General features: G+C 37.7%; 1 long non-coding RNA gene across 2 annotated transcripts; it reads right to left on the bottom strand.

Annotated features, from left to right (window-relative positions):
* Positions 1-12,857: 12,857 nt before the first annotated feature.
* LOC138109911 (uncharacterized) lies at positions 12,858-52,384 on the bottom strand. 2 transcript variants are annotated; one of them, XR_011150738.1, is made up of 7 exons: positions 52,285-52,384; positions 19,383-19,465; positions 18,604-18,676; positions 17,246-17,344; positions 16,760-16,919; positions 15,789-15,880; positions 12,858-13,771 (listed from the first exon to the last, which is right to left on the bottom strand). It is a non-coding gene; the product is annotated as an uncharacterized lncRNA (long non-coding RNA). The 2 variants fall into 2 exon arrangements; XR_011150739.1 differs by lacking the exon at positions 52,285-52,384 and adding an exon at positions 36,022-36,052.
* Positions 52,385-72,089: the final 19,705 nt, after the last annotated feature.

Here is a 72,089-nt window from a genome sequence, read left to right as displayed (position 1 = left end):
AGTGAAACAACCTGTATTCACTATAAAGAAAAGAAAGAAGACATCCTTGCCAGTTACAGTAAAAGTCATCTAGAGCCATGTATCATTCCTCTTAGTTCTGTAAATTAAACACAGCAGAGGAAGTATTATTGGGATACATAAAACACAGCATCTCCTTCTAACCATCTTCCCATCCATCCAATACTACAGTACCCCAAAGGTCAAAGCTCCCATTAGCACTTGTGCAGTTCAAGCAAATATGGGTGGTCAGAGGCTGGGATTACACTGATTCCAGGACCATGTTAAATTTCTAATAATTTGACTGTGTGGAAAACTTTACAGCAGACCGAGGTGACATCTGCTGCTAATATACACTAGCACAAAGAACAAGCACCATGAGTTTATTTCCATACTTATTTTCTGTTAGAAAACTCTCCAAAATCCTTCATTTTCTAAAAAAGTTTATTTGTGGACATGTCTCAGCTTTCCACACTGAAATCCCATGACAAGCATAATATATCTCTGTTTATATTCCATGTTTTTTATTTAGACCGAGCCCTGATATGCACTTACATGGTGCACTGAGCTATGAAAACTCAAATTCAACAAAGCCCAACAGAGTTACTTATAAAGAGTTACTTATAATATTGTTAGCTATTGTTTTGTTGATAGTGTCTTAAATGACTGTATTTAAAAGGAAAATTTCACTTTCTTCTATCAAAAATAATTATTTTCATGAACTTTCTGCCAAGGCCCAAGAAACTCCTTTGTCTATTTCATAAATTTTATGTGTACTAGCCAAACTAGATCAGGATACTCCTTTTAGCAACTCCAGATTTGGTTTCCTCATTATAACATTGTTTGGTTGATCAGTAAATGAATGTTCTAGCACATCTCTTCTCTTAGTAAAAAAACAAGCTCAGGTTCAAACCATATCAAAGTTTAAAAATATAAAATTACCATATTAAAGTAGATGGGAGTTCTGTTAAAATCAAGAACATGTTACAAATTATTCCGGAACATTCCATTTTAGAATCTCACTTCTCAATGAGAAAAGGCTGACATGCCATAACCAGAGAGAGCATGAAGTACCAAATACAGCAGAGTGAAAACTGTGAAACAGCAAAGAGTGATCCTTCAGATAGCTTGGGGCAAATGTGTATAGAAGTGTCAAATGACACTCAGGGATTAATACTCCCTACAAGTAAACATTAAAAAAAAACCATGGAAAAGGTAGACAAGCTAAAAATTAGACACTAGAAATATTTGACTACTCTTTTCATCTTTTGGATAATAATCTTATCTGACAGGCTTGTCCTTTTTTTTTCTCATTGTTTATGCATTTGCACATAAAATCCGGCACAGTATTCATCTTCAGTGAAGACTCAGAATCATTGTACTTTTGGATGGTGTCATTAGTGCTGGCTTCATTTGTGTCTAAAAATGTTTTGGTTGCTATGGAATACAACACATTAATTAGAAATTCCTCTCCCAATTACAGTGCAAAAGATTTGGTCTGTACTACAATAATTCACAAAGAAACTTGGGGGGAAAAAAAAAACAAAAAAAACCAACATTTTTAATTTTCTTAAAAATTAAGAAAAATCCAGCATTTCTGAAATTGCAGTTCATTAACACATGCTTTAATAAACAGCTTTATTTTAAAAGCCCTTTCTAGAAGGGCTTGATGCCCCCTACAGCAAGGCAGGTGGTGCCAGTTCAGTCAGCTTGCCATTGATGGCTTCTTCCTTGCCAGAATCTGCTATGGGCAGTGCAAAAAATACACAGAAGCTGACCTTTTCCTCAGGGGTACTGGAATGTCACCCATCACATCTAGGTATCTAAAAAGAAATGTAGCTGCTTGAAGCATAGTTTTGACAGAATACTCTCGAACTGAAGCTGTGGTCTGAAAGCCTCTGATTAACATTCAGTTATAGCAGGGATCAGACACTCTTGGTTTTCCTCATGTAAGTTGGAGAAAGGATCAGAATCCAGGTCTATCTGTCTCTAGAATCTGGGATGATCACTAGGCTTCAGCATCATGTTCCCTATCTCTGAAATATCAAATTCTTTGCTGCAAAAGGCTCAGTCCAGACAGGAGAGTTCAACTTTTCCAGGTCAGGTTACTCTCCTGACAGAGAAAATGTGAGGTTTCCCACAGTCAGAGAAGGCACTGAATATTCATCTCCCACATCTTGTGGCAATTGTGGGGCTAAAAGTAAAAAGTGAGTTTTGGTCAGTTTTTTGAAAGATCAGTAGAGGTCTCAATTTTCAACCCTGACTAGTGTGTCTGAGAACAAAAGCAAGATCCTGGACCCATCAGGATAGCCAGCTTGTCTCACTGGCTACTCATGATTGCTACCCATACTGGTTCTAACTCGCCCAGGTGCTTCTGAGGAGCCCATAATCTGCCTACATGGGTGGATGGAAGTGAGCTTTGCCTGCACCCTGAGCTCCTCAGACGTCGCTCAGTTCAGTAAAGGTGCTTTATTTCAGTGCTGTGGTGTGGTCACATTACTAAGACTGAACCAGGACCCAGGTCAATCACTAAAAGGTTTCAACAGAGCCAAAATCAAAGGTTGTGTGTCCTTTCTTCATCTCTTACTGTTGTGTGCAAGCTCAAGGCACAACCAGACCATCTAGTGGTAGGCAGCACTACGCCATAATCCATTAGAGGATGTTACCTTCCATTTGATTAAAGTAATGGAAAGATATATTGCAGTCAGGCTTACTAATCAGTCACTGTAAAAATATCTTGGCCAAAGTCCTGTTGCTTAACAACGGTAATAGCCTTGCTTTCTACATAGCTTCTAGGATAATTGACAAAACAAATCTCATAATTTTAACCAAGGAAAAAGCAATACTTCACTGAAAGTAGTAACTAAATAGTTACCATGTCTCACATTTCACAAATGAAATATTTTCTTTTTTTTTTCCAGCGTCTTTCTAAGGAAGCAAGGTTTCCATTACATCCCTATGAATATGCACAAACAAGTGGGAATATTCACCTTTTGTCTGTTTGTCTGTTGATACCCTCCTAAACTCCTTCAAACCTGTTGGAAATCTTAACAACACAGGGCAAATAGTAATAGACTTAACAGTTATTGCAATTTTATAAGCAGCAACACAGTGGAACAGAATGAGGCTTGGGTGGAACAACAGAGCAGGAAACTACTTTCTCTTAGGTCACATAACATCTGTACAGGAGGAAACATTTCGAGTGTCCCAAATACAAGGACAGCTTTGATCAACTGCAACAGACTGACTGCAAGACACACATCAGTCTATCTACACCCCGTTTGTTCCACTGCTGATGAAGGCACAAGCAGACTTGAAGACATAATGGATATGACTGGATGACTGGTTTTTCTCTCTTCCTACCCCCAGTAGGAATGCTATGTCACCAGCACAACACCTGTGATTCCTGAGCTGAAGAGCACTAATGGGAGATTCTGTTATCTGGTTTCTGAGTGGATTTGCTCAGCCTGAACATAGCATTAAGCTGATGTTAGTGAAAGTGGGGTCTTAAAGTTCTCAGAGCTGCTTTCTCATAGGTGGGCAGAAAGAGCAGGAGATATGGCAGATAGTCTTTTGATGTCCATCTCTTGAAGCAAGCCCACAGAAAAGCAGGTTTCTAATATACTACGTACTTCAACAGTTAAGAAAATGCAGAATTCTGAAAGTATAACTGGATATAGCACTCCTATACCATATACCAGAATAAATACTCATCTTTTAAAGCAAAAGATCCAACTGTAAACTATTCTTAAAATATGCATATTCTTTCTAGAAACCATATTTTAAGGGCCATAAGGAATATGTGGCGGTCCTTTCACCACTTAATACAAATTTAAAAGATGCTAAAGGGTGAAGCCTATATGTCATAATTGCACAGACTGCCATTTGTATGATTTTACACTTCTCAGTCACAAACCATTTTCAAGGAGAAATGTTGCTGTTAACTGTAAAGAACTTCAGGAACATAATTACTGTTAGCATAAAAAACATTTTTTAAGATGGAAACTTACATTTAAAAAAATAAAATTAAAATTAAAACTTGTTTAATTACAGTACAAAACATAAGAACAGGAAACAAAAAAGTGATTAAAAGAACAAAACATTACTATTTTTTTCCTCACGGAGCTGATCATTTCAAGCACTGCCTCTGTGGTTGGAAATAGGTGATTATAGTAGTAATAGGGAACATTACCATTGTTACTGCCTTCTCACAGAATATTCACAACTGCTTAAAATGGAATATGAAACATGCACAGTAATAAATGAGAAATAATTGCTGTTTCAATGTTAACCACCAATGTTGCAAACAGTGACTTATAGAACATGAATGAAAAAGATTCATTTGAAAGTTCAGTTATGGTCAAATATAAGATTATCCCTATTTAAGAAAAATCCTAAAATATCAAAGTGACTTCACACTTGCATCTGCATTCTGCACCTTGACAATATCTGATTGGTTCTTCCAGCAGGGCAATTATTTCTGTCACCTCATCCATTAGATTGTTATGTCCACCATGTTCTTAAGGGAATTCTTTGCCTTCAGTTGGTAGATATGTGATATCATCCCACTTGCATAAATCTTTCTCTGAAATTTGTGGGGATTTGGCTACAGTTTCAACAAAAAAAAACAAACAAGGCAAGACAGAGCTTGACCATTACCTTATTCCTTTTCTCCCGGTCTAACCCATTTCTCTGCACATTCTGCATCACTGCTTCCTGTGCAATTTTTTTTAATAAAACTTATTCAGGGTCACATCCAACTCTATCTGCATCTTAATAATATTCTGGACATTGTCCTCTTTGGCTGCTGTTCAAAGATAAATGTCATCAATGGGTTTAGCTCTATTAGGTAAAGACCTGAGCTGCATAGTCTCCAGCAGGAAGTTCTGCACAATTTGGTCCAGGAAGACAGTGGCTCTATGAATTTGAGGAGTAGTTAATTTTTCTTATCTTACATTCCAGGAAGAATCTCTAAATAACTCCTTCTCAGAAGATATTTAATACTCCTCCAAGGCATCTAAACATGTTTCTTTCACTTCCTATGTGCTAAGAGGTAGCTGGGCTTATTAGAGATGACATCAGACATTTCAGTGTAGCTGAGGTTTGCTGAGTGTGAAAGAGGAGGTTCTGACCCTCTCCTTTCACCCTCCTCATATATTCTAACTTCTACATCACTCTCAGGAAAATGGTAGAACTCTACCATGGTAGTTTAAAAGGGAAATTTAATAACATATCTGATTTACCATGCAACCAGCACAAGAGAAATAGGGAAATCTGGTCCTGGAAGCAGGAGGGGAAGAGAAGATAGCAAGGGAAAGAAGACTGAAAATTCTCTTGACCTGTTAACTCAGCCTATGCCATTAAGTTATGTTGTGCAGCTTCATCCTAATCTATCAAGATTTACTTCACTTGGACCATATTGAATGAAGCCCAGTGGGCAACTGCTGCTCTTTTTCCAGAAATTCTGAATTAATCTGTCTTGGCTTTCATACTATTCCATTTAGATAGGCAGTAGAAAAGACTGTAAAATGGCATGAACTCACAATCTGATTAACTTACAGGTCCCTTATATCAGAAAAAAACAAAACACTAGCAAAAGCTGCAAAAGCTTCATAAACATGTAACTTTTTCCTTCCACTAACTTCAAATTTTAAAAAAATTATGCTTGCAGTGATCAAGGCAATGTGTATTTCAATATATGGCTGGATTTTCATATTTTAAATCAAATGAAATAAATTTTGAAATAGCAGAATTTTTTATGATCTCTCAAACAATAAGAAAATACCTCAAAATCCAATAAATTCCCCAGTGACACTATTGCTGTTCTGTATCTCCTGAGACTGATTTTCAGAACAATAAATGTTTAAAAGGAATTTATTTCTGCTTGTAAACAATACTCTGACAGAAAGATTGCACAGTAAAATGCACAAGCAGCAAAGAATCATGAATTAAACAATACATTTTATCTCTGTAGTCTGAGGTGAGTATGTATAATGGTACACTTTTTCAGTTTGAAAATTCTATGCCATTTTCCTGTAACCTGGGCATTACATATACCAGCATTGCATATACATGAGACAAAAGAATGGATTGATGCTACCACAGCTAAAAAGCAGAATAATGAATGATAGAGAAAAGACTTGGAGACTCTTATGCACTGAAACACATGAACTGAATGCCATAAAATATGAATATCAAGGAATAACTAGTGTCCGTTAATTAAACCTGCTGCTACTACAAGCAATGTACAGCTTACTACTTTCCATGGGCTGCTTACATACAAGAACAGAACATACTTGTTTGTAAGACAAAATTTGACTTAAAAGGGTGGTAAATTGGGTTAAAATTTCAGCAATTTATTGCATCAGTCCAAGTCCATGTTAAACTTTGGTTGAATTTCAGCGAAGATGCTACTTGTTGCCATGACAACAGCTGAAGCAAGAGATATTGACAAAAGAGAATTCTGCATTCCACACAAAGGATGAGTTATGTGCTAGCACAGACAAAAGAGTAGTAAATGGCCTCTGTCTTCTGAGCTTCATGAATACAAACACCTCGGAACCAGACTAGAAAGGACAGTTTTTCTGCTCAGTATAGAGAACAATATATATGACAAATCTTTGACATTGCAGATCTCCTGTTCTCGAATAGCTCACCCCTCACATTGGCTCTATAAACACCATCTGTGTACACTGAAGAAACATTTCCAGAAATAGATGAGTCATATACCATTATCTCTTGTCAGAACACAGCAGATAGATTTGTAGCAAATGATAAACAAAACAACAAGCTAATGTCCTAGAATCTATCCCAAGACTTATAAAGTAATTGCTTACATAGAATGGATAAAACACATTGCCAGTTTATTTTCATGCTGATGACCAACTAATCTAGGTTTTCAGTACTCCCTGCTTGTTTATTATTCTACCACTGAGCATGGCTGAATTGACAACTGTCAGCATACACCCTTCTGGGATTTTACTCAAAGTCTCATAGTCTAAAAACATACTAGAAGACTTGAAAGATACTACTGATATTGTCTACCATGTCTTTCAAACTGAACAAAGGAAGAAGAAAAGGGACAAGGAATGCCCACTAAAGCATACCAAATCAGAGATTTTTTCACTAGCATAGGTGGAGAGGTTTCAGGATCCAGTGAACATGAGTGACTTGCACCAGTGCATATGGTTCTTGCATTTCACAGAGCCTTCTATGATAAAATCACAGCTTAGATAGAAACAGCATTGGCAAAGCCATGCACCTGAGCATACTACAAGGCAATGAGTGTTCAAAAGACCTTACAAAAGCACAAACGAGAGATAAAAGGTGGCAAGACAAGGAGACACAGAGAAATAATTTGCCTGGCTGGACTCATCATTCCTTAAACAGGTCAATCACTTCCTAGCCTCTAAGGGAATGATCAAAGGACCTTTCTGCAAGGAAGCAGTCATGAGCCTTGTGTCTGAGCTAACACACAGATGACTCCTTCTTTCACACTCTGAATTTGCTGAGCTGAGGTAATTTGAAATCTGAGCTTAATGTATTTATATTGTTTTACTTCCCTTTATTCGTTTAGTTTGCATGAGATTATTTTTTTTCTAATTAATATTTCTATGAATAACTTTCAGTCAAGGAATTATATATCTTGAATAAAATGCTGCTTTCCATGAGGCAAAATGCAATGGGTATATAAGGCTATGTTACCCATATTTAAAGTGTTCTTTCCAAAGGGCCACTTCTGTCTCAAAACAGCTTGTATCCTGAATAAGAGAGCTGGAGAAAAGAGTGAGAGTTGATCAAAGAGTACAAGAGTTGATCTTTATTTCTGAGAGTCATAAATGCGTTGCAAAAATTCCTGTATAGGGAGTGGCCTTATGAACCAACCCAGAAAAGGTTTTGCAACATAGAGACAGAAGGCATGGACATGACTGTATCAGCAACAAAGAATGAATTGTTGAGAAAGACAAGACATCTTTAGCAAATGACATACAGTAGCAATATGAAAAGAAAAATTAGAACCTTGAAGGTTCAGAGTTATGCAAGATGCTGGGAAGAAAGATGTATAAAGTATAATATCTTCTGCACTATGAGAAATGGGAAGGGAAGGTGCGGGGGAAAAATTAAATATAGTCAATCAGGTGGCATGGGGAGATGATCCCTGAGTCTTTGTGCGAATAAATGCCTGTCAGTGTGAGTACAACCTGCAAAAGCAACAGTCCTTCATAGGAAAGATTCAACTCAACTTTCACCTCCAAGGACAAGATCCTACTTTTCAGTATAGAGGTTCTTCTAGGAGGAATAAAAGTAGGGAGAGAACTGTGATTGCATTTGCAATGTTAGCAGAATTGACTTAGAACTAGAAAGGTTTGATTTTGGGATCTGAAGGGAAGTCAGAGACAGACAACTGAACTTGGCAAAAAAGAACCATTGGCAATAATTGTGATGGCAACAACTAAGTGATCATCAGAAGTAAGTAAAACAAATTTAGAGATGGTTTGAACAGCACAAAAGTGGAGAAGATTGTCATCTGGAATACAAGTCACAGACTTGAGTGAAGGAGAAAACCTTTTTATGTTGCCTGTTCTGGAACAAGGCATGACAGCAGGGTCAAAAGGAAAATAGGGAATTTCATTTTATAAAGGTAAGGTTTTATAAATAATTTTATAGAAGTTTATAAGGTGTGAGGAAAGAGTATTACCTGATAAACTATGAGCAGAACTAAATATATGACTTAAGAGTGAAAATATGTTCCTCCACTGATACCAAAAAAGACTAGGCAATCACAGCTACTTTTAAAGAACAGAATTCATTATTCAAGTCAAAGACTGCCCTCAAGAAATAGAAAAGTTTATCAAACAGAAAATATTCTATTCAGAAAGTACAATGTCAGAGTGAGAAACAGTGTTCTGACACCGTAACTTTACAATACAAGGTTTCATTAATGCACTCTCTCACTCTGTGCATAATTACATCTTTCATTGGCTTGTATGATGTTGAGCTTTTAGACCTTGCTTTTACTTTTTTTAGCTTTGATCTCGAAACATTATTTTCTGTGCTTCAATTTGATTTTTGTCGTTTTTATTACCACTCTATCCAAACAGAGCAGTCACATTGTTCTGACCAACCACTTAAAAGGAAACCCATTAGTGAGAAGTTGAATTCATATTTTTTCTTCTTGTGGAAAGCGGAGATCTAAAATATCACCCTTATATTTTGGTTTTATACTTTAGCAACAACAACACTTCTACATTTGAAAGTTCAACAAGCAAAAATGGGGGGAAAAAAAGACAAAATATAAGACATTATTTTCTTGACACAGAATACTGAAAGAATCTTGGTTTTTTCTGTCAAATAATCACTTAACACTTTAAAGTCTTACTCTGTCCTCCCCAGCTATTCTTCATCTCCCTAATTTTGTATCACTTGAAAGTTTAATTTAAGACTCCTGAAGGACTGTGAAATATGGAACACCATTAGAAGCTACTATACAGTACCACATACCCCTGTTGTTTTGTGGCACCTCTAACATTTGTGTAAGTATCATGAATCTCTTCCTACCCTCTAGACTCAAACATGTCATCTTGATAGAGACTGCTCTAATCACCTAGGCTGTCTAAGGCAGCATGTCAAACAGTTTTATTAAATTTTTTTTTTTAAAAATTGAAGATTAATGAGTTGTGATTGTCAGTCCATCTTCAAACTTTCTTCTGTATTTTAATTAATGGTTGGGTAGTATATTGATGCAAACCCCACACACATAAATTACGGAAATATCTCGCAAGGCCTGAAGCCTAAGCTTTTTTTCATCAGGTGTTCATTTTCGGCATTTTGCCTTACTCTTTCTCTCGGCATGATGAATGTTTCAGTATTTGATAGTAAACGTCATCATGTAGGTGAAAGAGTTGGGTCTGAGTCCCCATCAGAAAAAGAAACTTAGTCTTCTCTACCTCTCTCTGACTTGCTTGATAAGAAATAAGATAACCATCTTCCTGTAGCTATGCTTTGTGAGACCACCACCTGCTGGGCCCTTTGCAGAAGAAGTTTTGGGTTTTAGTTCAGGTCATGTTAAGTGTGAAACAGATGTTTAACCCTAACAAAATGGAGTTGTTTCTTGACGTGTCCAGAAAAAAAATCACCTCAGTTCTAATGAGCTCTGCACTGAAACGGTTACCTGCACACTACCTAGCAACTAACTGGAAAGAGAAGCCCTCAGAGCCACAGTTTTGGGTACAGACACTAAAATAACCATTGATGGAGAAGCCACTTGAAACCACTTAGCCACTACAGAAACAGGTTTTTAAAACCAGTTCTAAAGTATGTATGTCTTGCAATATAAAGTATATCCTATGGCTCTGAAAACTATGACTTTCCAGTCTGCATTTTCTCATTTTTTTCTTAATTCAGCATATGTGGAATAGCCAAAAACAACCCTGAGTCACTGTATGGCATTGATACTCTTTAGCCAAAGGAAACTGTGTTGGCTCAGCTCGTAAAATGTTGCCTAGGAGTCACAGGCATCTTTGTTCAATTCATGATTAATAAAGACCGCCTTGTGCACACACCAGAGTTAAATCTCCAGATGGGAAGGATGAAGGCTCTACTAATTAGTTAAGTCTACTCTCATATCAGTCCATTGCTTGGCAGATGTACAATGATCAACTCTAAGCTGTTCTGTGGTTTCTCAGCTCCTGCAGAATTTGTTTCTGCAGTTGGTTATTTCCCGGACACTCCACATTATCTTTACCTGGTGGATCCAGGAACATTTTCAGGCTCTATTCTCTGAGACAATCACCACACAGATTAATTGCATTGATCTGTCACCTCAGACCTGGACAACTTAAGCTGATGATTCTGTCTTTAGTCCCAAATCAAAAAAGTATCTTGCAATTTATGTAACAAATATCAATTACATAAACCTCATTATTGCATACATCAGAGTAATTTAATCCTGCACTAATGTAACCAATCAGTTCACCTTCAGATCATGAAACTTATTATCACTATTATTTGCCTTCAGCTAGATAAAAAAAATCCATCCTTATTTTGTTAAAAATGAAACTTCTCTCTTTAGTTCAACAGAAGTATTTTGTGTTGACAGCAGTCCTTTTAAGCAAAGCCTGCATTTAGTTCTCATATATCTGTAATTCTTAATATCTGTAATAAATATTTATTGAATCAGCAAGTGAGATTTTCATGACAGTACTTTAGTCTTTGGATTATCAAAAGAGGAAGAAATGGCCAGTATTTATACCAGTCTGTCTTTATACTTTTTTAAAAGCTTAAAATACATATCTTAAAAAGAAATAAAACTATACAATTGCTACTTTTCCTTTTCCTCTTTGGGTTTCTCCACTGAAAAAATAAAAAATACTTTAGAACCTCTAGCATCTCATAAACAGTTACACTAACCTCACCAGATACTATTCCATGGAGTATGTATTGCTATATTGCATCATTCTCTTGTTCGCAAATTAGATTTTTAACTTAGAAAACAGTAATTCCTGGAAGCACTAAGACTGTGCTGCAGTTAGGACATGACCGGATGCAGCAATAGACCTTATAGCTATACCAGCACTTGCCAGAAATTGTAGAATACAATAGTACATTACATACTAGAGCTTCCCCTGTAAAAACTAAAACAGTGTGAGATGTTGAGTGCCACTTTTAGCAGGCCTTGGAAAATATTTGCTTTCATTGCTCTAAGTGCACTCATAAATACACTTTGGCTCTGAATCTTCTGCTAAAATATCCTCAAAAACTGGATTCTAAAGGATATCCTCTTGGTTACACAAATCCCCATCCACTTAAAATAGATTTGTTTACAAACATTATGTCTTCCTCTATGTTTTATAAAAGCAGAAATGAATGTTGACTATGAAGAATTTCAGCACCTAAGTTCAATCCTCAACAAGCAACTGATTTCTACAAAATAAACCTATTTGGGTATCCTACAGAGTTGTATGTATTTTTCACTGTTCTTTCATAACTTTTTATTTCAGATGGGGCTTTTTTGTCTTGTCTCCTCTTCAGTTACAATAAGGTTCATAGATAAAACATGGGGTAAAGCACCTCTGGTGACAGATGGTTGATTAAAATCATGGACAGAGATTAAGTAAGAAAAAAGTTGGAGGGCTGAAAGAAGCAATTAAAATGGCAGCTTGCTCAAGAAAGCAGAAGAGAGGTCATTTTTGCCCTTAAGAAATGCATTAAACCATGCTACAGTGATCAAGATTACCAACTGCTCAATGGTTAGTGACAGAAAATCCTCTTTATGTCAGTATTTTTCAACAAAATCAGTTCTCAAATTTGGTTCCACTTATGCACTGTTCTTTTTTCCAAACTTAGAGGAGTAGCTCAGCCAGCTCTTTCAGAAAGACTACACAAGTCGTAGAGTGCTTGTTGCAGCTGTGGTGATTCATTTTAAGTTCAGGAAGCATCATTATTTCCACTTTTAGGGTAAGGTGTCTTTCATTTCATGGATCTTTTAAACTTAAATATTTCACCCTTTTATCTATGTTTGTTGCACTGTTTCTGGGCTCAGATGCAGCAAATTGACATAACTCAGTTCAAACATGTTTCTAGTTAGAGTAAAAAAATGAAACTGCTCTCCAGCATGCATTTTCATCAATCTTTATCCAAAATATTGATTGGATAAAAGATTGCCAAAAGATGTGTGTGAAGACACAGAGTAATTCAAATATGCTAGATTAAAACTTCTTCTTTACCATAAAAAATAAGGAATAGGGAGGGAAGGAAGGCTGTGAAAAAGATATCAAATTCAGCTCCTAAGCAGAAAGGTGAATTTATTTTTCAAAATATCAAACATTTAAACAAGCATGACACCTCCCCTACAGCTCATCAATTTAAAGTATCATTCCCTAACAATACTCAGTGCTGCACTACAGTAGCACAGCAATACACACTTAAGTGCAAAATGCTTTCACTCACCCTTTTACCACCAGAAAAAGATAAGACAGAGTACAAACAAGACAGACCTACTTATACTCTTACCATTTGTTGCTGTGGGTTTATGTAAAGCTCTCTTGTGTGAGGAATTAAAAGATAAAAATTAGGGCACTCCTCAAAACAGATTAAGGGCAATAGAAGCTGATTATCTCAAAATGCGAACATGTAAAGCTAGATGAATTCTCACAGCTAATACAGGTATGGATCAAACTAACAGATTTTTGGGACAGAAATGGCACCAGCTCAAGTTACATCATTTATTTATAAATTTGTTTGACATTCTTGCAACACCTCGTTATTAATATGCTATCATTTGAAATTCAGTATGGGAAAAAAGCAGCCCTGTACTTCAAAAGTGAAAGCATACAGTCTGTGTTGAACACCAGCTAACTGTTATAATTAACACAGCAATCTGTGCACGATGTAGGCTAGCTGTCAAGATACACACAGCACCAGGGTTTGAACTGATCCCTTGTATCAACAGAAAGGCTGGATCACCAGAATTATGAAAATTTTAAGTCAGATTTTTTTGTATCCTGAAACAGAGTCATTATAGAGTGCCCACAAAAAGATCAGGTTCAACATCACTTGCCTGATATCCCCCTACCCAGAACTGGTGCTGATAAAACACATCAGCCCAAAGCAGCACATGTGGGGAGGCAAATGAAAAGGAGCAGACACACCTCTGTTTTTGGACATGAAGAAGAGTGCTGGGGGTGTGCCCACTGGATCTTTGATACAGCAAGGAAAACACCACAGGTTGAAACACTTCCTCATTGTTCAACCTGCCTCTGTTGCCTCTTGCTCCCTGCAACAAACCAGACAAAAAGTAAGCAGGTGCCCATGCATCATGTCTGTATCTTTCAAGTCTACATTTTTACTGTGTTTTACAGCACTTCAAATAAAATGCAGTGAATTTTAGAAAACTTTAAGTATTATTGTCTTTGAAGCAATAAGCAATATTCAATCACCATGGCAACACAGCTGCTGGGAGTTCATCTAAAATGTCCATAAAAGTAACTGCAAGAAAGGAACACACTGTCTAATGCAGGTCCATTTAAATAGGTAAATTCATGTTTAAAAAAAATCCATTAAAACTTTCAGTTTTATTTGCACAGCTAGCCTGCCTCAAGTTGTTACAGAACGACCAAATTATCCAGTGAGTTCACTTCATGTAAACAGCCAGATGTTTGCTTGATGACCAAAAAGTAGTCTGGTCACAAAAGTAACAGACATTCTGGAGCATGATTCACAGTTCTGCATATCCTTGCACACATATTTGTACTAAAACCACTATTTTAAGTAGAACTGCACAGAAATTACTTATCTCTGACCCATTTAAGACTGATGAAGGGAACATATAATAACCAAAAGCAGAGAGAAGTGTTTAATACAAAAATCATAAAAGCTAGGAAAACAAATAGAATGATACAAAGTTACAGAGAATGGCAAATAAAATTAATCAAAAATCTAGTAACCATTAGATGGATTTTGATCTAAGTTCAAAATGCCTTTTTGGAAACTTTCATGTTATCAGAAATAAGTAGCAAAGACATTTTTGAGACACAACTTCAGATTCTATTTTTTGTAAGTCTTGCTCTTCAGAGGCAGGATACAGCACAGACATTATGTTGTAAAGCTTTCCGGCAGAAAAATTGCTGAATTTAAATTATCCAGTGTAATGGCTCCCTTATTTGTTCCAAGTTAAATGTTGGTACATTTCTTAATTTTTCAGCATTTTTGTGGCACATAGATTGTTCTCTGTCAATGACTCACTCATTTGCAACTGCTGTGCTGCATCAAGCACTTATATTTCATGCTCACAGTTTTTTCCTCCACCTTTTTATTTCTGTAGTTAAATTTAATCAATAATTTGTTTAAAATGGCTAAGATTTTTTTCTTCAATATAAGTCCTTCTGAAGAGGACTCAAGTAATTAAGAATTTTCAAGAGTTCTTCTTTAAAATTATTTTTCTCTGTGCCAATTTTTTAAAAGTTATGAATGTACCAATGTGACTTTGAGATCAAATCAACTTTTTAAAACTAACTAAATCAATTTTTTCACTGCTTTTTGTATTTCTGACTACTTAAGTCTATTATTCTTTTTTCACCTTCTAAGCATATGATATTTTTAAATTCTGCAAATTGCTGAGCAATTTCTGGGAGATAAATTATGTTTCATTCCTTTTTTATTTATGGAGCATGCAATATCCATTAAGTCACTCAATGTTTCATTCAAATTAAGTTAGAGTAAATAGACATCAACTTTCTAAAGCAATGTCCAATCTTCTGACCTCCATTACAGTTATTACTTTGGCAAATGCTCTAAAGGCTGCATTCATAAAATGCATTCTCTATCTTGCAATTAATTTTTAGTAGTGCCCCAAATGCATGAATTGGTATGCCATAGAGCTCCAAAGTGTGATTGATTAAGCAGCATGATAGATGGTTTTAATGCATTTTGCTTTAATATTTGGTTTTAAATTATGGCAAAGACATCAAAGTGATTAGTTTAGGTGTGGCAGCTTCTAATAAATGTACTTAGCATAACTGATTGTCTGTGTGACTCAGCTAATTCATGAATGATTATAAAATGCTAAAGCAGCAATACAATGGTTTTAAAAAGAATTACTGTTTCTGTTTTCTTTCAACAGATTTTACTTAATGTACTGTCCCCTTCTTGGCTGGAATCCATAATGCAGATCAGCTTAGAAAATAGAAGGCAGAGTCTGGTTCTGCCACATTGCCCTTTTTGGGATCGTTCCCACCTCCCAGGCAATCTCTACCATTAGCTGTGAGTAGTAGCATCAGACTTAGGTTACTCACCTGACAACAAAAGAATGACATAGTACTTCATTTAGAACACAGCGTGAGAAAAAACTTGCAGAGCCTTTCCTGCACTCCCCTGCAAAAAACAACTATAGAGGAGACTATAAAGTCCCTTAAACACAAGCCCTGATTTACAGACTGTGAAGCAGGTAGCACATTTTTATCAGTATATCTATAATAAATAAGAATTGTGACCTAACTCAGGGTCATAGTTACTGTAACTTGTGCACTGTGCTGGGAATATGTTTGGGAAAATTTGGGAGTGGCTGAGCCTGGAATAAACTGTGTGACCAGATCAGAAGTATGGTACAAGGAACCCATTTTCCATCTGGTGAGAAACACTTCAAACATCTCACTCAGCACTGCCCAGAAAAAAAACCCTGCTTAATTCTGCTTTCTGAGTCTATTTATAATGAATCTAAATTTTTAAAATCTCTGTATCTGCCACACAAGTAGAAGCAGCTCTATGAGAAAGATAGAAAAGGTTCTTAATTGTGTGAGAGCAGGCAGTAGTATTTTCAGACAGTGTAATTATTACACTCTTATGGCAGCAATTTAAGGCTTTTATTGTGATATGAATGTAACTGCCCATATATTCATTACTTAGACTGCCTTGCCCAAAGCAAAAGCATGGGGGAGTGTTCTTATGCTAGGTCAGGATTAACAGCCCTGAAATTATGGGTTATCTTGCCACAACACTGAAACATGAAATTCTAAAAGTGGGGCCAGTTGCAAATGCTTCATATGATCATTAGCATCCACCAGTGCAGAATAATAACAATAATAATAATAATAATAATAATAAATAAACAAGACAACATTTCCACAAGGAGATGCAAAAGAAAATGTTAGATTCTGGAAGTTGATTGTAAAGCTTTTCTTAAAACTTTATTGTGAATGCTCTTTCTTTATAAATCTTTTGCTGTCAAGAGGAAGTATAGAAGAAGAGAATCAAGAAAGATGTATACCTGTATTTGATGTGTGGGGCAGGGTTCTGGTAGCAGGGGGACTACAAGTGTGGTTTCTCTGAGAAGCTTCCCCTACGTCTGACAGAGCCAATGCCAGCTGGATCCAAGACAAACCTACCACTGGCCAAGGCTGATTCCATCAGCACTGTTGGTAACACCTCTGCAATAACATATTCAGGAAAGAAAAAAAAGTTACTGTGCTAAAGTAACTGTGGCCAGAGAAGAGACAGTTGAGAATATGGGGGAGAAAAACCCTACAGACATCAAGGTAAGGAAAAAAGGGGATGGAGGAGGTGGCCCAGGTGCCAGAACTGGGATTCCCCTGAGCCTGTGGTGAAGACCATGGTGAGGTAGACTATACACCTGCAGCCCATGAAAATCCCTGGGGAAGCAGAGATCAACACCAGAGCAGCTGGATGCCTGAAAGAAGGCTGTGACCCCTTAGGAAGTCCATGCTGGATTAGGCTCCTGGCAGGAGCTGTTTACCCGTGGACAGAACAGCTCATGCTGGAGCAGGTTTGCTGGCAGGACATATGTTGCCCTGGGGGACCCACACTGGAGCAGCCTGTTCCTGAAGACTTCACCCTGTGGAAGGAACCCACACTGGAGCAGTTCATGAACAACTGCAGCCCATGGGAAGGACTAACACTGAAGAAGTTTTGGAGGACCCAATGCTGTTGCAAGGGAAGGACTCCTCTCCCTGAGGAGGAAGAAGCAGCAGGAAAAACATGTGATGAACTGACCATAACCCCCATTCATTCCCCACCTCCCCAGGCTGATGGTGGGGAGGAGGTAGGGAACTGGAAATAAAGTTAAGGCCAGGAAAGAGGGAGCTAGAGAGATGGAGGAATGTGTTCTTAGGATTTGTTTCACTTCTCATTATCCTGCTCTGATTTTGATTGGTAATAAATTCAATTGATTTCCCTAAGTCATCTGCTTTGCCCATTGGTGAGTTATACCTCCCTGCCTTTATCTCAACCCATGAACCTTTCATTGTATTTTCTCTCCCCTGCCCAGATGAGGAGTGATAGAGAGGTTTTGGTGCATACCCAACCAAGGTAAAACCACAACAATACCTAAGAATAGCCATGTATGTGAGCTCTGAGATGGATCTAAGGGAAAGAGATTCCCTTGGATGCATGCAAAGAAGGTTTGGGGAGTAAAGAAAATAACAGAGGTGAGAAACAGGTGAGGTGATGTTGTGTGGATTCTTAGAGCAGAGAAAGAAAATTATTTATTTAGCAGTCTGTGAAGACTCAAGGCTTAAGGTGGTGCTTTACACAGCCATTAGCATTTTACCAACAGAATTTGCAAGGCACTAAAGAAAGGAACAGGGAATTGCCATAGCAAAAGTGACAAGTTAAGGTAAAAATCAGCTTTCTATGAGAGAAAGAGGAAAAAAAAGGAACATGAATGTGTTCATTATTCTTTACTGTGATGATGGTGAGGCACTGGAATAGGTTGGATGGGGTTTGAGCAACTTGGTGTAATGAAAGGTATCACTGTCCACGACACGGGGGGTATAACTAGATTATCTTTAAGGTCCCTCCCAACCCAAAATATTTTTGATTCTGTGAATAAATTATCTTTATATTGCATATAAGATATTCTAGAATTATTATTATTATTGTTATTGTAATTATAGGTCATGCTCTATTTAAATATAATAGTCTAATTATAATGTTCTAAAGAAGATTATTACATCTGATTCTAAAAGGATTATAACTCTTTATCATCATTTGTCCCTTTCAATTAATTTTAAAGCATTTTAAAAAAAAATTTGACTTGGATAAACAGTTTTCCTGATGTTTTCTTTGTTCAGACTTAGACTCATTTTCACTTACAATGCTCCTGTTTCTTTTCAGTCCTCAAGGTCTGTATGACATCCTTGGACTTCAGTGAAGACTTTTTCATTTACTTCAGTAAGGAATTAGGGAATAGAAAGATTTATAAAGGAATGAATATGATTTTACTTCTTCCTACCATTGTGTCTCCTGAGAAAGAGCACTGTATCGTAAAAATATAAAAATGCACCTAATATTTCCTAACTATTTTCAGTACTTGACAGTAAAAGATAAAATTTTCTATAGGGAAATATATAAAAATTGTGTGCAACTTCAGACTTGTAAATGTATTTACTTGGTAAGCCTCTGCTTGTTATCTTATTACTTGGAGTAGAAAGTGTTCCTGTTTTATAGCTCTATTGAAGTTTCAGAAATTTAAACAAATTGTATTTTTTCCCTTCTATGACTATATAATTCATCAAGCCAGGGTCTTGCTCAGTTTATTACATTATTTTTCCATGCATGAAAATCCATTTGCTACTCTGGTTCTTACTGAAAATGGTAATTTCCTGGGTGGATGCACATCTGTTATCATTTCAGAGTCCAGTGTGATGAGCCTGAGTTCAAAACCTCTTCTCAATGACACTAGAGCAATGGTAATACTCTGTTGGTTTCTAGTTTATTGAAACAAAACCAAAAAAATAAAAATAAAATATAATAAAACATTTTCAACAGTGAAAGGTATTGAGAATAATTACTGCCGGTTTTGTGCTGTTTCTTTTCTAAGTCATGGAATCATAAGGACTACAAATGAATCAATGAGTCAGTTATATACACACCTCATAGCAGGAGAATACACCAACAGAATAACAGAAGCTCAATCAATCACAATTTTGCTGTTGACATCGTGGGCAGAAGTTCCCTAGAACCAGGGAGAAAACAAAAAAAAAAGAAGATGAAACTTTTGCGTATTAAAAATTTGTGTCTGGGCATGTGTGTTAGGTAAATAAAATAAAAAAAGCTTTTTAAAAAATTATGCATTTTATGAAACAGTTTGTGTAAGCAACTTTCAGAGTAGAAATTGTACAATCATAGAATATCCTGTGTTGGAAGGGACTCAACAAGGGTCATCGAGTCCAACTCCTGGCCCTTCAGGACACCCCCAAGACTCACACCATGTGCCTGAGAGTGTTGCATAACACTTCTTGAACTCTGTCAGGCGTGGTGCCATGGCCACCTCCACGAGGAACCTGATCCAGTGCTCAACCATCCTCTTGGTGGAAAACCTCTTCCTGATACCCAACATAAACCTCCCCTGACACAGCTTCAGGCCATTCCCTCAGGTCCTGTCACTGGTCACCAGAGATCAGTGTCTGCTCCTCATGAGGAGGTTGTAGACCATCACAAAGTGGTCCCCTCAGTGTCCTCTTCTCCAGGCTGAACAGACCAAGTGACCTCAGCTGCTCCTCATATGGCTTCCCTTCCATATCTTTCATCATCCTTATGGCCCTCCTTTGGACACTCTCTAATGGCTTGATATCCTTCTTAAATTGTGGCACTCAAAAATGAACACAGATATCTATTTTTAAAAAGTTTATTATTTCTGAAGTCAAGAAAACTTCCAGATTGAGGAAAAATAATGTATTTTCATTTGTAGCACAAAGTGGTAATCCAAATTATATTTTGCTCACACAGACTTTATTATTTAGTGAGAAGCAATACATTCAAAAGCAGAGTGACCTTCAGTAACATATGGGGAATTTTTTAAGGAGAACACTGACACCAAAAAAGATTTTCATTCTGTTGTATTTCCTTCCATTCCTTCAGAAAGTCAGAATGACAGGAGAGCCACTTCAAGAGGTTTCTGTACAAAGCCAGATTTTGGACAGAACATGAAGCTTACAAGTAGGTAACAAGTCATGGTGATAAATGAAAATGTCTAGAAAACAGAAAGTTAACTATCCCAGCTCACGATATTGCAGCCCTGCTGTTGTTTTCTGCAACCCAACAGCTAGTCTTAATAAGACAGCAAGCATTCCATGGGGAAATAAAAATATTTGACAGCATGCACCTGCTCCTGTATGAAAGAGGAACTCCTACCTGTATCAAGGAGAAAGAGAGCAAGCTGGACTACTGTGTACCCAGAGTGCAAATGAGCAATTTTCATTTTTTCTTTGATATTGTCCAGTAGTAATTCCCTGTCTGAATATAGAATACATTTTTAATGACTGAAAACATTTTTTACACTAGTCTAAAAACATTAGCTTGCTAACAAGTACAGTTTCATCAATAGTTTTGAAACTAGAATATATTCTAATCCTGATCTTTAAAAAGTCAGGTTTTTTTCAGATGGCAAACTTGTCTTATATGATAATACTGGTTTTCCTCCTGCAGTGAAGTGTAGGTAATCCACAAAGAGCTTGCAAAAGTTTCTTTTATGCTGTATTAGGAAACCAGAAATGACCTTTTCAAAAGCATGTGAATTTGCAAGCCAACTGCACCATAGGAAACTATGAAACATCAAGCAGTTACGGGGAATGTAATGCTAACATGATGCAGAACATGCTCTGTGAAGTATACTGCTTCTGGTTTGACCCCGGTTAGTATCTGAAAAGTTACTTCCAATACATATTCTCTATTCTATTTGTGAGATGGACCTATGTTTTCAGACCAGCTTATTAAAAAAAAATCACCCTACCAAGAGAATCAACCTACCTCTTACATCTTCTTACAATATCAGTTATGCTAGAAAATTAAATTCTTCAAAACAGTGTTTCCAAGATAGAATATTATCTGCTGTTTAACACACAGCTTTGATCTTTATACTCTCTGGTTGAAATTATAACCTTATAAATAATCAGGTCAATGATTTGTCTTTTATTGGTATGTATTTTCTCAATACCCTTGCAATTCATTCTCATTTCACTGCATGTAAATATACTTCTGCAAATCTGTAACACTTTCTACCAAAACAGATGAATTCAGGTCATTTTTATGGTAACATTTTTATTGGTCTTATTGTAGCTAGAAAAGCAGAAAATTTAGCGCAGCTGCTTTTATCCTGAGTTTCAACACATTGTCGCTTCCATCAAGCAAAGTACAGATGACAATAGTATCAGAAGACTTTACTGAAAGATTAATGGGCCCATCTGTCAGTATACTTGTTTCCTAGACACATGCTAGCTTGAGTACTGGTATCTACAAAGCATCTCAATAGACTGAAGTTTAAATCCACTGTACATCAAAGGGAAAGGAAAGAATCCTAAGAAAAATGGTCCTGCCATCAAGCCATGAATACGTTAAAAAAAACAAAAAAAGGTAATTTCCAGTATTACTTACTAAATCCACCAGAAAATAGTAGAAGAATCTAAGGAAGTTAAAACATAGTGTTAAGACCATTTCCTTCTGGGATGTTTGAATTGCAGAAATAGACTTCTAGAAAGAGAGAGCAGAAATTATAAAAGCTGATGCCCTCTTGTACATTGACACAGCTGAGGTCCTGCTTATTCCCTCACATCCCACCCCATGGACAGAGTAGGACAGCTGAGACCTGCTCTGTTCCATTCTTCAGGGACCAGAGGCAGTAGAAAACTGAGAGCATTTTAGAAATCAGCATCTTCAAACAAACCTGAGGCAGCAAACAGTGAAGCATTTTCTCTGGTTCCTTGACTGTTCAGTGATTCCCCTGCAGATCCTATGAAAGTCAGTGAGAACTGGAACCCTAATTCCCTCTTTTATTCACCAAAAGCTCACTGTCTTGGGCCATGCTGTGGCATTATTACACACCAAAAAAAAAAAAAAAAAAAAGTGAGAAAATAATATAGAATGATTATCAACATGCTGTTTCTACAGCATGAAGAGATTTCTGAAATCTGGTTCTGTCCTTCCAAAGTCTGATTCTATTTATTTCTAATGTAAATACTAATAAATTTTCATATTTCAACATAATATTATGATATATTAAATATTGAGTTAAAGCTGAGAGAGCATGAATACTGTAATTGTGTCAAAGCAAGTTTCATAAGTCAAGGAAATACTGTACTCTTTCAATGCACAATCACAATGATAATAATAAACCTGAAGTACAAAGAACTTGAGTGTGTGAACACTCTAATCCTGTATGATACTTGTGTTACAAATAAGTACACTATACAATTTACAAGGCATACATTTTAACATGCAACCTCTGATTAGAGGAAATTATTTTTTAAAATCGTTTCATTAAGGGGGAGGGGAAAATAGTAAATTTTCTCTTATAATACACATGCTACACTTTGAATGTCATATCTTGAATCTCCAGTATCTCCTCAGGCCAAGTCATTTATGATTAAAAAGACCAGGCAGAGTTCTTGATGAATCAGCAGGTATGTTGCCCAACTCCAGACACATGAGGCTCACCAGCTCCTCTCAATCAAGCAATCACATGCAAACTACCTACTGAGAAAGGTCAATGGCTGACTGAATTATCTGCTGTGGCTCAAAAAGCCTCAGGTAAATAGTATACAACAGAGCTGAGACAAGGAGAAAGATATCTATCATCCCAGGGTTCATTTTAGGCTATTAATTTATCAACCCTGTCTCCAAAACCCTTCCTTTACTATCAGTGGAAAGTGACAGGGTTTCCCAGAGACATACTGGACCTGTAAGTCCAGCTGCAGCTCCAACACGCTGCCTCAAGGAGCTTCTCTCTGTTCACTGACAGCAGGGGGGAATGAGACAACCTAACCTCAAAGCTTAGGTGCCTACAACAGAGACTCCTCAAAACCGTAACAATGAAAAATTAAACTACCAAAAAAACCCAAGGCTCAAGAAAGGTTGGGTTTTTCCATCATCATGCTTATCACACAGGTTTAAACATCAAAGCGATATCTTCACGAGCATTTAACTTTGATCAGGTACCCTTGGGTGTGGTTTTCTCTTTCACTACACTGTTTAGCATCAAAAATACCGTGGTTCTGCAAGTTGAGAATCTAATTCCACTGTACTTTAGGTCATGTATACGTACAGAACAGAGTCCTAGCAAACTAACTGCAGTTTAGACAATTAACAGTTTTCAGTGAAGTACTGTGTCTTTAAAGAAATTTAATTGCTTGGAATACACTGACTTTATGCATTATTACCCAGATTCTCATATTCTCCTGGAATGGTTCAGACAGTCAAAAAGTTCATAATTTAAAAGATTTTTCATTGTTAGTTTGTACCATTTAATGTAATTTTGGGACTATGTGCTATCATTTATGCCTGTATGGCATAATGCCTTTGGGTATTTATTAATACTGTCCTTGACAATGTCCGAGAGACTGACATAATTCCCAGGAGCATTATTTTGATACTTCTAGCACTTATCATTTGTCATGGAACTAGTGCAGTAGTTCACCTCCAACAGTAGCTCCCTCCTGTGTTTCACAGACATCAAATATCTTTTCAATATCTCACATTAAAATCTCATCAAGAATACTGTAAAACCAGTTTAGAGTCTTCCAGTCAAAATGTTATGAAACCCCACAACAGAAAGTTTGCTCATTATGTAATATATTAGTATGAAAGAAAAGAGAATTGTTGAGAAGAAATTGGATTACATTTTGTTTCTCTGCTCTGCTGGAATTCTCTCAGTGTTCATTAGTAGATAGTTACAGAAAATAGCAATCCCAGAGATCATACTGGAGAACATAATTTTCCTTAATTATTCCCTAACTAGCCTGCACAGGTTGATCTTGAGGTGAAAGCAGTAGACTCCCACAGCCTGATATCTCAGTAGTTATTTTACTTCCTTTCAATTTTACTTTTGTCCTGCTGGCACTAATAAGTAATTTTATTATTCATAAAATGCATTTACATTTTGTACTAGCATGCAACAAGGTCCTTTCAGACTGTACTGACATGGACTGGAATTCACAAGTATTCCCTTTAAGCTGACATTTCCAGGAAGCAGCAAGTAATAACCTGAAAAAAAAAAAAAATTAAAAACTAAAGGGAGTAGTTCAAACATGTCTATATATTCTTCTGAGAAAAATTTTGCTCCAGCCATGAAAGAGCCTAAGTGTTAACAAATCAACAGCAACACCAACTTTCCTAGTAGGGTGCAAGGAATCCACAATAGCTTTTCAAACTATTAAAATACATAAATATAAGTTTTCAAGCTTACAGTTCAGCAAATGAATCAGCACTTGGAAGAAATTGTAAAAAGCAAACAAGATCGAAGTAATTTTTATTACTGAATTAATTTTTTTATGAGGCAATTTTATCACATAGGAAGTGTTTTGAATATCAAAATCTATTGAGCAAGGACCTTGGCAGACTACAGGTGGTTCCTGGGAAATGGAAAAGTTATTTAAGACTTATAAATTAAATATGGAACTGCTTTTGTTTGCTCTGATGATGTTGTTCTCTTCAGTGATTTTGAATGAGGCTGAAACATAGACCATTCTTTTGCTGCAACAACAACATCTAATTTCAAAAGGTCCATTATGCCAAACCAAGGGCAGAATAATTCATTTGTATGCTAAACATATGTCAAGAAACATGCTATAAACAGCTTTTACACAGGTAACAGATGGAGAACACCTTTATTTCCCTGCAGTCCACCTGCTTACTCTTTTTGCCCATGCACTTAAAAGTTTTGAATCCACCATAAGCTAATGGTATAGCCCTTAGAAATTCATCTTTCTGGCACTTTTGGTAAAAGACTGAGAAAATTTTTATTTGGACGTAGTTCAGTGTCACTGGAAAATAATTTTACTTACCCTGGTATTACCATGAAGGTAATTTTCTCAAGTTTTGATCCTATATGGCAGCATTTTAATCGCGTGACCTACCACAATTTAAGAGCAAGTTCCACTAGAAGATGGAGCCCTGTGAGAGACAGTCTCAATTCAACCGGTACTAAACAAACCCTATCAGCTCTGTGTGCTGTATCCAGGTAGGGATTAACTGTGCCATACTGCGGATTCATGAGTTTTTTCCATGGAAAGTCATCCTGCCTCTCAAAGTATTGTAATGCCTGCCATGTATAACCCAGCACTAATTCAAAGTGGCTAAGGCAAAGTCACTTCCAGAGTCCCTGAGCTCCAGCAAACACAGTGGCCAGCACAGGGCCAATTCAGCCTGGCTGGCACCCAGTTCGGCATATCAAACTCGGCCAAAATGAAGTTCACCTCTAATGAAAAGCATTCAGTGTTCTGAGGAGCAAAAGAACTACTAAAGAAAACTTTTGAGCATCCTGAATTAAATCCTCTCTTTTTCAAAGCTGCTGTGATAGTTTCAACTCCATACAAGTTACTTCTGATTTTAATAAAAACAGTTGCAAAGTACACCTCGTCAAAACCACATGGGAAAGAGAAAGGATCAGTTCAGTGGACAGCTGAAGAGATGACTCATCTGGATGTTTACAAAACGTGGGCACAAGTGTTTAAAGAGCCTGTGAGGCAGGCCAAGGCAGGCTCTTGCTAGAAGAGGGAGGGCTGCTATGTATGGTGTCACACCAAAATGCAATCCAGGCTACACACACCTGGCTTTGGTATGTCCTGCAGCACACCTGGTGCAAGGGTGGGCTATGCTGAGTATCCTGTTGCATCAGAAGAATTAAATGCATTGCAGAAGGATTGCTCAGAGTGCCCTGGCTGTTATACAATTACTGTATGACCAGCATAGGAGCCTGTCCTCATACAGGTCAACAGTGGAAACTCCAATGTTTAACATTTATTCTGGGCACTTCCCAGAAAAAAATGTTGAGCTTACATAACTGTACTGAGCCTGCAAATCTTCACATCATGGTGCAGCAGCTAATCTGCTCCTGCTTAGTGCATTTGAAATGATGACAAGTTTATTCCAAACTACAGGGAAAGTTAGTAGCTCAGAATATTTGAAAAACGTAAGAGAGGCACCAAGTAACTCAGATTCCCTGTCCCTTGTACTTATGAAGGCGGGAAGGGATGCCTGTAGTCTCCTCAGCATTTTCTCCCCGCCCTTACTCATGAGTCTCAAGTCATTTACTCAAAACACACATTTGGTATAACAACACTGATGTTTACACAGATGAAAAAATAAACAAGAACTAAAATAGTTCTATGCTTTGTGTGCAACGATTAAGCAAATTGCTTTTCATAATCTTGTTGAAAAGATCAGAAGAATATGTGACAAACTAAGAGTGCTGGACTCTCAGGTTTAAAGCTCAACATTTTACCTCTCACACGTCTGCAAGTACAGTTGTTGAAGACAGAGATGAAAGACAATTACATTGTCTTACACATACCAAGTTACAATGATGGCAGAGAGAGAAACAGTTTCCTGAACACAGATTTCCAAAGTCTTCTCCTCTCCTAAACCTTCCATTCAGGATCAGTCAGCCAAGCTCCCCACTTCTCTGGGCTTGTGGGGCAGCACTCACTCCTGCCATTAAGTATGACAGACACTAATTGGGACCAGTCCATTTTGGTCCACAGAAATTCCTTTGTTTTCTTTTCTGTCTCTTTAAATGATGACATACCTGGATGGTTACACCAATACTGGAAATAACTGGTTAATCTATTCATCAGGGTTGAAAAGCAGGTGAAGAACACCTGAAACATTAGCTGTAAAATCTTTCATTGTGATCATCTAACCACTCTGAGAACAGTAATTTTGGCATGAAGATCTAATAGACAAATCAAAACTAATAACAAATAATGATTCATTCATCATAATCACTTCCAATGATTTAATCAATTATCTGAATGCCCTCAAAAGAGCTTAAAGAAAACATCTGGAAAAGATAAAATGTTTTTTGTAGCAAGAAAATATACACCCTTAAAAGAAGAAAACCACCAAAATCAACCAACCAAATTAAAAAAAAAAAAAAAAAAAAAAAAGAAATAAATAAAGACATGAACTAGAGGGGCTTTTATTTACTTAGAAAAAAATTACGTCAGCAGAACACAAACCAGAGAGCTCCTGATATTTAGAAAAAGATCAACAGTATTCCTCAGGAACCATGCTGTTCAGATGTTACCACACTTCTTTACTCAGTGTACAAATGTGCACACTCTCTACTCAGTGCTGTGTTCTTCCTAAATACTGCCTTCCCAGATCTCAGACAAGAATGCCATGGACATTGCTCCCCTTGGAGGTACCAGTATTTTTACTGCCTTGCCAGATCCCTGCCCCAGTCAGTCACTCCTGAATCTCTCCCTCAGTAAAGGCTGAGTGGCTTTATTACCAACAAGATACAATAGATCCAGAATTACAGTAACCACACAAAACTAGTCTGAACAATCAAATTCAAAACTGCCACCAAAAAAATGGTCCAGAAAACACCAGCACCCCATTGTTTTTATCCTTTTCTATTGTGTTTTGGTCTACATGTCCTTCTCCATCAACAGACCTTGTCTGGAAGATCAGAATATAAATAAATCAAGACGATGTTCCAAAGCGGAGAGTAATCTCTCTATGTGCATGAAGCCTGTGAGATTTTCTTCGTGTGCCCAATATGAGGTAAAATAAATCACAACTTGCACAGCACTAGTCTCTGATACAAGGAGACCCAAGACATTCAGGGCAGGAGTGTTTTCTTACTTGTTTTGACCTCTACCCTCCCAAATCAGATAGCACTCGGTTTGAGAACCCAACAAGCTGAGCACCTCCCTGTGTCCTCCCCCAGATAGGGGAAATTAGCAAAGAACAACACACACAAAATGTCATGGGTTTCTTTAATCTAGAAGTAACCCCAAAAAAGCACCTGCTCCCTTCACAGAGCGCTTTACCAGTGAGTCTCTCTAAATATTTAGGATAGTCATAAGCTCTGTTTCCATTTTTTTTCCTGTAAAGGTATTAGAATATTATTAATGTGCTTGTTATCAGTTACTACTATTTTAAAATTTACTTAATTTGAGGTAATATTTTATCTTTCATCAGGACTACTTTTCTCACGAAAAGTGTGCTTGAATAGGCTTGTTTGTATTAAAGCTATCACATTCTTCAGCTAGAAACAGTACCCAAAGTCCCAATGTTGGTATTACCAAGCCATGATTTGGAGTAGATAAGGATATAAAAAAATTTGCTCCTTGATTAATTCATAAAAAAAGTTGGATAACCGAAGAGAAGTTGACATTAAACAAAGCCACCCTCAGGGAACATCCTGGGCTCTTGCTGCTCTACGGGGAAATATTCTGCATGACTCAAAAAAACCTTTTTTATCAAGGTAAATATGTCAAGAAGGAGTTATTCAGACATAGCCTGAAAACAATACAGCTTTTAAAAACAATCTGCTTGAAGTATTGTGAGGACTTTTCCCCAGAGAAAACCATTCAAAATGTCATACAAACAACAAATAGAAGTAATCAAGTTGTAAAATGATGGAAGAACAAAGAGCAATAATAAGACAAGGACAAATACACAGCTCTGTTTAGAAACAAAAACACCAGTAAAGACTGAGTCCAGAGGACCTGTGTTGGCACTTTCCTACCTACTTTCCTACATACCCTTCTGTCTTGACAATTTCACCACTACCTCTACCACATTTTCGCAGCTTTAACCTTTTCTTCTCCCCTTCCCCACACACAACAGGTCTTTCTTTTCCTTGCACCTTACACCTACACCACAGCTGCTGTCATCCAAGTGAGGAGGAAGAGGAGGAACAACCTGACAACAGAAACAGCCTAGAATGGCAGGGAGGGGTCTGGAAGGCTTTGGTAAGCAATGCTGGTGGGGGTGGGAGAGCTGAGGCAAAAGCAACCACAGCCCCACTCAGTCCTCCATGGCAGGACCACTAAAATTTGTCTACCCACGTGTCTACTGTCTGATAGGTACCATGGGCTCTCAGATGCTCTCTCAGCCTGAAAAAGAAGAAACAGTCAATTATTTCCAGCAACATCTTTTAGACTCTAAGGAATGACCTACTTCACCTAATAGCTAAAGCTACATGCTTTATCTGGAGGTTGTAAATTCCTGTCTGAAGTTCAACACCAGCAGCCTCTTACTTGTTACCTTACCAGGAAAATACAACATAGAAGATATTAGCTTTTTTTTTTTTTTTTTTTTAATTAGAAGATACCATTCCAAATGTTAGGTCAACAACTGTTTATTGTTGATGACTGTCAAGACTGAATAGCCACAATGCGCAAGCACATGCAAATATTCTTACATCTGATTCTACATGCAGCAAGTCTGGAAAATCATAGCACTAGCATTTGATTCAGTGTGGACAGTAAAAAAGTTGCATTCACTTCAATATTAATTTGCCCAGTTTTTGTACAATGCAACCTGAAACAAACACAGGTCATGCAAGAACCTTAAATTGAAGCTAACAGGCTTTTACTCAAACTTATGTTAATAGTGAAACCAGAAGCTACAGCTTTCCCAAAGCAGATTTTTAGCTAATCAGAGATGAGTGATTTTTAAATACCTGTTTCTTAAGACTTTCATCTTCTTAATTTTGGATCGTCCTATTAGGCCGGCTCTGATGCTTGAGATAAGTAATGGAGGGTAATAAGACACTGTTGAATGCAGGCTTTGGTGAATGCTGCGGTTATTCTTACTGCGTCCCTCATGCACTGCTCAGGCGGCGCTCTGCCAGCGCCTACGCGTGCACACGATCTCACCTTCGCATGTGGTTGTAAACAGCCCCTCACTCACTCAGCCTGTGCATGAACCGCAGACAAAGAGGCAAGAGGGGTTCTCTGCATGCAATTCTGAGGTGTTTAATGGCAACACCCCAAATGGAACAGAGGCAAGAAGAACACAAAACCAAACACCTGTGCTGGTTTTATCCCAAGAACTCCCAAAGGCGGGCAGAGCATCCAAAACCAATAGTCTGAGGGTTAGGGGGCTGTCCTGGGTTGCAGTGTATTCTATTACCATCCTCATGAGCTGTTGAAATCAGGTGGGGCAGTGTTTCATTGCCTCCTCCCCCCAGACTATCTTTCTGTTAATGGCCCATCATTGTCCTGCTGCATGACTCAGAGATAACTCCCTCCGGACTATCTTCTGTTAATGAGCCTAATCAACACTTGGCCTCATGACTCATTACACCATTGTGAGATGCTCCACCCAGAGGAGGAACCAAGCGTTCCATCCTGGATATAATCTGAGATTCTGAACACCAGAGATAACCTTCCCACTGGATTTCCAGAGGACAGGAGCTACATAGCCACCACTGGACATTCTGAGGAAGAGCAGACCCTTTTTCTACAGGATCACCGCTTCAGGAGGACTGCAGCCACCATTCTACCAGACTGCTACCACCACCGTGCCTAACAAGGTGCCAGGTTGTACCCTGACTCTGTCAGTTTAACCCAGTGTTATCCGCCTTTATTTATTTTTTTTTCCCCTCCTTTTATTTCCCTATTAAATTGTTATTCTGACTTGGTGTCTCCCACTAGTTTGTTTTCAAACTAGTACAGGGGCAGAGGCAAGGTTGAGTGACACAAAAGGGGCCAATGGGAAAAGGGATGGGAGGGGGGAGAGGACCAACAGAATCTAGACAAAGGGAGAATTTTCTAGCACAGTGTTGTAGGGAGAGACCTCTTTCAGGGTAACTTGGGGCGTGTAAAGTGGACCTAGCCACCGCAACAAGACACAATGTATATAAAGCAAAGACACTGATGTACTGGTAATTGCTTTCATCAGTCAAATGCTGATAAAATTTTTGAAGCCAATCCCTCAATAATGATAATTTTTAACTCTAACATTTAGAGAGAGTATGCGATGCACATCCCTAGATTTAAAACTATTATAGGATTATTGTCGGGGAAAATCTTCACAAAAAGGTTACTGCATTAGAAAACACTTTATATAGAGCTTGAAGATTAATTTATTGGAACCAAGATAACACAATATGCCCCACTTCATTCTCACAGAATTAACAGGAATCCAGCAACTTGGAGCAAAATCAGAATCAAAAGGGCTGTGAATTTCAAAGCTACCTAAAGATCACAAGTCTGTGCAGCAGTTCATTACACCTTTTTGCAAAGCTAAGACTTTGGATTTGGCTAAAAAGGAATGCGGGAGCCTTTTTAATACAAGGCTCCTCCAACTCATCCTCACAAATAAAAGGATCATTAGGATTACAAAGACAAATCTGACTTTTAAGTTGCAGAACAAATCTTGCTTCTACATGGATTATGGTGTATGTGTGTAGGTATGAGACAGCTTTCTTTCACCATCTCTTCTGTAGCGCAGATTTAGACTTATAAGAATGATTTTCAGGGGTAATTTTTTTCCATTTTTAGTTCTTGCCTTCTGCCTTTCAGACATCGCATTGTAGGAACAGTTTCCTCATCTCAAATTTGATCTGTCCAAACGTGATCTTTTCTACCTTAACAATTCCTCTCTTCTTTATCTTTTCTAAAGCATTTAATAACTCCACTGCACTTTGTGATTCTCAGGATCTCCTGTAAAAACAAACTAATAAAAACTTGCTTGTAAACATGATATAAAACGAATTCTTTTGGGTTTCCACCATTGTCAATATAATGACAGAAAATATGTCAGTTGGTACTGAAGCTCCTTAAGTCCTTATAAGATATATTCTGGAATTTTGAAAGGAACTAGGAAACTAGTTATCATTAATTAAGCAAGCCAAAAAGATCAGGTCATATAGAAATTTTGTCATTCTTACGATGAAAAATAATGCAAAAACTCATGTTCCTAATTAAAAAGTATCTAGGTGTCATTTCTCATTGAGTATAGTTTTAACTGAGAAGAAACTGTTCCTTCTTCATCAGGACTTATGGGAGTATATGGCATCCCACCCACAAATATAGATCAGTAACAGCTATTGAAAACAAAATCCTTGTTATTACAGAGATTTCCAAGAATTTCAGCTAGCAGTAGAAAGAAATGGGTATATATGATTGCTAATATACTTTAGAAAGTAAGAAATGAGCCTTTGCTTCACTAGTCACTAGGGGTTTTTCCCATTTGTTTCTGTTATTTTTTCCCAATTACTACCTTCTAAATAAAATTACCAGTTTATAATACAGGCTCTTAACAAGTTACCCTCTACCTCTTTCTCTTCTCTAGGATTTCTTTTAAAAATAAGGCTTATTTTCTCTATAAGCTAGTTTCTTTTTTAAACAGCATGGTTTTCCCTTCCAATTATTGAATTGGGGCTTTGGGGGCATCTAATTAAATGTTCTTAAACTGCTCCCAGTTAATATCATTCTATTTCAGTTTAAATTGTCTTCCACCTGAATGGGCTTATAATTGCTTTTTAATTGCTAAGTTAGTCTTTTCAAAACACCAAGTAGATATCCATCAGTGATGTGAACTATAGTGTATGTTTAACTCAAGTTAAATCATCACCTTCATAACTTAGGTTTTCCGTTTTTCATAGATTCTATAGAATGAATTAATTTTGTAATTTGCCTCAGTCTTTTGCTGCAGAAATCAGCTTGCACACTGTATTGTACTACAGTTTTTAAAACACTGATCAATGACAATTAATGTAAATAAACACACGGAGTGTTATTTTTCCATTTATTTTAAATACTCATGAAACTGTGGGTTGGATACCCATATAATCTTGTTAAGAAAAAAAGGAGAAATTACAGTTGTTGCCAGTTTGTTTTCCAGCTACTTTAGGAGGAGAAAGGGTATTTAATAACATATTATGACACAGGAAAAACATAATTTTAAAGCCATTCAACCCCTGTTCTAATATTTTCATTTCAGAATAGATGCTGCCTTTTCAGATCCTGACTAATCATTAACACATGTGTAAGTGAATTTGAAATTGAATGACACAAAAAATCACAGCACACATTTTTATGTGCATGCAAATGAAAACTATAACTGGAGTTCTTACTGCCTGGAATGACATTGATTATTTTTTTTTTCTGAAGAAGAGCAGTGTATTTGAAGCTCTCTTTAGAATTAGGAGAAAAAAAATCATCCTGTACTTTTCAGAGTTTTCACTATCTAATTTCTTTACTTCCATGACCAAACTCTAAGTGAGAGGTATGAAAAGTTAATGCAGGAGGTTTCTTCAACCCTCCTCCAGTTACAAAGCCTATCAAATTTATTAGTACACACTTAACAAAAATTCTTCATACTGAAATCATTCATAATTTGGACTAGTATTAGAATCAGACATACTTCAAAGGAATAGAAGATTAGTTCAGATAAGCACACAAAATCTGAAAGCTCAAGTAGACATATTAGTGCTGGAAAATCCTCAAATATGCTGCCTGACCCTAAAAAAACCAAAGTGACAGCAATACTGAAACACCTCAGAAGGATGAGCCAGCATACTCCTAAGAGAGAGCAGACTGTGACAAAACTCTAATAGATAGGAAATCTCAAAAAAAAAAAAGGGGGGGGGGGGAGTTAAAGAAAGAAAATGCAAAGCTGAAATGCAAGTTAACCTAAACTGAGCTCAGTATGGCTATGGTTAACTTCCTTGCAATGCCACAGGTAACTCAGGTATTTAATTCTGCGATGTACTCACTGACTTATTTTGTATCATTATTTTAGCTGTCCATTAGTAATAAACTTAGTCAAAAGCTGAGCTTCTACCTGGTAGCAGTTTTCAAGGAGCATTGGGACCCAATTTGATCATGAAGGAGGGTATCTGTTTATGTATATTGAAAAACAGACAAGTTCAAGATATGGCCCTACTGGAGAAAGTCCAGCATAGGGTCACTAAAATGATGAAGGGACTGTGAGTAAAGGCTCAGAAGCTGTGACTGTTTTAGCATGGAGTAAAGAAGGTTTGGTGGAGTCTTATCAGTGTATATAAATACCTGAAGGGAGAGTATAAAAAGAACAGAGACAGACTTGTTATGATGACCAGTGACAGGACCAGAGGCAATGCACACAAACTTAAACACAGGAGGTTGTCTCTGAACACCAAGAAGCACTTTCTCACTGTGAGGCAACTGAGCACTGGAACAGGTTGCTCACTAGATTTTGGAGTTCTTCATCCTTAAAGATATTCAAAAGCCATCTATAGCAGTGCATCTTGCCCCAGGAAAGCTTATCTGTTCCTTTTTAGCTGGTGAAATAACTCAGGGCATCTTGCCCCTCACAAGAGCTTATCTGTTGCTCACTAACTGATAAAATAACTCAATCGGCATAGCTTGTCTTGTAGAGAGTTAATTTGGTGCCATGGGAGCACCACTCCCAGCTGACAATAAACATCTTGCTGTGGAAGTGAGATCGGGAAAGATAAGCTGGAATTTCTGACTGACAGACACAAACTACACCAAGCTTTCAAAAAGCTGAAATCTTCTGCACATTCCTTGGAAAAGTGTGGGGCTTTCTTCCCAAAGCTGGGACACCTACTTTGTGGTTATTCCTCTAGAGGTTGACTGAAAGGACTTTGTGTTCACTATCGTCATTTTGGTGGTAAATTACATTGACTCCCAATCTGTAATATTTTTTGCTGGCTTTAATATAGATACATTGATATCATGCACTGTTTTATGTAATCTACTAGTAGTTCTTTTTGGTTTATACTGTGTAGTACGTAACTCTGTTTGAGGCCTTTTTTCTATTATCTCCTGTCTATTCAATAAATAACTCATTTTATAACAGACCCCATCTGCCATCCTTAGAACTTGTGGCCCAAAACAAATTTAGGTGCAGGCCACCTAAATTTAAGATGCTGCCAAAAATCTGAGGCTAAGGCAGGGCTTGCCTGAAGCTTCCACTCAATCCTTAACACCATCTGAACTTGGGTCTGGACTACCAGCTGTAGGTGACCCCACCTGAGCAGGGGAGGGTTGGACAAAATGACCTCCAGAGGTCCCTTCCAACCCTCAAGCATTCCATGGTTCTTTAATATTACCTTATTCCAGAACAGGGACAAAGAAAGTCAGATAAGAAGGAAGATTAGGAACCTAAGTGATGGAACACAAGTAAATTTCAAAACCAAAGCATAGCTTCTGCCAGTTCAATATACAGCTGTTTGAAAAACTGAGAATATTTTCATATCTGTGTGATTACTTCAGGTTTTCTAAAATACTTTGTTCACACTCCATTCTTGCGCACTTCATAATTTAAAAACAGGAATCTGTAATTCAAGAGAAAACTGAACTTCTTCATTACATAAGATATTAGCAGTTCCTAGTGTGATATGGTAATGCTCTCAAGTGTAGAACATGTTTGCAAAAAGGGCTAAAAAGATCATTTTCTTTTTTATTTTAAAAAACAACCCAACCAAACAAAGAATCCTCACAAAATTAAGTTTCTTAGTCCAGACTTTTAATCTGAAGAGGTAGTTTTATTTCAGCAATAAGACCTGCTTTTTAACACAGGCATGTGCCCGTGTGCTTTACAAAAATACAGTTTCTGCATTATTAATAACACAAAAGCTTCCATTACCTGTCATACAGAATTTCAGTTTTCAACATTTTTCTGATAGCAGTGCTGATTTCCTGAAGTACCAAGACATTCTTGATGCTCTCAGCATTTGAAAATGCATCTATCAGCACTTCAGTTATCTGTAGAACTGATATTAAAGGCTACCTTATGTACTGTTGAACAAGACTACATAAAACTTACCTGGCATTTCACAATTTCTTTATCCACCTCTCTGACAAGACAAACACAAAAAGAATGACTGTTATAACTAAAAAGGAGAAGGCAGAAATGCACTTCCAAACTTCATAGCAAAGAAAGCTAGGAGGTTACTCATTTCTGAGGAAGGTATTATCCCAAGACTGATCTAACGAAGAACATTTCTTTAGTCGCATTCATTTCACATAATACAGTGGCTGATTTTCTTCCTTACTCAGGAAACTGTTGGTCTGTTAGGCACAAGACCTCTTTAAACCATACTATGTTTTCAGGTTTTAACAGTTTTGTTCATGAGTTACCCTTCACCAAATGTTATTAGTTTGTGAGTTATGACCCTCTAACAATGTTTCAGATAAATTATTTTATGAGAAAACAAGAGTCCTAATAAGCAATGCTTACATATTTCACTTGAAATAGGTGTATATATCTGAATTTATAAATATCAGGATTTTCCAGTAACTAACTGGCACTTCCAGTAACTTTGGCACCTATCAACAAATTCTTCTTACTGTAGAAGTACTTCAGACTAGTTTCTACAGAATGATTTCTCTAACATTTTTGTTTCAGTCTTTATCTTTCCAAAGACTGCACACTGCTGTATGTGTGTGCCTGCTATCCTTAGGAAAGACCTTCAGCCTTCCTATTTCTGCAGAATTCACTAAAATATTATTTAGGATTCTCTAACTTTCATTTAGCTATCTTTTCTATCTGAAAACAGGATTAAGCCATGAACCCATTTGCAGTCAACAGTTAAAAAACCTCATTGATTTAGAAATATTGAAGTATCACGATGAAGTACTACAGACAAATTTTACTTGCAAATTGGTTCATTAATTTTTCCATGTAGGAAGAATTTTAAAGAAATTTTGGAATTAGAAATAACTAATCAAAGTTTTATGATGGTATTCCTCTGAAGACTGCTAATATGACAGAAAGGCATGTGCTTTAAATAATTTTTTTTTAAAAACCCAAACAAACTATATAGTAGAAAAACTCTAAATCTTCTAATTTGAAATTTAAATTTGGATGTGGATTCAAGAAATATAAATTTTCTCTGTGTTGGTTTGAGCAAAGTTTGATAGCAAAACTTTGCAAGTTTTCAGTGTATCTTTATTGGCTTTATTTCTAATCTGTTTAATGACAATACATTTTCTTCATGCTAATTCATTTTTATTTTCCATTATTTTTAGTAATATTTAAATATTTAATATTTAAAATACAAAAATGCCAGGCCAACAGAACTCTCCCCCAAGCCTCACAACATCTCACTCAACAAACAAAATAAACTTATTCCAAGTATTTTTCCTCTTTCCATCTTTGGAATATAATGCTTTAAATGTTGAAATTGTATTAGTTTAACTTAAAACCTGTGCAGAACACACATATGTCATGGTGTATACTATCTAGCTAGCCAGAGTTAGCCGCACCAAGACTTCAGTGAGGAAAAACTTTGTAAAATTTCTGTAAAACAATTTAAAAATATTATTAACAATTCACTGCGTGATTTGGGGCTGAACACTAAAGGACCAGTAAGGACCTTTCCCTTGCAAAAAAGACAAGGTAGTCAGATACTATTTTTCCGTCCTTTGTTAGGAGTTACTTCGCTATTCTTTTGCCTCCCTAAATGGTAGGAGACAGTAGAGACTTCTGTTGGCCACATGCAACAAGTTGCAGGTGGAATGTGGGGAGGAGGGTGCAAGCAAGAATGTCTTGGATTTCCCAACTCCAGCTCCCTGCTAGAGCAAAGGAAGAGACTCCTCTTCAAGAGTAGATGGGAGAGGTAAGTACTTACTCTGCTCCATGGACATTTCTCCCAAAAGAAAAATATGCCAGTCAGGTTAACTGGGCTCATGTACCTTATTTCTGACAAGGAAAGGAAAAAGAGATGAGTGATATACAGCTGACTCAAGATGGCAAGAAGTGGTTCCTTACAGTACAAGATACTCATGCCAAGAATATTGCAATGGTAGACCCAAAATCAACTGTAACTACAGTATTTCCCTGACACATTCCCCTTCTTGTAACTTGCAAAAACCCCACAATGACGTTGTCATCCACTTTGCATTCAATTGCCATGAATATTCAACAAATAGACTTTGAATGTTAAGAAACTTTGGTATAAAGAATTCTCCCGGGAAGAAGAGATAAACCCATTCAATGACTGGTGAATCCATCCCACAGGCTAGGTTTTCAGGTACTGGATAGAAATGACAGGTTTTTACATATCATTCGAATCCTGGAATGATTGGCAGGATGATTCAGGAAACAGTTTGGGATAGCTAATCTATTTAAAAACAAAACAGTTGTTTGCAGAAAAATAAAATGACATTATAAATAAATACAAATTTTATATTCAGACCCTTCAAGGGTATACTTAGACCATTAATTGGTTCAATTTTGATGTTAATAAATCCTATTTTTACATTGAAAGTAAGTATTCATTTTCCCAGACAGAAATTAAGCACATGCTTAAATAGAAATATTACATTGCCATCAACTGAGAAAGGCTTGAATTACCATAGTCTTCATCTGTCAAAATCTATTATTTCAAAATATACTGCTAGAATTCAATGCAAGAATTGGTCGGAAAAATATTTTGAAACCTTGCATAACAGTACAGAATATAGTCTACAGGAACATGTAAACATTAGCCTATACATGGTAAAAGTTTTTAAAAGTTACATTCAAGTCAAATATATTTTTCAATGAAACTTAAAATTTTAAATTTTGAAGGTGCATTGAAAACTTGAACCCACACTTTTCCACTGAAAATCAGAAGTTCACAAATTAAAAATACAAAATTACAAAAAATGCAAAACTGCCTTACTAACTCTAGTTTCAAAAATTGCAATTACTCCATGAACTATACTTTTCTCAATAAAATTTTGCAATCTCCTCTTATGGAAGAAAAAAGTGAAAAGGTTATATGGGAACAAAATTGACATTTCTAGTTAAAACATTTGTGGTTTACAGCCAAACTTTAGAGTCAAAAAACCTGTTGAAACAAATAAATGACAACAAAGTTCTTTCACATATCTATCTTTAAAACACTATCATCTCACTGAAGATGGAAAAAATAGTTTCAATGGAAAAACTGTATCACTTCTGAATGATATACATTGGATGTAATTATTTTACACAACTTGCAATCCTGATTTGAGCATTAAGAAAATTCTAACTTAAAGAGAATTGGTCCTTAATTTATTCCAAATCATACTGTGAGAGCTCATGTTGATAGTTCTTGGTCACAGTCGTTTGTTCACACCATGCACATGAGGTGACACAGCTAACAAGGAACTATAAAGAGAAGTATCTCCACTCATATTTAATGAAATTTATCTTTCATTTTTGCATAATTACATTGTCTTTGAAAAAAACACACAACTGTTATTGTGGGATTCCACAAAATTTCAGCATTTCCTACATAATGCATGCAAAGTTATTGCATAGTTTTCCATCTTATTGCATATTGGCTCATATTTTCCAAGGAAAAACATACATATGCACTTGATATGCAAACATGTAGTATATTAAATACCAGAAAGAATAATTGTTTGTTGAACTTCAGTATGAAGCTCAAGCTCTGAAGTGGATGTGGCCCGGTTTTATTGAGGACCTCCTGTAACTATTTGATGGTATTAACATACATTGCATTTCAATGAAAATCTGTTCTTTGTGATATGTAGAATATTCATCCCCACCATTTTAAAATGCATTGAAGTTATTCAGATTTAATTAGGGGAAAAAAAATGCCTTAGCATGTTTCATGTCCATGTCAGCAGAGGAATTTTTAAACATGTTAAAGGTGTCATATGTATTCATTCAGTTCCATGCAATAAATTCAAAAATATTTCTATCACTTTATTTTCCATGGATGGTGAACAATCAGAGAAACCCTAAAGCCTAACTGCAACACTTTCTGTATATGGAGAATTATCAATTTTATCTACTATAGAGAGTTATGAAGTAGACCAAATTTTTATTAATATCAAGGTTTTAACATATTCTCTGGCATTTGACAAGTGCATGTGGATCATGAATATTTTTTTCAAAGTAGTAGTAATTTTCTTTCGCACAGATTCATTTCAAATAGACACTTCCTCACAAAACAAAAGAACTCCAAGAATCATAAGACAAGTTCTAGTGCATGTCTCCCTTATGGTGCTGAAGGATAAACAGAAAACCTCAGACAAATATTGCCACACACTAGGAGATGAGTAATTGAAATATTTGCAAATGTATACTTTTTGTATACAGCCTAACCAGACAAGTAAATTAATAAGATGTTAAACTAAGATGCTAAATTCTTGCTGATGATTGCCTGAGGTGATACCAAAAATATTTTTAGAAATAAGGTGGACCTCAAAGCCTGCCTTCTTCCTCTTCAGGTAAACACTTTGAATAAAAGTTGGGTCTTGGAATACCCAAAATGATGAGAAATGTCATTGCATGGGTACATTTCAAAATTCCCTAGGCTGTCTATAGCAGATTAAAGTGTATTTTTAACTGATGCATGGAACAAAAAAATACATTAATATAGCACGATTCATTCTGCTAAGATGTACTTTTACTTCTGTCCTAAAAATGTATTTGGTATGAATGCACAGAAGCAATAATCCTTGTCTCCTGTCAAAGGGCATTATGCAAAACCTTGGATTTCCATATTCTCTCTATAACCAGCAGTGCTCAGCTTTCACAAGGAGACATAAGCAAGAGATACGTCTCTACCTCCCTTTGGTCTTTAACAGCATTTACTTATCCATCATTTTCTTGTTTCCTTGAGAAGACAAATAATATATTTTCACATCATCAAAAAGATTGATCTTCAGCTTGATCATCTAAAGGATGAAAGACCTTTTCCTAAATAATACAAACACAAGGTCCAGGCTGAAATCTGGCAGAAGAATGACTGAATTCACAAATGCAGTATATCAGGTAAGACCAACAGGTGGAATGCTTCTCTTGAAATCAGACTGGAGATCTTCCAGACAGAGAGTTTAGAGGTCCAATGGAAACTAAGCAAAACCAAACCCATGTACTGGCTAGAATACACAGGAAAAAAACTGATTTCAGAACTAGCTTTGAGCATGCTTAATCTTTACTGGAGACTTCACTGTTATCAAAAGGCAAAAAAGGTATTATCTAAAAATTTTCATTGAAAGACATTTGGATTTTGACTTTGCCTGTTAGATTCTGGGTTTCAGACTGCAGAACAGACTTCATTCATTTATTTTTCTGGGGAAGTGATTTCTTCTCTTTGGTTATTTGAAGCACTATATAATTTAGACTTTCTTAACCTAATATTCCTTCTGATGGTTCTTAAGATAGGGAAGATAAAAGTGTGTGCTATTTTTTAACTCAAGTGAGATTTTCATATCAATCTGATTTACATCACACACTTAATAATTGTGGGTTTTGACACAACAGATTCCTGAAGTTAAATGTTTCTATTTAACTGAGTGTTCCTCAATGTTATATGAATGTTATTTTTTGTTTGTTTTCCTCTCCCTTGCCACAATCACTTTGTATAATGAGATATGGCACTACTGCATGTTCAAACCCCAGCTTATGGATTGCATTAAAGTAACTGTCACTTGTAATCATTATCAGTAGGGGTTTTTTGGGTTTTTTTTGTCGTCTATGCAGTGATAGCATTTTGTTTGCCTGCTTCTATTATTCGGAGCGGGTAACTTAGGGTTGTGATAGTGCAATTCATGATGATGCCTGGAGACATTTAGAGAATTCCATTCAAGGAAAACTTGATGATTATTTATTTGTCACTAATTCATTCATGTACTGAGGCAAACAGCATGCTCAAGGAGAAAGAGAATGATTTCCCCCTTTTATTTTTAAAGGGTTGTAAAAAGTCTCTTACATTAAACACTATCCTCATAATCATCTCACTTAAACTTCATATTGCTAACTAAATTATAACTTGGGATCATTAGACTATTTAGGGCATAATAAAAAGAGGAAATATGCAGCTTTCAGCTCATTATGAAATTTCTCATTATCCTGGCTTTGTTTAGGACAATTGCTTGAATATGCATTTAGGACAGGCAGAAAGCCAACTATTTGTCCCTTAAACTGAATAGGGACTTTGGCAGACTCCACCCCTCGCAGCAAATGAGTTTTCAGAAATAGCCGTTCTCCTTTGAGCAGACTAACTGGTACAGTGCCAAATTTGATACGTCCTGGAAGAGGGTGAGAGGCAAGGGGGGAGGGCAGGAAGTGCAGAGAGGAGAAAAACAACAAGAAAGATAAATGAAAGCAAGCATTAAAAATCTTCAGAGATATTCAGCAGATAACATGCCAGATAAAGGAAACAGCAAGACAGAATAACAGTGTAGAGTAGCAGAAAAAATACTCAGTTTGTATGTTGTCCATCAGGTAGAGTGCTTGCATCACAGTGCCTGACTGCTTCTACTCTAAGATTGGGTTTGCAGTTTCCTATGCCTCTGGCAACTTTTTCTTTCCAGAGGGAAACATTGCACTTTAAGCTCTTCTTCTTGAGTCTGTATCCATAGCTTCATTAGACCTCTTTCTCCCATCCTGTTGACTATCATAAAAAAGAGTTGAAAAACAACATAATATTACAAACCCTCTTACATTCAGAAACTGTTAAAATTAGGCTCTTATGAAGTAAGCTTCTGTCTTCTTTACTATGAAGATTTCAGACTTCCAAAAGGGAAAAAAGTCAGACATTTTTCAAGTAGAGAATGGAGAAATATTTGTGCTTTTATCCCTCCTTTTAAGACACCAGAAACTTACAGGCAAACTATAAGAAGATTTACACTCATATGTGCACAGAACACATTTTTTAAAATTAAGAGACCTCTAGTTTTATTCCTGCAGTGTATGTTCGAGCTCCTCTGCAGATGCTAGTATGTGACCATTCCATCTTAGGAGTTTTCCAGCCCCGGCTTGTGGGGACCTAAGATGCCCTTGTCAATAGCCTGCCTTGGCTCGGTGGAGGCCCTCGCCAATGGTCTCTCACTACTGATGTCAAGTGCTGAACTCCACCACTGGATATCAGAAAAAGGATAGACCTTCCATAGCTCCTTTCATGATGCACACACAGCCCCCCCCCTTCACGCTGCACACAAGAGGAGTCTGTCTGTAAAGGGTGAGATGGTAGAAGGATGATGAGTTGTAGGCATTAAAGAGCAAGGGTTACAGAGAGAGCACTAGTTAACTCGGAAAGGAAAAAAGAGAAAATTAGGCAAGGACAAAAGAGTGCAAGGAAGATGAGACAAATGAGTGCACAGCAGTAAACCATCTCTAGCTACACACTCATGGAGTTTGCATTCAAAATTCCTAAGAAAGTCTATTCATTAACTGACAGTAAAGAACTGTTCCATTTTGGTTTTCCTTCTCTAAACTGAAGTAACACCTATGTGCCATGGACCTAGCTATCTGAATGTGTTATGTATCATATAATTCTGTAGAAATATTTCTCCTTCTAACTCTCCATACTCTTTTCTATGACCTCTTACATTATTTTTAAAGCAGACTAAAGAGGAAATCCTAAAACTTAGGCCTAGCAGGAAAGTAGTGCATCATTTTACACTGGAACAGGTTGCCCAGAGAAGCTGTTGATACCTGAATCCCGGAACTGTTTCAGTCCAGGTTGGATGGGGCTCTGGGCAACCTGGTCTAGTGGGAGATGTCCCTGCCCATGGCAGCGGGGTTGAAACAAGATGAGCTTTAAGGTCCCTTCCAACCCAAACCATTCCATGATTCTAAGATTTAGTAGCTTTTTCAAAGACATTATAATGAATCTCACTTGACTCATCTTTGTAATTAAACAAAAAAAAAAGTTTGATAAATTTTCTCCTGTTATTTTCAAAAGCTTGTCTGTTTAGTTGCTTGATCTTAACCATTTGCATATGTCTTTTCTTAGACTATGAAGGTGAATCAAATGATTTGGCTACAGAGTCCTGCTCAGCTTTCTGTTTACTGTCCACAGAGCACAATGTCATTGGCTCACAGTCAAACAGGCAGTCTGAAAATTGTATTAAATACACAGCTTTCCAAAATCTGGTTCATCCAAATTCAATTTCTGAAATCTAATATGGTCTTGGTCTCTCTGTTTCTTTAAAAAAACCTAATGAAATGTTACATAGAAGCAGTGGAATACTGCAGAATGGAGTCATTACAATATTCAGGCTAAGATACAAATTTGAAGGATTCATTCACAATGCAGATTAAATCCTCACCTCATTTTTACACTGCACTTAGAGATCATTACAATAAAGACAATATGTTAGCTGCTTTTTAATTTTTTTTTTGTCCGAGGGCATAGAGGGAGTAGAGCTGTACTTGATGCTCAATCTTGTATATTTTTACTGCTAAGTGGATCAATACTCCTGCCCTGTTTCATGGCCCCCCTTTCTTCCTTCACTAGCAAAACAGACCGTAAAAGTTACAAATTATTTGGTGTAGAAGGAAGTATGAAAAAACTACATAATAATGCACATTACTGGAATAGTGAAGCAGGGTTACCAATCTCACGAGGAAAATGATAGCAGAAAGGAAGTAGAGTGATCTTTATCACTGCCAGTGTGTGGCAGGGTGACCGAAAGGCACACTCCAGTGTGCTGCAGCAGGATCACACCCAGCCTTGGGAGATGTGTGTTGCAGAATAGGGAATGCAACTGCACATTTCCCAAGTGAGAGAATGGAGGGTGGAGCCAATGACCATGCCCATTCCCTTCCACAGATCTATACTTAGATCTCAGCATTTTCCCTCTATCATAAAATACATAAAATACACAGAGAAGTGTCCTGGGGATTACACATCATCAGAAGTCATGGATGGCCCTCCGAATTAATGAAAGGTAGGGAAGAATCCCTGTGGATGATTGAAACAGATAATTGCTAAATTATTGCTGAAGCTAATCAGAAAGAAGCCCACAGTGATTGGTCAGTTGAACTTGACAGACCAGTCTGGATTTTACTGGATGACATCTCTCAATCACAATCTTACAGTTTCTAGGCAGAAAAATCTGGTCACATGTAATAGCCATCTCCCTAGCATCTAGTCAGCCAGTAAAGGTAAGTAAGAAGTATAGGAGAGATTTGTCTATGCAAGACAATTTCATATGCCATGCAGAGTGGGTATAGTTCATTGGTTTGATTCTGTACCAGTTTAGGCTGGTGATCTCTGCTGCTTCGTTGTACAGTATCATTTATTTTGTTCCATTACTGCTAAAACATTCTTTCAAAATTATTTAAACAATCATTTTACCAGAACAAGGTACATTTAGTGGCCTACCAGCATGCCTACAGAGCATCTCCCAAAGCTGTTTGTGAATTTCATGTCACCAAATTGCCTGAATGGTAATAACATTCCATTACTAGTAATAACATGCCAATCTACAATTCTTTCTAGCCAGAAAGAAACCACTGAAATTGCATGTCCTATATATATTCTCTAATATAAAAAGTGGAAAGTCAAATAGCTAAAGGCATAAAGAACAGACTAAGATGTACTGACAATACAGTTCAAGTATTAGTGGATAAGCTGCAAAATAAAACAAAATTAAAAGAAAAAATAATGTAATGGCAGAAAATGAAATAATTGTCATACTAAAATTTGCAAGTGTATAAAATTCACATTCAAACTGAACTGAGAATTTTAAATTCCTTATAGGATCTTGCACAGATTTTTTCTTCAGGGTCCTGCACTTTCTGGTACCATGAGGTGAAGATTGCCCCAGTTAGTAGCTGTAATCAGGAGCAAATCAGGATGACAAAGCTGTTTTGCTTTCTGCTAATAACAAGGTTTACTAAATCTGCCTGGATAACTCTTACCTAAAGCATGTAATTCCTCAGAGTTCCAGGAAAAAGTGCAGAACCTGACAATGATGGCTCAGAGGAAGAGAGACAGCAGCAGTGCTGGTTCAGGTATAAGAATTACTGAGAGCCCTGATAGTGCCAGGAGAACTGTTCCATCTTCAGAAAACAACAACAACGTATCAGCACCAACTGAGGCCTTCAGCAAGCAATCAAACCATTTAAGAGACTAACTCCTCTGCAAAGTGTTGTGAATTCAGCAGTCAATGGTATTTTGTACCCTGCAGAAAGTCCAATACGCAAGCAGTGAGAGGGCTTAAACTGCAACTTCATCTTTCATTAGGATCAGCATTTGGTGATTGTTATTTCAGCTGTTTGGTTCTTTCTGTTAGTGTGTTCAGAGTTCTTTCCCCAAGAAAAAGGAAAGAAATTTCATCATCTACTGCAGAGTGCCCTGGCTATTAATACTACTCCAGAGCAGACGGAGAGGCAGCTCAGACCTGATGCTGCTCCATAGCAAAGTAACAGAGCAGCATCCAGTTGATAGCTTTGTCTTCTATATAAAATGAATTTATCTGTGCCCTTTGCATACTCACAGGTCTCCATCATACGTCAAAACAATCAAAATGCTTCTTATTTTCAGCCCATAAATAGAATAGCTAATGCAGATTAAGATTTTTATTCTGTAGTTCCCTAATAAAGGCCAGTGTCTTGTTTATAACAACACAGCATATGAAGCACTGTACCCTAAAAACTAAACCAGGCCAGCATAATATGCTGGGAATAGTCCACAAAACATCACACTACTGAAGAGAATTCACCTCCCAGTGCCCTTCTCAACATACACTGCACACAACTGGAGTCACTACCGGAGTACAGCCAGATCATCCCAAGAAACCAGGTCATCTTCTACTAGCCATCAAAACACACACAGATAAGCAGCATCCACTGTTTAAAAATCCAGTGTAAGAGCTAGTAAGGAATTTTAGGGATAGTAACTATATCTCCAGTGTCCTAACCAACAGAATTTATCTTATAATGGATATAATACATTGAGTATTTGGATTAATTTCTCTTCCGTTCTGGACTTAGAATTGTTGAAATCTGCACCATGAACACCCATGACCAGCTCTGAGTTTGCTCAGTCCATGGACTCAGGGTACTGAGATCTAGTATGGTGCTTTGCTACCTGAGTATTTATATGGTAAATGGAAATTAGATATCAATGTTGATAAAACAGAATTATCATTAAAGTTGTGTATGCATAATGTAGCAATGTGCATAAACAGACTTACAATATGTATTTTAAAAAATAACAAGAACATTTTTCTTTAAATAGAGGAGAATAAAAATCTTAGATTGGATATTTTTGTTGAGGCTTCAAGAAAGAGACACAAAACAAAAAAAATCATTCAGAACTCATCACTCAAAAAGCTATAAACAAAATTGTTGACAGATATAAAAGGTCAAAACATGTTTTCTGGGAGCAGAAAAAAAAGATACAACTGACCAAGATAAAATATTAAATTGCAGAGATACCCTAGTGCAAGCAGAGTTCAATCTACCCTTTCAGAGCATATTACCACATCTCTGCTCTCATATTTGAGAGACAAAAATCCAGTACATTTTAAATCCAGTACATTTAGCTTAAGAAAGAGAGAAAAATAAATGTAATAACAGCTCCAGAGTTTACATATGTGAAAATTTTCATAAGCAAGTAGGCTGAGATAGGCAAGAAGTCGGAAGGGGACACAGCCAGGATAGCTAATCTGATTTGACCAAAGGGATATTCTGTACCATGAAACATCATGCTCAATAATAAAAATTTGGGTAGAGGAAAAAAGAAGGAACAATTCCAAGTTGGTCATTGCCCCGAGGCTGGCTGGGCATTGCTCTATTTACAGGAGGCGGGGAGTGGCTGCCTTTGCATTACTTTAGGTTTGAGGTTTTTCCACCCTTACCTTCACTTGCTTAAACTGTCTTTATCCCAACCCACAGGTTTTCTCTCTTTTGCCATTCCTGTCCTGTCCAATGTCTTCTTGGAAAGGTAGGGTAGGGAGGAGCAAATGGTACTAGGCACCTACTTGCTGGCTGGGGTCAATACACAATATAGGCATAGATACACCTTGTCTCCCTATATGTTTTAGTGAAGCTCATTGAAGTAATTTTTTTACTATGTAGTCATGCAGGAAATACAAACACCCCAAAAACCTTTTGGCATTTATTTATATTTTCTTCTTTTATTTGGGGATGGGGTGGGTGGATGTTGTGTTTCAAGAACTGTTCTACAATTCTCTAAGGTCATTACTAAGTATATACACGTGTTAGATTTAAGTTTTAAAAAAATTAAACAAAAGCTTCATCAGAAAAAATGTTTTCATTGAACTAGATATACTTCTTTTCTGCCATTGTGGGTCAATTTTCTGTTGCATTCTCCAAGGCAAGGTCTCAGAGGTTTCTGATTGTCCTTTCCACTGGGTCCACTGATATTCTGCATCACACACCAGCCACCAGAGTTTCCAAACTAGAGACTCATGGGCAGCTAGTAAGTTCAATTTTTTTTTTATTTTATATGTCAAAATTTAGCTAAGAAGATGTAGGATTGTGAACTGGTTTATTCTTGAAACAGTAATGTTCACATTCACCTGGTCAGACTGTCAGTTTTCAGTTCATGAATGGGCAGGTAGGAATGACCTGTGGACAAGCTCAGATTGAAATCAAGATTTCAATTAAAAAAAAAAAACCAAACCACGAACCAGAAAAACACTTTTATTCACTCATCCTTATTATTAATGTGCCAAAATCTAAAATTCAGAACTCTTTTGTATATAGCACAACCTTTACTCACATATGCTTACAGCGTTCTTAAATAAGAATCAAGCTTAATATCCTTATGAAGAATGAACAGCTTTAGTTTCTATACCTTTTTTATTTTTTGAGATAAAATAAATATATTATATTGGATTTGCGCTTGAAGAGAGCTGAGTGTCATTAAGAAGCAGATGACTACTTACATAGCCTTAAAACTTTTTTTTGTAGTTCAGAGGAGTCTAACTGCTACTCTGCTGACTTCATTAGAAACAGGGAACATTTTGCTGCAATATCAGAGCTTGGGTGGGAAATGGCCAAAAATGCAAGCTCTGGTCATCAGCATTTTCATAGGAAAAGGGGAAAGAGAAAAGGTTCCAGTAGAAAAATAGCATGCTGTTTCAGCTTGAATCACACTACAATAACTAAAACACTCATTAAACTGAAAGCATTAATTCTGCAGAGTTTAGCTCAAAATACCAATCATTTCATTGACAGGTTTTGTCATTCTCACAGAAAGTGAAGAATTCCTCAGATGTTAACTGTACTCATAGGTTAAAAGGCAGTAATTTAAAAGGTAATCTTTTGCACCTTATCAGTACTCCACAATAGACAGTTAATAACGTGACTGATCAGGAATGGATTTTAACCCCAGAATTAATAAGGCTCTGACATTCTTCAGTGAATAATTTAGGATTCTCAACAGCTATTCATTAAATAGTTGCATTTTTCATAGATAGACGTAGTATATAATGGGGTTAGGGACTCAGGGACAGATCTGGAGAAACATTTCAGAGCCAAATTCTCTCTTGAAACCAGAACTCAGTTCTACACTATCTCAGTTACTTTCTAACCCTGAAATATTCTATCCCCGCAGGCATTTTATGTTTCAGTATGAAATTCCTGACAGTTCTTACTGTTTTGCTCGTGGCAAAGTCCAGAATCTCCACTATCTTGCAAGCACCAAGCAGTTTGGTGCTCAACTCTGTCAGGACCGAGGTGACGGTATTGCCTGAAGGGCTTTTATTTCCTCATGTAACTGGTGATAAACTGGTGATGGTCTGCTGGTGGAAGGTGGAGAGGGATCATATCTGCATCAGTTAGTTGTTGTTTCCTTCTTGTATTAAACTGCCTTCATCTTGATTCATGAGTATTTCTTGCTTGTGCCCTTCCACAAGGGAAGGGGGAGGGCGGTGTAGAGAGGCAACAGAAAGCAGGTGACTTGGTGGGAACTTAGGTGCTGGCTGTGTTCAACCCACCAGAGCAGGAAATATTTAACTTTCCAAGGTGTAATATTACAATTCTGAAGTCTAGAAAACAAAGACAGAGGACTTTATTCTGACTTCAGAACTTCTGCTTGGTAGGTAACAGAGTAAACTTCTTCAGTGCTTCCCCCAGTGCAATAACTACAGCAGAGTGGTATTTAAAAAAAAAAATAATTTCACCAACACTGTAGTTTTGAATTGCCTCACATCACAGTTATTCTAACTGTCCTTGACTGCAGTATTGGAAGCACACAAGTAAGATGACACCTACACCAAGGCCTAGAAAAGATTCCTGACCTTAAACCAAAAAGCAAGTCCTCAAACTGCTGCCAAGCTTGTTACCACATGACTTTTGGCGGCTGAATGATACTCCAGAGCAAGAGCACAACTGCTGTCACACAGGAAAGCTGATAATGCAGTTTCCACCTCAGACTGAGGACTAAAAGATACCATTCATAGTCAGCAGCTGCCCAGCCCGCATCTTTTGAGAGGTTCAGCTGGACAAGGAGAGTATTTAGTCATGCTGGGCAGAGTGTGTTCAGCACAAAACACAGCAGTTTACCCTGATTATCACAAAAATTCAAGCTCAGGTTTTAAATATCCAAAGCCTCTCTTCCAGCCCTTCAGACTAGCACCCTAACTACCCTGAGCTTTTTGGTAAAGACAAAATCTTCATCTTCTGCACCAGCCTGGAGCACAGACATCTCCTTGGCCTGGTACATTGGCTGTGCTCTGTTCTGCTATATTTGATGTCGTCACAACAGGGCTTTAATGGCTCAGGAAGTGCATGCAGCAGTTCTTCCTGCTGCAGAAGACTTCACTGACACACAATGGTTGAAAAAAAAAAAATTATTCTGGTGTGTCCCTAAATACTAAATTGTGGTTAATGCACACAGTCTGAGGAATTTTGCATATTGGTGGGGGTTTTTTTCTCTCCCACGTTTTTACTATTTGTAACAAATGTAACTGACTGGATTAGTTCAGTTGGAAGATCTCATTGTTTTAGCTAAGACCCAAAAAAATCCACAATGGTGAGGATTCAAAATCACCATGCATTTACATGACCACTAAAAAATTTAAATACGTGAGACCAACTTTGCATTGGACATAAACTGGTGTCATATTCAATAGATTGTTCCAGCACTTGCAGGGTACGAAAAGGCATACACTTCAATCACTATAATCTCTTGAGTAATCTCTGTTTCAATATCCATGTTCTATAACGACAAACAACAATATTTGACTCTAAATTGCATGTTCTGAATCCTATAGCATTTTTTTTCTAATGACGATGGCAAAGCCCCATCTGCAATTTGGCAATTGTGTCACACTTCAAATAATGCTTTATCTTTAGATTTTGAAAGCCACTTCATGTAATGGTTTGTTTATAGTAGGATCACATTGTCACAAATCACAAAAGACAAATATTTTTATCAGGAATCTTTAAATGCATTCTAGAAAGTCCTACTCACTATGGATTAAAGCTGACCTTTGAAGTTACCATTTGCATTATTTACATTTCTAAAATAAAAATCTTCATGACAGAGAGACATCAAATACAGTGGAAAAAAATGCTAGAAGTGCAGTTATGCTCCTGTAACTTTACCGTTTCTAGACTGATGCTGCCCAAAAAGACCTGAATCTTAGATTCCAAAATAATATTGTGCCTAACTTTGCACAGGTAACTTTCAGTTCCTGAAACAGTTTCCAGCTGAGAACATGATAGCATGGGCTATTTTCCTTTTATTAGGCAATCTCACCATTTTGCTTCATTCTCATAAATAATATTCTGGGATAACAGCAAGACAATTTAAGCTACTAGGAGTTATTCTGCTGTAATGACCTGAATGGATGGACTAAAGATATAGAAGCTATCTCTTTGTACTTTTATATACCGAAAGCTTATTAAAGATATCTAGAACTTTAAGTTATTTTAGACTGTATACAAAAATAACCTCAGCAGCAGAATGACAATTCTGTGTTGTATTACATACTCTAAGGTGTACTTCCTTACATACTTCTGAGGTGTTACTGCATGTCGGCTTACTGTAGCCAATACTGGTAGACTAGCAAAGTCGCCTGGGGATTCCCAGTATCAGCATCCACAGATAAAAGAAGAATCAAAAGAAAAGTTTTCAGAAGTTTGTATAAGAAATCATTACTGTGAATTGTGTGGTCTTCAGCTAAAGAAATTCCTGAACTTGACTAATTCCCAAAGCACTAGGCTGGAGGGGTTTTGCAGCCACTGGGAGCTGGCAGAAGGGGGGTTTTCCCCTCACATGCCAACACAAAGAAGCCCGGAGGTCAACACTGAAACCCCTCTGGAAGGCGGCACTCAGTGCCCAACACACAATGAAAAAGGGGTAGAGCTCCTCACCCAAAAGGGGCTGTATCCTTCTGTCACTGTTAAGCAGGCACACAGGCGAAGGCAAAGAAGAAAAAGCGGGGGCTCTCCGTATGTGTTCCACACAGGTTCATCCCCGTGAAATAGCAGGGACGAAGAGACCAATTGGTGGGAGGGTCCAGGGCTCTTATCCTGGGTATGGAATAGGCGGGAGAGGAATGACAGCCAATGGGATAGGGGCAAGCAGGCGGGGTTGACAGGAAGGGAACCAATGGGAACAACACATAGGAGGGACTTCGGGAAGGATCCAATGGGGCATCGAGGAACAAAGAACTTTCTAGAACTGATACATATTAAAGAAGGGAAATGAATATACATAATGTCATACATGAAACAGGGAGGGGAAAACATTAACCAATGGGGAGAAAACGTGCAAAAGGAAGAACAAGGGAATCATGGGTTCTCACCATGAGTGCAAGTTACGTGCTAAGTGTGGGTTGCTGACCGCCCCAGCTGGTTGTCTGAGTTCTCGTCAGGAGACAGAGTGGCTGGAGCCACTTGCACTGCCACACTGGGCTATTTGCTGTAACTGTGCTGAAGCTTGTAAATACTCTGTGCAAATACAATATTCTGAACACATTTATACAAAATCAGGCTAAATATATGTGATTCATGATGTTTACGCTTTAGTTATTCCCTTGAAGACTGAAATACAGTGGGGAAACTTACAGCATTCCTGAAGCTGATAGGCAACAAGAATCAGGTAAGAATCAACAGAGTCACATGGCAACCAAAGTACCTGATTAAGAATTATTTCTGCCATTCTTAAGAACCAGGTATAAACAGGAGAGGCATTTTCTAAATATTTATATCAAATATTAAAGTAAGCACAGAACACATAGTAAACAAGAATAAATACAGTCATCTTACTTCCAGCTAACTTTTTGGACAGTCTTTTAATTCCAGTTTAGACCTGAGAAAACACATACATAATTATCCATATCCCTTATAACACACACAAAAAAAAAAAAGCCAAAAATCAATTTAGACTTGTTGACTGTAAAGAGATTTATTATAGTCAAAGTAAATGCAGAAAAAATTAGTAATCCATGTGTTTTATCTATGATAGTTCAGTCCCTTTATTTGATAAGGGCATTATTATTATTACTATTATTATTATCATTATTATTATCATGTAACAGAGTTGTGTATATGCTAAGTTATAACTAAAAGAGCAGAGTTTAATCATGTATTTCGTATGTGTAACAACATGTCTAAGGCCTGTAAGGATACATGAGCATATATACAGTGTCAACTGAATTGTCCCATATTAATAGGTATAATAATTAGAGACATAATAGTTGCCAGTCCATCATAAAATGAGACTTTTTTTGAAAGGTGAGTCACATTTAAGATAAGAACAAAAATGATGAGTAATGTATGACATTGTTCATTTCATAGGAGACCTCCAAATCACTTCAAGAATGATAAAAACAAGGACAAAAATTTACAGAATCTGATTATTTTTTTAATTTGCCTTTAAAACTTGTTCATATTTGTATTTCAGTTTATCCAGTACTTTTATGACATAAGATAAGCTGAGCTGGCTAAAACAAAATTTCTCAAATCTGAGGAAGGTGCTCTAGCCTTAGGGCTATTGTATAAAAAGCAAGTACTGTGAGCATTTCCAGACAGCAGGAGCTTCTAATTAACTCCTGAAAGCTGAATTCAATGGGTGCCATACTGCAGTTTTTCCATGGACTTGATTCAGGGCTGCAAGAAGGGACCTAAGGTAAAGTGATGAAATGTCAGTGACATCCTGTTCTTCTGTATTTCCCCTTTATCCAAATCGAGTGGGCCTCTCAGAGTGCTGACTTTTAGGATCACTTTACTGTACAACCTAAGGCATTATCTTAGGAGTCTGAGCACAGCACCTTCACTCCAGGGTCTGGACTTAAGTAGCTAGAGGACTAAAATCTCTAAATTACCTAAACCCAGATCCTCCTGAAACAAAACAAGGTCTACTATTAGCATTTCGTGTAAAATCTATAAAAGTCTGCACTGTAAAAGTTGCCTCTTAAGCGTGCAACCAGGCCTTTAGGTAATATTCATTTTTCATGGCATTCTTTTCTTCTCTTTGGTCATTACTACAGAAAGGAAGGACAATCTCCCTCAACCTGCTGGCAATGCTCTTCCTATTACAATCCAGGAGGCCATTTTACCGCTGGAACAACTCGCTAATTCACGTTGTTTATTGACCAGGATTCCCAGGTCCTTTTCTGCAAAGGTGCTTTCCATCCAATTGGTCCCCAACATTGCTGCCTGGGGTTATTCCTCCCCTGGTGCAGGACTTGGCATCTCCTTTTGTTGATGTTCCGGTTTGGCCAAATTTAGAAATATATCCTCTGAGAGAAGGCAGGTCACCACCCGTCCCCCACCAGGTTCGGGGAAAATAAATTTTCCTCAAAGGAAAGTGAAGAGATAAAAGCTATTTATTTAACAAACACACGGGAAAAGGATAATAATGCTAAATAATAAAATTTCTCACTGTGGAGAAAAAACCTGGGAAAAAGTTCGAGTCCTCCCTTTGGTCTCCTTGGAGCTGGGGCTTGGCCCAGGGCCAGGCCCTCTGTGCCCGGTGGAAAGTCCTCCCGATGTGCTCTGATGTTAGAGCAATCAAGGAGTCCAGTAGAAAAGGGAGAAAATCTGAAATTCCAGGGAAGGAGAAATTCAACTCTTAGTCTCTCTCCGGAGAAAAAGCAGCCAAACCACTGGCCAAAAAAACCTGTCCTGGGAGCAGCAAGCCGGGTGCTTCCTCCCTCCCCTGCCGCAGCTGGGAAACAAATTGCTATCTGTGTGTGACCTTGAACAAGCTGCAAACTGCTTTGAAAAAGTTTTGCTCATTTTTTTCCCTCCCCCTCTCAGGCTCAGTTTAGAGGCATAGAAAGGCACAAAAATTAATTTCTGGGCATAGGCAGCAATATGGGATACACATCATAAAGTCACCCCAAGACAGTTGAAAATCAGGACATTCCTATTGGCCCATTTTTCCAACCTGTTGCAACCTACTGCAATCTATCCGAATGACTGCACATCCATCTGGTCTGTCAACCACCCCTCCCAGTTTTGTATCACTTCCAAACTTGTGGAGGGTACACTCTAACCCATCATCCAAAAAATTAACGAAGATATTAAACAGTATAGGGCCCCATATCATCCTTGGGTACCACAAGTGGCTAGTCTTCAACTTCCTGCCACTGATCACAACTCCTTAAACCCTGAAGTTTAGCCACTTTTCAATCTACCTGAATGTCTGTATATCTAGTTCATAGTTCTTCGGCTTGTCTATGAGGACGTAATATATTGGAAAGCCTTGCTAAGGTCAAAAAGCAATACTACACCCCATCCACCAATCCAGTCATCTCGTCATAGAAGGATGACATCTGCTGTCTTCCCACCCTCAAAAACCTCTCCCAGTTACTGCAACCTCTTACACCTAACCGAGCACAGCCTCTCAGTGATGTTGACCAGCTCCTTCTGCACTAGTGAGTCCCTCAGACTTAAATACGCTCAATGTGTTTAGATATTCTCTAACCTGGTCCCCTTCCACTGAGGAAGTCTGTCTTGCTCCAGACTTCCCCACCAATCTCAGGGATGTGGGACTCCCAAAAGCAAAGATGTTGAGTCCCTCAACCTTGTCCATATCCTTTGTCACCATGCCCTCAGATACATTCAGCAACAGACCCACATTCCCTGATATTTGTTCATCTGCTGATAAACCTGTAGCCATTCTTGCTGTCCTTCCTGTCCCTTGCCAGATTCAACTCCATATGCCTTTGACTTTCCCAACGCTGTCCCCACACATGCTTAGACCAGGTCTGCATGTTCCTCCCAGTCCATATATCTCCTCTTCCACCTCTTGTATGATTCCTTTTTATATTTTAATTTTAAAGGCCTCCTTATAAATATATGTATGTATGATGGATTGAAATAAATTATTTTATTTACAATTACGTGTGTGTATAGCTTCAGTGCCACAAAAAAATTACCAGCATTAATCAACCCAGAAGAGATAACTCATATGTTAAATCCATCTTTTTTATGCCGCTGTAGCAGTATTCAACCACTAACATCAAATTAATCATGTTCTGAGGTGAAGCAATTACGCAGTTCCCCATTTAATCAATAATCAGTGCAATCATTTACAACCTTAACTTCTAAGGTAGCCCTGATTTTCCTGGAAAAAAAATCTGCACTGCTAAAACTAGCATGACTCATATGCCAGGGAAATCACTTGCATCATCAGAATTGCTGGTTGTCTCACTGAGATTATATGACTACATAAATGTTTGAGTAGCTGGCTGCCATCATCATGAGAACTCTGAGATTTTTGAATGGTCTTGGAAATCCAAAGAGGTCCCCGTTAACTGGAAGCTGCCACACATTGTCCCAATTTACAAGAAGGTCAAGAAGAATGTTCCTGGAAACTACAAGCCTGTCAGTCTCACTTCAAGGCCTGGTAAAACTACAGATTACAGGAGCAGATTATTCTAGGAGTTATTGAAAAATACCTGAAGGACAATGCAGTCACTGGTCACAGCCAGCACAACTTCACAACAGCAAAGTCCAGCATAATCAATTTCCTTTCCCAACAAGTTGATCAAAGGAAGCCAGCAACCAGTTTAGATTTCAGTAAAGCTTTTGATACTGTATCTTACATTATTCTTCTGGACAAAATGTCTAGCGCACAGCTGGATAAAGACAGCATGCAGTGGGTGAGCAACCAGCTCACGGGTCAGGCACAAAGGGTTATAGTGAATGGGGGTTAGGTTGCATTAGGCTGGTGACTGATCACTAGTGCGGTTTCACCAGCCTCCAATTTAGGGCCAGTGTTCTTCAGTGTCTTCATAAATTACTTGTATGATTGACCAAAAAGTATACTAAGTAAGTTTACCTATGACAGATATTTGGGAGGAGCTGTTGGCTCCCTCAAAAGCAGAGAGGTCCTTCAGAAAGATCCTGACAAATCAGAGGGTTGGGAAATTACCAACCATATGAAGTTTAATAAGGGCAAATGCTGGATTCTACACCTGGAATAAAGCAGCCATGGTGAACATACAGACTAGGGAGTGGGAAGCTGGAAAACTGCTCTGCAGTAAGAGACCTTGGAGGTTCTGGTCCATGGAAAGTTGAACATGAGTCAGCAGTGCCCTGGGAGCCAGGAAGGCCAAGCATGTCCTGAGGGGCATCAGGCACAGCATCGCCAGCTGGGCAAGGGAGGGGATTGTCCCACTCTGCTCTCCACTGGAGCAGCCTCACATCACTGTGTGCAGTTTTGGGTGTCACAGCATAAGAAGGTTGCTTGATTTGTTCAATATGGAGAAGGACGGGACACCTCATTGCAGTCTACAGCCTCCTCACAAGGGGAAGCAGAGGGGCAGGCATTGATCTCTTCTCCCTGGTGAACAGTGACAGGATCCAAAGGAATATTACTGCAGACCTAGGCCCTAGGGTATATCACCATGTCCCGCAGCCATAGGGAGGAGGAGTAGAGAAGATCCAGCAGGCAGGAATTGTGCAGCAAGATTGATTTATTTAATTATTTTACAAACTCTTTTATAGACTTTTTTCTTCATAGTCTAATTGGACAAGGATCAGCCACCCCTTGGGGGTGATTGGCTAAAATCCTAAAACATCCATTGTCAAAATATTTTCTACTGTACCATAAACAAGACTTTTCAAGGTTGCAGGTGGTTTGGTTGTTTACATAACTCTGCTACCTCTTCTGTGAGAGAGAAAAGTTTCTCACGGACTTAGAAAATAGCAAGAAAATCCTTGCTAGCAGCATTTTTGTATCTACAAAGGAATAGCATGAATCTGCATCAGGAAAGCTTTAGGCTGAATAATAGGATAAGGTTTCTCACGCAAAGGTTGGTGGGACAGTGGAACAGTCTCCCCAGGGAAGCAGTCACAGCACCAAACCTGCCAAAGTACAAGCATCATCTGGACAATGCTCTCAAGCATATGATCTGATTCTTAAGGCTGTCCTGTGCAGGGCCAGGAGTTGGACTTGGTGATTCTTATCGGTTCTTTCCAACTCAGGATATTCTATGATTCTATGAGTATGTACAGAAAAAAAACCTACATCTGAAAGGTGCAAATCCCTTCAGGGAAGGGTTCAGCACTTGTGATTTTTCCCTACTCATTTCAGGCAACATCTGCTTAGCACTATTCAGAAATATTTGCAAATATTATCTTGTCAAAGCAACTATTGCATCTTCTTAAAAGAACAGTTTTAATAAGTCTGTTTATATAATCACAGAGAGTTCCCAGAAGGGATCTCTGAGGAGCATTTACTCCAGTCTTTTAACTCATAGCGGTTCTGGTTTGATCAGTTTCTTCAGATATTTAGCTATTTAAGTTTTAAATATCTCCAAGGAGGAAGGTTCTATGTGGAGCCTCTCTGGGAAATACATGACTCTCTGGGAAACATGTTCCTACATTTGATCACTCTCATGGTAAAACATATATTTGATTAATTGGAGTTTCTGTTGTTGTACCTTGTGTCCTCTTATTTCTATTTAGAGTGCACAAAAAGGGTCCAGCTTCATCTTCTCCATAGCTACCCATTAGATGGCTGATAACAGCAGTAAGATCCCTGTTTAGCTTTCTTATGACTGAACAAACCCATCTCTGCTGCACATTACACACTCCATTCATTTTAGTGCCATCTGTTAGATTTGCTCCACTGCATTAACATCTTCCTCACACTGGGAATCCAAAACTGTACTTTAGATGCAGCTTCACAACTCATGAGTCAGAGGGCTGAACCAGTTTTTACCCTGCTAGTTACATTACATTGCAGATACCCTACACTCATGTTACACTCTAGCTAGGCACGTTTGCCTAAGTGGTACTGGACTGGCTCTACCTCCTTCATATATTCTTAAACACACTCCCCTCTTTACACTTTAGAAGGAAGCACAACACGATGTAAAGCTAGAGCTGTAAGCTTAAATTCCATTGTCTGAGGACAGAAGGACTATTTAATTTGCTTTGTTTATTGATGGTGGAGTAGATGTTTTGTGTCTTTTAATTCTGTAATTGCTCCAGAGCAGTCAGGCTGTTTAGACTCATGTCACAATCTGGACTACTTTCTAGTTCTAAGTATCTAAACTACCAACTCTGTTTTTAGTTTACTTTTATTACATAATATTTTCTGCTATTGGCAAAGAGCTGCAGATTATGCAAAATAGCCACAACAGCAAACACCCTGTAAATAGTAAGTCATGTGGATTGCCAAATGATGAAATTGTAAATGAGTTTGCTTTTCTTGGCAAAATTCCCGTTGAAGAGTAACTAGTGCTACTATTTTGATAATAAAAACTGTGGAAGAATAATAATTTGTAATAAAAGACATTGTTTAGAAACTGGAGTCAGAAGACTTGATTTTGTGGAAAATCCACATGGTAGAAGACATGGATAAGAACAAGCATGTTCAATTCCATATATAGTCCAGTATGAGACAGAGCAAACAGACACTAATATAAAGTATGTGTCATACAAATAACCTAAGCTTTATCTTTTCTTAAATTAAAGTTGAAGGATTCTTTGAATGGATTGGTGGTTTAATTTTAAACTTTTGATCAGTTCATCACAGATTTTCTTTCACAGACTCTCCTGAAATCTCTCAGACTGCATAGAACAGAATCACGTGCAAGAGGTTCAAGACAGACCTCCTGGAAGCCACCTCCAGGTGAATTAAAACTTTTTTGCCTCTTGCCTCAGTGCATCCACCCCACTCAACTTACTTTTTAAAGTCTCAGTAAAACACCATATTACTTAATCAGAAAAACAGCTATCACCAGAAATTTAAAAATGTCATTTCTGAAATACAGATTTGATAGTAGTAGTTGAACCCAAAAGATCTCAAGCACTGTTTCACACTTCTGGAGTACCCTGCTTTAATAAACATATTGGTAAAAGAAAACAGCAGTATGATGTATCCGTAACTAGAATAGGATACACTGGAATACATAAATAACTCTCACATAGTAGCCAGTTATATTATTTTAAAGCAGAAAGAAACTAGGCCCTCAGGTAGATTTTACCCTAGAGAAATAAAAGCTACTGAGGGAAGAGCCATTTTGTCCCATGTCCAACACAGTCCATGGTTAAGTACCAGATAAAATCTACACCTGTGAGGGGCAGGAAAAAGTGCTGAAGGCCAGAAGCATTATCCTGAACTTCATCCCTGTTCCTACCCCTCAATCCGTTACTGCCATAAAGAAATCTAATTCCTGATTAGATCCAACAGGTACAGAGAGTTGCTGTTATAGACCAACCCCAATGTCCCACAGTTTGAGTGACTGCAGGCTTGTCACTCCACTGCCCACCAGCACCCCACACCTGCACAGCTGGGCTTTCCACCACCTCTTGCTCCAGCAGATCTCTGCACCATGCAAGCTGATGTGCTGGGGACCACTTTCTCGTAAAAGAAGGATGACAATGGCAAATCCCCATCATTCTGTCCCAAATTTACTGCTGTTGCACTGAGGCCTTCCCTGCCCTCCAGAGTGAGAGGGTTCAGTCCCATCTCTCCACTGCCCAGTGCTCCAGTAACCATCTGCAGGGCTGTCCATGGGAGCCTGATGCTTTTCTCCAGCCAGAGCAGGCACTCTGCACTTGCATCTCACATAACCTGAAATGGAGACCAGCTGGATGGAAAAGATAGGGAACCCAGCCTCCTCTCACTGGGTTGAGGTCTGTCTCCATAACATGTGCCCTGTGCTGTCCAGGGTAAAATACAGGTCTGGCCTTTAGAAAGATGGCCAGAAAAGAAGGACTAGAAATTCCCTCTGGCCAAGGAACTGCTACAGCCACTACTGTATTGTGTGTAAAAAGACACTTTTCTCACTCAAAAGTTATCCACTCTGTTTTGGAAGAAAGGAGAGAGGAATGCAGAGAGGGGGATATACTTCTGCCTTTACAAGAGCTTCTGGCTCCACTTTTTAGTCTTGATAAAGCCCTGGTGACACCAGCGCAGTGACTGCATAGACACTAACTGGGTGCTGACTGCACTGATCTGTTCCAGCTTGGTGGTAATTTTGGACTCCCTTTGTTGAATCACCTCTCACTGAATTTGTATCAGACAACTTGCTGCATACTTCTGCTTTGCAGTCTTAGAGGATCAGAGATTCTAAACAAAATTTACAAGACCAACCTCTCTTTCTCTATTTCATATGTTTAATACAAACCTTCTATCGTGGGATAAATGTTTGTTTGCTAAGGGACAGTAGTCATTAAAGTTTCAGCAAAATTCTAAAAGGAAATCCTCAGCTTTCCTTTTTTTTGCTTGGTTTTGTGTTTGGGGTTGTTGTGGTTTGACACTGGCCCAACGCCAGGCGCCCACAGGAGCTGTTCACTCACCCTCACCTGCCACAACTGGGCAGAGGAGGGAAAAGGAAAAAAAAAATTAACAAAAAATTTTAAATTAATGCATGAGTGAGATAAGGACCAGGAGAAACACTTCAAGGGCGAAACAGGCTCAACTTAAGTTACGAAGTGAATTTATTACTAAAAGAATCAGAGGAGGATAATGAGAGGTAAAATAAGCCCTTAGAACACCTTCCCTCGCCAACCCCTCCCTGCTTCCCACCGACAGCACAGGGAGACAGGGCATGGGGGTTTGGTCAGTCCATCACCAAGATTCTCTTCCGCTGCTCCGGGAGAGGAGTCCTTCCCCTGTGAGGCCATGGGATCCCTCCCACGGGAGACAGTTCTCCATGAACTTCCCTGGCTTGGGTCCACCCTTACGAGCAGCAGCCACACCGCCCCTGCTGCAACGTGAGCCCCTCCCACAGACACACAGCCCTCCCAAAACTGCTGTGCCATGGCTCTCTCTTTCCATGGGGTGCAGCCCTCCAAGGACAGGCTGCTCCAGCCTGGAAGCAGGGCCCTCTCTCTCTCCACCAGGCCTTCCACTGGATCACAGCCTCCTCCAGGCATCCACCTGCTCTTGTGTGAGCACCTCCCCCATGGGCTGCGGGTGGATCTCTGCATCCCCTGTGGATCCCCACGGGCTGCAGCGGAACAACCTGCTTCACCATGGTCTGCACCACAGCCTGCAGAGGCACCTCAGCTCCAGGGCCTGGAGCACCTCCTCCCCCTCCTTCTTCACTGACCCTGGTGTCGCCATGTTGTTTTCCCTCACATGTTCTCACCGCCTCCTCTTCTCTGACTAGAATCCCAAAATCTTTTCACTTTGTTTTGATTTTTTTCTTAAATATGTCATCACAGAGGCATTAACAACCTCTCTCACTGGCCCAGTTTTGGACAGCAGCATGTCCATCTTCAGAGCCATCAGGGTTTGGCTCTGCTGGACATGGTGGAAACTTCCAGCACCTTCCTCACAGGAGCCATCTTTGTGTCCCCCCTGCTGCCTAAAATCAGGCTGTGCCAAACTAATACAGGGGGTTTTTTTAGATTCCTGATTGATTCTTCTATATTGTCTATCAATGCATCAACAGCTGTTTAGAAATCTCTGCAACTAAATCATGCTATCAAAATTTTCAGATAATGTCTTAAGATAAAAACACTGGTATATATGGATTTATCATTCCCAGCATTGCTGTGTGAGATTGGTTTCATTTCTGGCATATGACAAAGAGCCCTGAAATATTTAACAGAATCTTAAGAATTAAGCAACATGGACTCAGAAGCTTTTGTTATATGACAGAAATTACTGTAAGCTCACTTCAGAATATCACTTTTCTTCATGCTATTTTGACCCATCTGCAAGACAAAACCTTTGTTCTTTTAATTATATTGTTTAGAGAGAACCTATGCGAGAAGAATAATAAATTGGAAGCTAGCGACATCTGCTAGTTAGTATGCAATGGTATTAGACAAAGCATGAACTAATTTGGGGAGTCTGAACTCTCTATAAGTCAGGTAATGAGCAATTTTTGTGTTGTTAATAGAATAAATATTTTTGTTATGTGAAATTTGTGTCTATCTTTCTGTAAAACCCATAGTTTTAGAGTAGCAAGTGTGTATATTTTGACAGTCTATTTTTATTAAACTCTTGTTACTAGAGATTGCTATTTTTGTTTGCTGTTATTGTCAAAAAGTGCATTACTATTTTCTCTGAAGTTCTTTATGAATCATTACACTTACAGATAGCACAGTCATTGTATTCTAGCTCCGACAATCTCAAATTATTCTGTATATCTTTCTCAAATTGTTGAAGTGTTCACTTGCATTTATTAAAAAATGCTTCAAAGAAAAGTGTTTTGTGTAGGTATGTCAGCTATCAGTGTGACCTTTCAGTGCCTGCTTCATTTAACCCAGTACATCTATCCTGGCTGGGGGATTCAAAATGGTAACAATATCTGCTAAGGATCTGAAGAGCAAATATTTGCTTTCAGTCTGCAAAATTCAAGAGAGAAGTAAAGGTAAATATGCTACAGGTATGGCAATCTGACTAAATGCATCCCACTGGGATAATTTTTTCTAAAAACTCAGAGAAGAAAATAAAATAAAAATTGGTACTGATACATGAGAATACCAAGTGAGGCCCAGTTTTTGAAAACAGAGAAATGGATTTAGGTATAAGGATCCATTTGCAGTGATCTTATTCCTAAAAATTAATTTAGACACAGTATAAATGTTACTTTTACTGCAGACTTGAGAGTTTTTAAGGTTTTAAGGACAGAATTCTTCCCACTGACAGAAATTGTTTCTTGGTTTATCTCAGTAACACTTACATTGAAAATTCTGCAGAATTTTAATTAATAAAGAAAAGTCAGTTTCAAATTATTTATTTTTTCCTCCACAATTTCTACACCAGCACAAAAACATGACATTGAATATCCTTATCCCCTTCAAGGAAGAACACATTATTGGGTTGAGTTTAAGTAAAAAAAAAAAAAAAGCCTTAAGAACATAATAAAGTTCTATTTGTTTCATAAGGTTAAGTTCCAGATGGTAGAAAAAAATAGCTTTAGCAGTAGGAGAAATACACTGAGCAGTTATCTCTTGCTAGCCAGAATTCAGCATCACCTGGAATATCTGAAAATACTTTGGATATGCAAGAATATGCACACCAAATAAATTAGAGCACTCCCTGCTCTCTGTAATCCTTCCTTACCAGATACACACACAATTTGAGGCATAATAGCTATTTCCTAATTATTCTGTAACTCTGTTTCTATTCAGAGCACTATGAGAGGCTCTGCTCTTTCTATGAGAAACATATTCAAGCCATATCATCACATTTACCGAGGCACTGCTGCCAAGATCCAGGCATGTAAATCTCTTCCCTATACAGTCAAGAACATTTGTAGGACTCATATCTGAGCCTGCCTTAGGCTATCAAAAAAGGATATGAGGAAACACAACAGTAGCCAAAGATAAGAAATTGAGTAAAGGTGATGATGGCTGAAATAGTGATTGCTGCTCAGAAAGTCTATGGATGACATTCTAAATCTTAGAGCTTTGGATTGAAAAAAAACATTTAGACAGCTAAACATTTTCTGAGAATATGGTGATTCAGTCTTAAAAGTACTTCTCACAAAGCACAGGCTAAGGCACAGAGGAAGACATTTGGGAGACCAAGACACACCCAACACTTGAGATAATGAAAGGGTCTCCGGTGAATAGACTAAGCATTTTTTCTGTGGGATGTAACACCTCTGAGTGAATAAATACTGAGTTCTGTTAGGGGGTTTTAATAAGCTCTGTGAATTACCCATTTGTCCCAGAAACCTAGAGAAAATAACCTGCATTATATCTCATTCAGTTTCCAGGGCCCAGCACAGGAGCAAGTCGGGGTCCCCAAACATTCAAGTGCAGGCTGATACAGGATTTAGGTCTAATCCTGCCATTTGCAGATCAGGTGAAAGGCTGCTTATTTACATAGAATTTTTGCAGCCAAAGTAAAGGTCATCACTCTGTGCTACATAATTAGGAATCCTAAAGGTATGGCTCAGAGAAGGCAGGGGCTGATGTAGGTAATGTCATGGTTTGCCATTACCAGAACAAGTAGCAGAAACAGAAAAATCAGCAAGGGAATTTGCAACAGATGTGTTTTCCAGGAACATAAGTTATTATGTGTGAGGAAGAAACTCAAAGAGAAACTAGAGAGATATTAGCTAACAAGGGATGGGGGTGAGAGGAAGAGAGTGATGGAGAAAAAATAATGAAGCATGAGAATAGAAAGCCTAACGAAATGGCAAAGCAGACTAAAATAATACATAGCTATATTTTTACACACATATAGTGGATGCATAAAGTCATGAGCAACAACCCTCCTGGAAATGAAAGTTTTCACATAACTCAAGATCACCACTCATGAAAGATTTTAAAATGGATTTCGAAGATAGAGACAGCATGACAAATCCCTGGAGGGTGTGTAAGGTGACCTAAGAGGGCAGAACTGAATCTCTTGCCCATATCAGTATTTATCATTGTAGGAAAAATGAAAAAGAAATGCAGAAGTTGAGAGTGAAATAAGAAAAACATGAACAAATGAGAAGGAATGCAAAATAAGACTAGAAATAGGTTTCAAAAGTAGAAATAGACTAAAATAGGAAAAGAAATATAAGCCAAAATGCAGTAGTGTGCTAATCTAATGTTAGGAATAATGTGGAAAAAGAAGAGGAAATATTCTGAGGTGAATGTAGTGTATGCATATACTTACATACATATATATCATAATACTTATACAATCACTTCAAAAAAGAAACATTGCTTATTTGATATATTTGGAAAATAAAATCATAAAAGTAGAAACATTTGTAAGTACAGGTCATATTTTGGTATTACTTAGGATACTTGAGCAAGACTTCAGAAAGACTTATGTTTACTACATAAGAGAGAAACCATAGAATTCCAAACAGACTGATCAAAACTCATTTCTTTAACAGAAAACAAAGTAAGTAATACTTTGATTTGAGATTGCTAGTGCTTTCTGCAACAAGGTTTTTTGTTCAGGAAGATAAGAACTTAACGAAGTTGTAGTAATTCACAAGAATGGTCCTGGATTCAGCAGTATCACTTGAAGATCTTCTGTTTCCAGATGCTATAATTTCCCCAGATACTCTAGCAAGCTTAGATTGTCTTTCTTATTATGTAAAACTTTCCTTCACTTTCTCTCATATTTCAAGTTGTAATACAGAAAGACACATTGAATTGTCTCTATGAGTCACCCAAGAGCCTTTTGACTCCTTTGTTTATTAATATCACTTTCTCATCTCATGAAGCACACAGAAAAGGCAACATGAAGGCTGCAGAAACATTTTAGTTGTGTCTGCTTTTAAGATTTACTAGGATTCATACTTTTTCAGGGCTGTATATATATTTTGGGGACGTTGCAATTTAACAACTCTTTCTAAAGAAATGTCCAACTGAAAATAACTTTTCCCGTTTAATTTTCCCGTTTAATTTTAAAGGCTGTTTTCTTTTACTTTATTTTCTTCATTTTCAGCACTTCCCAGTGGTCAAAATCAAGTTGGACTGGGCATGTTTCTGGCAGTCTTCTGGCTTTGGAGACTGTTTTCTGACAGATGTGAAAAACTTTTGACCTTTTAGCTTTAGAAAGCTTCATGATGAACGATTCAAACATTCTTTCCTAACTTTTCTTATACAGATACATCAAAGTTCCTATTTGATGGTGAGAGTTTTATCTACAATGAAAATAAATCATTTTTTCTATTTATTGCTATTTCAACTCTGCTACACAATTCTTTATAGGGGGAAAAAGAAAAGATCAGTTTTGACCCAGTTGCCAGTAACCACCTATCCACAATACGCCTGTACAAAAGCTCTAGCTGTTTCTGACAAAAAGTTTCTAAAAATTTTTACTAAAAGGAATATGAAAAAAAAAAATAGAACACTTTAGGAAGCTGATCCTACTCTGATTTACACCAGAGGCAAAACTACCATAATATATTATGCTGGAAGATGAGGGCATATGAGTCCCTCAGACTCATGAGTCAAGCTGAACTGAGTCTCTATTACCAATTTGTAGGCACATTTAGGCTTTATTTAGGCCAGATAGCAGCTTATTGATGAGGTATCAAGTCTGCTGCAATGATTCTTCTGTGACATTCTCTGTAGGGTCATAGTCAGACTTGGGATACACCCTTGGCCTTCTTGGAGTACATTTAGAACTCATTGTGGGCTGGACTTTGCACAGTTTTGTTTAAAGAAGCAATAGATTCAAGGTAACACAAAAAGACAGACGATAGGAAGACTGAATTTACTGTCCTTATTTTTGCACACTATCTCAAAGGAAACCATATATTGGCCAAAATATTGGGGATTTTTCCCTTTAATCCATAGCTGTGTTCCTTTAAACTAGTTCAGAAGAGAATAACTTTTCAGATTTTTCATTTACAAGCAGTCTTCTCACATAGTGCTTCATCTTGCAGTTCACCAAGGATCCTCCATTTGCAGAAGCATCATCCTGTGGCCTGTGCACCAGCTAAATACTGAAACAGAGACAGTGCTCATGTTACTACTTCATGGGCCACTGGGAATCAGTTTGATTCTTTATCAAGACTTGGACAAACAAGAATTGTCCTGAATCATCTTTCATTAATGATAGCCCCTAGGGACTATTAAAGTGGAAGAGAAGTGGACTACAAAATCATCAGGAATGTAGGAGAAAACACTGAGATTCCCATACAGGTTGCCTCTCCTTTTGTTGCTTTAGTGAAAGCACACAAAAGGAGATATGGGATAAAGGGGGGATGCTGGTATACAGCATGTCTTTAGAATCTTTCACCTTCTCTAATGCTTTATATGGTTTTTTAATGAATATCCACTCATACTCTATGACAGGAAAACTTTTAGGTTTTGAAACAGAATAGAGAACTGACACGAAGAAACTGGCAGCTACGGCCCAAAATTATTCTCATTGTATTAATTGTTAAAATTACAGTATTATCTCCATGAGGTTTATAAGTCAGAATATTTAATCTATTTTACTTTTCTGACGGATTCAGCAAAACCAGCTCCTGCTGGATGGTGAATGACATTTATAAAGCAGGAGCAGAATGTCTTGCACATCATATCCCCGTAAACAAAGGTTATGTTAGAGGACAGCTCAGGGGAGTCAAGCAGTTCAACTTCGTACTTGAAGTAGGGCTAACTTCAAGGCAAAATCAGGCCTTGTCTACAGGTCCTTTGTGCCTACACACAGATGGTAGATACTTTCTCATTCAGGGCTGAAACTCTCCTGTCTGAGAAACCTATTTCACTGCTTAAATGATTCTCATTTTAAAATTTAGTCTCATTAAATGACAAAACAGTATTTTCACTGTACATTACTTTTATTTTTAAAGTAACAGAGGAAGAGGAAAATAACAGAGCAAATGATAGTGAGTAAAAATAAACTGACACACAGAATTATAAAATCATTTGGTTTGGAAAAAACCTTTAAGATTAACCAAGTCCAACCATAAACCTAACACTGCCAAGTCCACCACTAAGTGGTACATTTAAGTTCCACAGCCTTAAGCACCACATCTGCACATCTTTTAAATACCTCCAAGTTTGATGACTCAACCTCTTTCCTGGGCAGTCTATTCCAGTGCTTGTCAACCCTTTCAGTGAAGAAGTTTCATAATGTTCAATTTAAACCTCCCCAGGTGCAACATGAAGCCTATTCCTATTGCTAATTACCTGGGAGAAGAGACCGACTCCCACCTCGCTACAATCTCCTTTCAGGCAGTTGCAGAGAACAAGACCTCCCCTGAGCCTCCTTTTCTCCAGGCTAAACAACCCCAGCTCCCTCGGCTGCTCCTCATAGGATTTGTGCTCCAGATCCTTCACCAGCTTTGTTCTCTGCTCTGGACACACTTCAGCACCTCAGTGTCTTTCATGTAATGAGGGCACAAAGTTGATATTGCTAATGATCAAAGTACTACATACCTTGGGACTAGTGTGCACAGACAAAATTGTTGCACCAACATACTCTTATGTTTGCCAGATATTAGAACATATACACCATACAAATGCCAGTAGAACTGGGTGTGAGCCACTTCATAGTGAGAAATCACCAGAGGGATAACTCAAAATTGCCTTAGGAAAAAAAGTCTAAGAATTTTAGAAACATTATCAGCGGGAACCTCCACTATGAATGATCAGCCTTTTCTCAGCTTTTTGGGGGTGCTGAGGAAAGTCTTATTCACATTCTTTCATCTTACAGATGGAGGATTCACTAAAGAGCAATGAAAGGAAACCTGTTTTCTCTATTCAGTTTCTTTGTTCCACTTCAGATGTGAGAAAGACGGATAGGTCCAGTGTCTTGTGCTACACTCCCCTTTGCATTCTATTTCCTTCCAACTATTCTTTAACGTCTTACAGCCTTTTGACTGTCTCATGACTGTTTTATTAAGCAAAGTACCTCCAGGATCTGATCTTTAACAATCATGAATGATTTGGGAAAGAGAGTGAGCAATGTTTTTAAAACCCTTGCAGATAACAAAATATATTTTAAAATTACGACTCAGATGTAAAGCATCTGGCAATCCTGAGTACCCACATAAGGAATTGCACACAGAAAATTTCACACTGGGGGAAGAAATACCTTTAACTAAAAAAGAGAAAACTAACTTAAAAAAAAAAAAAAAGCCCCACCACCTGGAAGATCCTTGCGTCTTATAATCTTTATATTGGAAATTGCACTGAAGCTTCAGCTGCATAAAGGTTATTGACAATTCTTCCATTGGTAATATTGAAAAAGACTTAAACTCCTGAATTCTGGCTTCAACTGACATTTTATGCCTTTGATGCTTTTAGTCTATTTAAAGTTTATTACACAATATGTGACACAAGGGAGTCCACAAAATGTGCCTCAAATTGGATTTGCATTGTTTTCTATAATTTAGAAGTTGAAACAATTAAATGCCAGCAGCTCATATTTAGAACTAAAGCTCCCTTCCTGTAAAATGTATAATTAAATTGCTGCCCTTATTACCTCTGCATCTATTGGTTGCTACTTTTCTACAGCATAATCCTTCAGATAACACCATTATTCTTTTTCTGTCACTTTTCTGCTGTATTAGAACTGTTGTGGTATCTTTTTATCAGCATATTTCTTATGCTACAGTACTTATGCTTCACCTGACATATGAAAGTCAGGAAAACAATCAACTGTACAATAAATATGTGGGATCTTTTTAAGTCCTGATTTTTAGCTGGTTCAAATTAATAGAGTTCTGTAGCAGCTCATATAAGCATAGTTTTTCAAATTAGTTGCTGGATTTCATAAATATTTTCTTGAACACCAAAAATATTTTACAACCCAAAAATAAAGGCTAAAACTCTAGGCTCCTAACAGAATTAGATGTGTCAAGTCTCATCAGACTCTCAGAGAAGTGCTCAGAGCAAAATTCCGACAAGCAGAGAAGGATATTTCTTACAGATGATGGGCCATGCTGCACTTTTCAGTCAGTTTTCTAGCTTCCTTGCAAGTATGTGTTTTTCTTTCACTAAATCCCTGGTTAAATCTCTGTGAAGGTCACCTTTAAAATTAGGATATTGGAAAGCTGAAGGGGGATCTTCCACACAGGACTGCAGAGTCTCCAAATGTTTTTTTGAAGTGAATGGGTTCTGTCTGACCATCATTTTTTTTCTACATTTATTTAATTAAAGAATACAAGCTAGAATATACAATTTAGAATCTATGATCCTAAGTGTCAAAGGAAATTAAACTGTATCCAAGGACCAAAATTCTGAAAATAAAAATTAGTAATCAGATGAAAGGCATTTAAACTCTGTGACATCAAATTGAGAGGCTGCAGGTATATCTAATTTCTCAAATAAAGTTGTGATAACAGAGGGGGAAACAGATTATCATATTATTCATAAATGTTACAATTCACTCTGATTTAAGCAGCAATTTTTTCCTGAGCACTAGTAATTTTTGAGGAAGTGCTATTAAATAATTATTCAAAGATATTTTAGGAAAATAAAAGATACAGAAGTAACTTAAGTTGTTGGGGGGGTTGTTTGTTTTGTTTTGTTTTGTTTTTTTAATAAAGCTAGAGTATTTTTAAGGAAGCATGATCTAACAGTTCTAAATAAAATAAGTCAATACTGCTCTTGTACTAATTTCCACAGAAGAAAATGAGATGCAGTGACTTTTCAATATATATGAAAATAAAGGGGGACGATGATAATTATTCATTAAATATTCCCATACTAGGCAACCCCAGGGTTTTATCACAATCAGCAAAGAGAAAAAAACAGAGAACTTGCAGGTCTTCCACTGGTGTATGAATATAAGTGCAAAATAAAACTAACGCACTCTACAATTCTGTGAGCAGGAAAAGTTCTTTAAACTTTAATAGTACTTTTCTAGAACTGTGGCTCCAAGGAGTCATTCTGTGTGTGTGCAGCTAAAAATATTCTTCATTGAAAGCCAAGGACAAGGAAAAGGCTGATTAATAACACAAGCTTCCAGAACTCTTCAGCGTGCAAGTTACACAAGACATTATTACTTCCTCTATACTTATCTGAGTACAGAGTCAGATTGTAAATCCTGGGTACAAGATGATATTACACTTCACACAAGAGGTAGTGAGTGCCTCTGCCAATATATAATCAGTGCAGCTAGGCTAAAAATAAGCAAATATAATAACAAAATAAGGTTATATCCAGGCAGCATAAGGTCTATGAGATTTCACTCCTGTGATTCAAAAGTCAATCAAGTGAGTTTACTACCTTTTATTTACACACAGTTTATTTCATCGATTTTATTTTTATTTCTAATTCACCACTGCCTGGTGCTAGAGTGCCAGTGTAAACAAAGCACAGGAAAAGCTTTC

Source organism: Aphelocoma coerulescens, chromosome 4, assembly GCF_041296385.1.
Source record: "Aphelocoma coerulescens isolate FSJ_1873_10779 chromosome 4, UR_Acoe_1.0, whole genome shotgun sequence".
In the NCBI taxonomy this organism is placed as follows: domain Eukaryota; kingdom Metazoa; phylum Chordata; class Aves; order Passeriformes; family Corvidae; genus Aphelocoma; species Aphelocoma coerulescens.
Note: the sequence above shows the minus strand (reverse complement) of the source record. Positions and strands in the feature narration are given on the sequence as shown.